Source organism: Dioscorea cayenensis, chromosome 17 (genome assembly GCF_009730915.1).
Source record: "Dioscorea cayenensis subsp. rotundata cultivar TDr96_F1 chromosome 17, TDr96_F1_v2_PseudoChromosome.rev07_lg8_w22 25.fasta, whole genome shotgun sequence".
NCBI classification, from domain to species: domain Eukaryota; kingdom Viridiplantae; phylum Streptophyta; class Magnoliopsida; order Dioscoreales; family Dioscoreaceae; genus Dioscorea; species Dioscorea cayenensis.
In genome coordinates this window covers 6,583,602-6,655,690 of record NC_052487.1, presented here as the reverse complement: position 1 = coordinate 6,655,690, position 72,089 = coordinate 6,583,602, and the positions used below count along the sequence as shown (strand labels likewise).

Below are 72,089 nucleotides of genomic sequence, written 5' to 3'. Positions count from 1 at the left end.
CATGGTATAAGGCATCACATTAATACTAGCACCTAGATTCGCTAAGGCTTTTTCATTAACCAATTCACCAATGTTACAAGGGAAAGTAAAACTCCCTTGATCTTTTTGTTTCTTTGGTAGTTGGTTCTGAGAAACTTTACCGGCATCACATTAATACTAGCACCTCTTCAAATTTCCACTTGTTTGTTAATATGTCCTTGAGAAACTTTGCGTACTTTGGCATTGGAGACAAGGTTTCAACAAATGGGACATTAATGTGAAATTGCTTCAACAAGTGCAGGAATCTCTTGAATTGTTTGTTTGTATGATCATTCTTCAATCTTAATGGGTAAGGGAAACGGTGAATGTACTCCTTCACCAGTGGTGTTCTCTTGGCGGACTCTCAATAAACTCAATTTCTAGATCCTTTTCCTTATCCATTAGCTTTTCATTGTTTCTCCCCACTTCTTTACCACTCTGAAGAGTAATTACCTTAAGATGCTCATGGGTATTTGCTTCAGAGTTACTCAGTAAGTTTCCTTGAGGCCATTCGGATAATATTTTGGCAATCTACCCCACCTGGATCTCCAAATATTGAAGAGAAGCATGCTGGTTTCTCATCGATGCTTCTATGCTTTGGAACCTATTGTCTTACTGCTGGAACTTAATGTTTGCACTCTAAATAAACCGAGTGAGAACTTACTCCAATGTATGTATCTTATCATTCTGTTGGTGGGGAGGGAATCCTGGAGGGGGTTTCTGTTACTGCCCTTGATTTCCCTAAGAGAAATTGGAGTGATTCTGCCATCCTTGTTTCCTTGTTGTCGGAAAGCACTGCCAACGAATTCTACCTGTTTAGTGGGTCCAATACCATTCTGACAATGGAATAATCTGTCGAGGCATGCCCTAGCCCACACATGTCACACCCCATTACTATAGCTGACTTTTGAGTAGACAAATTATCCATCTTTTGGCTTAAGGCTTCCTCTTGGGCTGCTAATGTTATGACTTCACTAACTTCAATCATCCTAACTGGCTTTATTACTGATTTCCCTCTCAAATTCCATTGATAATTAATCATGGCTATTTCCTCAATCAACTACTTGACAGCCTTTGGGGTCTTACTACTAAGGAATCATCCCGCCGTCGAATCAATAAGCTATTGGATATTGTAATTGAGGCCTTGATGGAAAATCAAAACTTCCAACCACTTAGGGAGGTTATGATGCAGACATTTTTTTAACAAGTCTTTAAATCTCTCCCACACCTCGAATAATGATTTAGTTTCCAACTGTGTATAAGCTATAATCTCTTAACGCAACTTAGTCATTCTTTCTGGAGGGAAATAACATGCCAAGAATGCGTCGACCAACTTTTCCCAGTCATGATAGATGCTCGAGGAAGAGCTTGAAGCCACTGTTTAGCTCTTCCTTTCAGTGAAAATGGTAATAAGCAAAGTCTGATGGTGTCATCAGAAATGTTGTTGAGCTTAAGCATGTCATATACTTTGAGGAATCCCCCAATATGACTATTAGGATCCTCATCTGGTAATCCATAGAATTAATTGAATTCTAAACCATTTGTACAAATGTAAGTTTAAGCTCAAAATTGTTTATTGTAACTAGTGGGTGATCTTTCTGGAGGATGCACGTGCTGTTAAGGCACAAGAGTCACCCAACTACTCGATTACAGATCTACATAGACACATTCATGCTTTACTAGCAGAGGAATACCGACATAGACTCTTTTTTTAATTTTTTTCCCTATAATCAGGATAATTGAGGGAGACGGAGTCCCCAAAGTACCCTATACCCAGGCTTACTCACAATTCCATCTAATCATGGCATGTCTATGCTAGGTGGGTATTTTTACTCATCACATAGCACATCAAACATGATAGCTAGGGCTTTCGCCTCGTTAGCAACCATGTATTCAAACAAGCTATTAGATTTAAATAGATATGATTATAAATAAAAAATCAATTAAAGCATCAAAGATTCAACAACCAAAGTCATAAAAATAAACCCTAGAGTTCAACTACACCCAAACATCTACAATTAGCCATCCATTAATAAAGGGCAAGTATTCAAGATGCAAAGAATAAGAGTAGACATAGGATCCACAAAAACCCCTTGTTAATCCCTAGGATGGAGAGTTGTCGAGGTAGCTTCCACGCACGCTGTTAAGATGAGCTTAACGGCTATGATATCCAATCCCTTTGAATGCAGGCCCAAATCCCTTTCCAAATCTTGTCTAAGGTGCTAGAGATTCGGCCTTTTTCTTCCTCAATCTTGCCTCCAAGAATCATCTCCAAAGAATAGAAAGATAGAATAAATGATGCCCTAGAATTCCTCTTAAGTTCTATTTATACCTGACTGCTTACAAGCTGCTTATGGGCGTTAGGGCTAGATCGTTAAGGAGCTGGGAAAAATAGTCGCAAGCCTTATGGGAACCCTTACAGCCGTAAGCCTCATCTATAAGGTCTTCTGAATATGTTACGGTCCATCTTAGTACCGTAAGTACTGGACCATAAGCTTCTCTATTTACTTCTTGCGACTACCTTTACGGGCATTGCACTATGGTCGTAAGCTCCTCTAGATGGTCATTACGGGCATAAGCCTTGCCCGTAAGGTCCCCTGCATTGACTCTGAACCTTTCTTACGAGCGTAAGAATGTCGGCAAGGACTTTTGGACTATACTTACGATCGTAAAGCGAACTGTAAATTGCTCGTAAGCCACCCAGTTTGCCTTGTCCTTGTTTTAATAATGCCGAAAGAGCTCCAACTTCATCTTTTTTAGTTTAAATTGCTTCTTTTGGATCCCCCTTACCTTTAAGCATTGCCCTAAGCCTGATAATGCAAAACACACAATATTTAGCATCGAATTCCACATTATGGTTTTAATGTATGCCAAATAAGTGTACAAATAGATATGAAATACATGAACAATGCACACTTGCCAATTTGAGTCACTATCCATAATGTGTTAATTTAAATTAAATATTAAATTGTTATGAAAAATAGATAGACTTTGATGGAGAGGAACATCCGTGAAATTTGCAAATTATTGAAAATATAATATAGGTTAATGTTAAAAGAGGGTGTGATATGGATATTCAAGAGGTTACAAGAAGATTTTCAGATTAATTAGCTTAATGTAATCAAATATATAAGATAGTATAACTCTCATCCAACTCAGTGGATTTGTATCTAAGATATTCGTTAGAAGCTAAGTGGTGATAGGTTTTAATCAATGACATATAAAATGACAACACAAAGAAGTGCTACATGTGAGTGTTGTGTAAACTCAATTTCATATAAGCAACATAAGGGAAGCAGAAGAAATGAGTGATATAAGCAGTATCAAAGTAGTAAACAGATTTATTACATATGAGAGGGGGAAAGGAAAATCATGATAATCGTCGTACCCTGAACCAGGCTCAATGGACCCGGGATGTCGACAAACGGGCGTACACCAACAAGGCCGAAGCCAAGTAGACATACAAGGCCTCAAAACCTGATCCAAAACAGAACTAACAATCTAATAGAACTGTAATTTCAAAAGTCAACATCAGAAATTTACAAAGTTCAAAATTTCAACTTCAAATACAAGCTGTTGTTCTATATATAAATCAAATGCTCACACAGATAGAAAGACAACTCAAATTTAGAAGTGATCAAGAACACAACCTTTCGCTAGCTTACTAAGATGACTGTTGTATTAATCACTTTGGATCTGAAAAAAATTCAACAACAAAATTATGAGCTTGACATCCAAGTAAGTAACCCACTAAAAATATAGTGATCATTTACAAAAATCATAATTTATCAAAATCAAAATCAGAAATCAAATTTATTTCAAATAACATAGATGTCAACAATTGAGCATATAGGTCCCCCAAACAACTATTGCCAAAACAAAATAACATAATTCATATATTTACCCTCGGTAACCCGAGCCAGAATATCAAAGCTCATTTGTATACCCTCAGTGACTCGAATCAGAATTATCTGAGGCCATTATTCTTCAGCGATAGAAAGCGGTGGGAAACTATAGTTTCTATATCAGAGTACATGCCAACATAGTCAGTGTTTAACCCCCAGTAACAAGATTAGTGTATAGTTAATTGGGGACTAGTTTCTATGTCAAAATATTTCATGTTCATAAAATAATAAGTATCAAAATTCAGATTAAGCAAAATACGAGTAATTTGCCAGGTAAAATTTTTAGCAGTCACGTGATCCCATTTTAACATATCAAAATAAACCAGTTATTTGAATCCAAACATGAACAGATAATTTAAAAAATAATAATAATAATTAATCAGAAATTAATAGAATTTCAATAATACATATTTAGATAAACTATCTAAAACTTTAGAAATTAAATAATCCGAATTTAAATAAATATTTAAAACTTTCAGATAATTCTAATCCAAAATAAAATATCATTAACTCAAAATTTAAAATAATTTAAAATAATTCTAAAAATAATAATAAATAAATAATTCAAAATATAAATCATAATAATCAGTATCTTTCTCAAAAATTCCAGAATTTCAAAAAAACTAGAATTTTCGAGTATATACATATAATAGTATTTATATGTGGGATACTTACCTGATTAATGCCCAAAACCTGAAATCCCAAATCAAACAAGTTTCCTCAAAAAACCCTATATAAGAGAATGATTTCCAAAGATATCAAAAGCCTATTTCACACAAGCAAGAAAATTGAAAGAAGTGCTAAGGTAACCTAACTTCTAAAGCTTTCAACAATATTAGATGAATGTGCATAACATTGGATTCTTATCCACCTAACTAGAATGATCAATTCTCTCTACTTGAACTATCAAACATTCTGAACATCAACAAAGGAACTCACTATTATAGAAATATTTATAAAATTATTAACAAAAACATGATTTAAGTAGGACTTGTACCACTGAGAAAAGTGAATCTAGCATAACTTTTTCTATATTTTTCTAAATAACAAAATTCAAGATACTGAAAAGATTAGGCACCTAAAACTATGACATATCCAAAATTTACATTGTTTAGGGAGCTACTCAATCTATACCATTTAATTGAATCTCCAACTATTTCTGCAGACGTGTAATTCATATGCATCCATTTCAAACATGCATATCTCTCAATATACAACTTCAAAACAGACAATCAGATAACTTAACAATAAACAACTTTTCTATTTTTTGCCTTACCCAATTCAAAATCCATGATCATAAAAAATGGTCATAAATCTTCAAGTTCTGAAGAGAAATATCATTAGAGACAATTATACTAATAGGGCTATATCTCACAAACTAAAGATATATAAAATCTTAAATTTTGCAGGTACTTAGGTAACATTGAAATCTACAACTTTCATAACTAAATCAACACCTAATTCAGCCTAAAAAATGATAAAAAAAAATAAATCTAAAACTCTTAAAGGCCTATACAGAAATCCTACCAAAGGCATCTACATTCAAAGCCTCTATCTTATAGGATACAACTGCAAAAATATATGAAATATGGCAGGTATTTAGCCAATATCAAACTCTACAAGTTTTATATTTTACTCTTCAAATTCTGCCTTTAAGACCCCTAAAATTGAAGAGGGGTTTCGACCATTATAAGAAACGAAATCTGAAGCCTATCAAATTAATCCCAAACTCCTCAAACAAGAAGCTAGCCTAGCCCATCCATCACTAACATCCATCCTTAACAGATCAAGATAAAAAAAACAACAATAACAATTCTACATTTTGGTCAAAGATCCAAGAAGAGGATGCTTACCTCAACAATAATATTGAATCAACTATGGATGACAAGACTAGGTCTTTCTCTTTCCCTAACGGCGATCTAAATCGGAAGGAGCCGAAGAGGTGTCTAGGGTTTTGAAACTGAAAACACAATCAATGCATGGCTAGGATTAAAAAAAATAATATCAATGGCTAGGATTTAATTTACGGGTGAGGTTCACAATAATATTTAACTTGACGTATTTGTCTCGTTGTTGAAAATTTTTATCTATACCAGCAAAATTGCTTCTCTAGCTTTGAAAAGAAAATAGGTGAAAGAATAGTAGGAAAATGAGAAATCATGACATAAAAGAAAGATTTCTTACAATGGAGATCAAGTAGTCATATATTTTGAATGAATATCAAGAGAATTGACTCTTCAATTATTGAGTTACATGGGATGGAATAGAGAAAATGAGTAGTGTTAAAATTGTTGACATTTAAAACATATATAATCAATAACGAAGAAAGAACTCCATGACATATATTTTCAAGTCAAACTCCAGAAGTTTTCAAATGAACTTAAATATACATTTGCACGCACATGATAAATACTTCAAGACATAAAATGCTAACTTAAATGTCAAATTTAAACATCCTATAGGAAATCTAAATATCGAGACTAATCATTCATATTATTATAATAAGAAAAATCAATTTGACAACCACATAAAGAATAATGGAATATGAGCAAACCTCTATCTTTTGTCACATTATTTTCCACAAACCAGATAAAGAATAATGGAATGTCAATGGGAAACCTACTTTATTCTATTTGCCAACCATATCAAACTTCTCTTTTAGAGTGATAAGGTAACCATAAACCCTTCACATAATGAAAGAGCTGCATGTCTTTTAACCTTAAAAAATATTCCACTTTTGCAAATTTTTGAATCAGAAGAGGCCTATAAGAAGAAGATCAAAGCTTCATAAAAAGCAGAGCCAGCATTAGATACTTTCAAGGTAATGGTTGTTCGTTCTCCCTCAAGGGCTTCCATCTCTTGTTTTTATGATCAGTGAGCACCATGACATCAAGTGAATCACTGGAAAAGAACTAGACTGATTGGGGGCTCTTGTTGGAGAGATTGAACAAGCGTTGTCTTGTTTGGTAAAAGGCAAAAGAATGAGTTCAACCTCACCATGTAAGTAAATGATTTGCCAAACTGCATGCATCGCTGGCTTATCACATTCAAGGATGAGTCAAGCATCCATCTTTTCACTACAACACAATCGTTGGGGATCAACATTTCTTTTTCTCTGTTAGACACTCCCTTGGATCTCCAGATCCTGGCTCATACTCCTCGTCTTTTCTCCAAATCTTCTCTCTATTGCCCTTTGCCTGCTTTCAATTAATGATAAGTACAAGTGGAGCGTTGACTTCCCTTGTGCATCTTATAGTTAAACTACATTTCGTTGCTCCTCAGTTGTCCTCCGACCCACCTAGGTGAGGGTTCCCATGAACAAATAGAGTTCAACTCATGCAGTGAAAACCAAGTTCAAGATTGGCCACTCTCTAAATAGTAGCAATCTAACGCTAACAACATAACCAAGATAAAAAACAAGCCAAGGATGAAAGACGGAAGAACACGTACTTACACAAGATGAGCAACCACTCCAAATCACATCCAAAATATGATAAGCATCCAAAGATCATATATTTTTGGAACATCAACCTCTTGAGGAAATAAGTTTCAAGAACTCATATGCCATCCTCCTTCTTGAGGGATAACACTATAACTTGAAAGAGAAAAGCTTTGCTTCATTTCAATTCACAATATAAACTACTAAATGTATAGTAAAACTACACTTACATAAAACATTAAACTACAATATAGTATGAGTGGTGATAACATATCTGGGATCATAGCAAGTAAAGTACTAGGGTTTAGCAACTCACTCACCACGTCAGACAAAGATAAAACCCTAAAACAGTTGCTTACCTCAATGATTGATTATTTTTAGCTTGACCTTAAGTTATGTGCTCAAGAGTAGGTGCAGATAGCTTGTACGCCAATTAAGTTCTTGATTAGGAGGCCTCATACTTTATAACTAGTCCTCCTACTTTAGAACCAGTGGTTCTTTTGGACCTAAGCAATGACTTTGGCCCCTCCTTGGTGTATAACTGTGGCTGGAGTTGGGGTCATGGCAAAAGGTCTAATGATTTTCCTAACAAGATGGTTATGGTAACAAATACTCCCAGTACGACATGTGTCCTTCACACTCTATGATGGACCTGAACTCATTACCTTCGCCTGGCGTACATACTCAGTATGGTGGAGCTTGAGGTGTTGGATGTGGGTCCTGTGGGTCCCACCTGGTCCCACATGTTTTACACTCAAACCAAATCCTCTCATTCCTTTAGTCCCACATTGCCTAGTGGAAAGAGCTGCTAATGAATTCCTTGCTATAAATACTTGCTTAAACCATGAACCCAAAACACACTTGCTTACTTACTTCTTCTCTCATATTCTCCTTCTCCCGGGTGTGCTGTTGGGTACCTGGAACTGGGTGTGCTTTTGCGTGCCTGGAAAACCTAAACATTTTGTTCTGTGGTTCTCTGCCTGAACCTTGAGGGTGCTCTTTGAATATCTCGACGCCAAACGTGCTAGGCTACGAGAGTTCTTCCTTCCCGGGTTAGAGTATCCTGCGCTTCGAGTGAGGCAGGAAAATCCTGCACGAGGGTGGCCAATTCAGCGTTAGGGCAGTGCTTACGCACGCCTACCCCAGGCTGGAAATTTCTAACTGTTATTTTTGAATTATTATTATAGTTTGTGCTTTGCATAATATAGTTTTACAGTTATTGTTTGTAGTATTTGCATGCTATTTAGTAGTATATTTCCTACATGAGGTGCTTAGTCCTTACCACTTTCACTATCTTCTCATGTATCATACTTTGGGAATTACTGCTTTTGAGTCATTTGCACATCTCTCTGATTTTCCGGATAATGCCTCAGGCCCCACAATGATAGATTTCCTCAAGATAATCCAACTGTCTTCTACGACATCTTATCTATGAGATCAAATCAACAGTTGAGAGAGTATGGGAAGAAGATGTTCATCTATATATATAAGTTCAAAAGACTTCTGGGAGGTTTTACATGGCATGACTAATCAATATCACTGGATGACTTCAAATTACTTCAAGGATGCCAAGCAGGAGATTGACTTACTTCACAACCCCAAAATTCATCTTATACAACAAGCATGGAATAGGGTTGCTACTTCTTTGGCAGGGAAAGGTCTTCATGCTACCAAATTATCTCTTTATCATCAAGGCATGGAGAGACCACACTGGCTTATGAAGAAGATTATTCAGGAGGGTTTATACCCCTTAGTAGCTTTCAGTGTTTACATTGTTTTGTTTTGCTTCTTGTTCCTTTACTGTTCCGTTTCTTGTATTTGGGTCTTAGCTTTAGCCTGTAAAATGCTTATTTTATTTAATAAATAGCTACGATGTAACTCTTTTCCCAAAAAAAAAAAAAAAATCAACAGTTGGCCTAGGGAGTCCTTTTCTTTGGTTCTCATCTTCTTTGTTTGGCTAAGGGGAAATCTATTACTTTGGAAGCTTTCTTCAATACAAGAAAACATGGGTATCAAAGATAGAAAATTCGATCACTAATAGGTAAAATTTCGTTGGTGATAATTTTTATTAATAGAATATTCCATTGGAAATTTCTGTTATTGAAAAACAAGTGGCTAATGTCCATTGGAAAAGACAATTCCGTTGGTGATTCTTTCATTGGTGATAATTTTTACTAATAGAATATTCCATTGAATTTACCAATTGAATTTTTCGTTACTGAAGATATTTATTTCCAACAGAATTCTTTCACTAAAGACATTTATCACCAACGTAATTCTATATTTGATAGTCTTTATCACCAACGGAATTCCGTCACTGAAGGTATTTATTACCAATGGAATCCCGTCTCTGATAATCTAAAAGTTTCATCACTAATGGAATTCCGTCACTGAAGATGTTTATCAGCAACAGAATTCCATACCTAAAGGCTTCATTACCAATGGAATTCTGTCACTGAAGATGTTTATTACCAACGGAATTTCATCACTAAAAGCGTTTATTACCAACGGAATTTTGTCACTAAAAGCGTTTATTACCATTCGTCTTTATCACACATGCATTTCCATCATTGAAGGTGTTTATTACCAAGGGAATTTCATGTGTGATCATCTTTATCACCCAAAGAATTCCGTCCCTGAAGATTCTTATTACCAATGAAATGCCGTCACTAAAAGTCTTTATTACCAACAAAATTCCGTCTCTAATAGTTTTTATCACCTACACAATTCACTCCTTGAAAGTTTTATTTCTAACGGAATTTCGTCTCTAATGGTGTTTCTCATTTTATTAGTATTTTTGTTTAATTTCCCTGTATTATATGTAATCAAAATCATTTCACAAACTCTATCTAATAAACAAAATCATTTATTCATAACCAAAAAAAAATTTAATAGTACTAAAATCAAGTAAAGTCAAACACACATCATATCAAAAACATGTTCATATATATCAAAACATGAATAAAAGAAGTCATATGTCAATTAAACTAGCCATGAAGCACCCAAGTTCTATGAATCACTCTCTCATCATTTAATCTTCATCATTAATGGTATCTTCTTTTTGCCCTCTTTCACTCATCCGAAGTTGAAAAAATCCAACATTCCGAGCAACTGTTGTCAAAAGTGGTCCCTTTATACATCTTTTATTCAAAAATTTTTTGCATAACATGCAATTAACTAGATACATCAAAGAAAAAACCCAACTAATCACTAATATTATTACCCATATGAATGCAAAAAGACATAACATGGAATGGCCACTACTGAAAAACAACCGTCAAAGCGTTTCACTCAGTCGAATAGAAATACATCAATCAAAGAGCTCGAGTAAATTTCCATATCGAGCATGCATGCTATTGCCTATTGAATTGAATGGCATTATTTGCCAAGTAATTAAATAATCAAAATCACAAAATAAAATGCAAAAAAATAATAATAACAATGAAAAATTAGCAAAAGACTCATCCGAAAACTTGAGACACTCAATGAAAATTAGATCCAAAATACACTCACTAAGTGATCAAATTAACACAATAAAATTAAAAAACATCATAATTTAAAAAAAAAAAGCAGGATAAACACAAATTAAATTTGATGATAATAATAATAATAATAATAATAATAATAATAATAATAATAATAATAATAATAATAATAATAATCTGAAAAAAAAACCAAAAACGATTAAAGAAATAATAAAAAGAAATAAAGATAACAACAACTATCGTAAATTCAAAAACTCAAAACTAATCAAATCTAAACAAATCCCTATTTCCAATAGTAATAATCCTCAATAAATCTACCATTAAATAATTTTTGTTCTCTTTGGTGTAATACATATATGTATATGTATTAACATAGGTTGGTAACGCACTCATGTCCCTAAAATATCGAAAAATTTTAACCACCTTGACTGCATGATACAGAATATTTGTTGCAAACAAAACCTACATTTTGTGTAGGAGAGTGACCACATTCCAAGTATGGCAATAATAAATACAACATAATTATGATGTTATTCACCAGACCACACAATAACCAATATTCTCGGCTTCATACACTAAACTCAAAACTCCTATTACTATAGTGGGGAAGGAATTCATAAACTTGATTATCATCATAGGCAAGTTAGCATTAACCTTTACCCAATCTACACTAAAAGCCACAACAACCTTAAGCCCTTTCCTTTTGGACTGTTACACTAATAAGAGCAGCATTCAACCCTAAACCTCATGATTCAAATAAAAATATCATCAATCATACCTTCATCACCAACTCTAAAGCTCTGGGAAATAAAATTTTAGAGTTAGACTTCACGTACTATAAATAAAATCAAGCAAACAAGAACAATAGATTTAAGGTAACTTTAAAACTGAAGACCTTGCCACCAATATCACATCAAGCTCCCTTAATAAGGGTAATATCAGCAATAGTTAGAAGAAATTCAAGATAATGTCCTAGAAATTTGGTTTCAAACTGGAGAATTGGCAATCACTATCAAATGAACCTCATCTAATAGTAGTGATTTTAGTAATAATATATAATAAATTCCTGATAATATACTAGTAACTTGGTTGCAAATAAAAAAATCCTCCATCACAGTCAAACTGAGCTCCATTAATGCCAATATTTCAGTAATAGCGAAGAATTATATAAACAAAAAAATTTTGAAAAACTGCAATAAGAGCAAACCTTATTGATGTAAATCATGTAGAACCATTTTTTCACCTATGTAGTATCAAATTCCTCAACTCCTTTAAGACAAACAATGCTTCCAAGAAAATTTGCATCTCCTAATCCATCCATCCATTAACACAAAACCAAGATTCAAAACCTATAAATCAAAGCAAGATGAAAAGAAGAAGAAGAAGAAGAAGAAGAAGAAGAAGAAGAAGAAGAAGAAGAGAGGATAAGATTCAACCAATGTTGATGAAAGGCATGAAATCCTCTGCTTTGACTTCGACGCCAAAGCTTAGGATAAGATTCAACTAGAGTCGGTTTACAACTGACTCTAAAGAGAAGTACTCAAGCTCTAAAGAGAAACTTACGATAAAATTTAGCCAGAGCCGGTTTCAAAGCTCTAAAGAAAAAAGGAAATCAAAGTCCAATGATGAGAGGTTGGGCGATGCCGGGTTCTCAAAGAAGTTCGGGAGAAGATGATGTAGGTGCCATCGGAGGATGTGGAGGTGGTTAGGGTTGGGGTTTAATGATGAGATCTTTGATGGAGGGTGAGGATGGAGGTGGGGCCTTTGAAGGTGTGCTGCGCTAAGACTACATTTTAACTAACAAAGTCCAGTGATAAAAGACAGCGTTGGTGCAATTTTAAGTTGGTCTAAGGAATAGGATAAAGAGAAGATGAAGGATTAGAAACTTAGGATTAGATCAAGAGGACTAATAAATATAATAATAATAAAATTATTAATTATTGAATAAATAATAATTTAGTAATAAGTTAATGGCATTTGGATTAGGCTCAATCGAACTGGAAAGGACCCACAAAGCAGCTAATTTATGGGGCTCATGATAATCCTTGGTGGACTCCAAATGGGACAATTAGGTTCACTAACCACACAAGATTAGGTATTAATTAATAATTATTTAAACAACATTAAGGGTTATATGAATATCCTTCACATATTATTTTGGTGATAATACAAAATTCTGTTGGTGATAGTATTGAATTCCTTTGGAAATAATACAAAATTTCATTAGTGATAGTATCGAATCCCATTGGTGATAATAAAAACTTTCATTGGTGATAATACAAAATTCCGTTAGTGATAGTAAAATTCCATTGGTGATAGTACAAAATTCCATTTGTGATATTACAAAAATCCGTTGATGATAGTATGAAATTCAGTTGGTGATACTACAAAATTCCGTTGGTGATAATAAAAGATTCTACTGGTGATAATAAAAATTTCATTGGTGATAGTATAGAATTCCGTTGGTGATAATACAAAATTCCATTGGAGATAAAAAAAATTCTGTTGGTAACAATACAAAATTTCGTTGTTGATAGTACAAAATTCCGTTGGTGATAAAAAAAATTTGTTGATAATAATATAGAATTCCATTGGTGATAATACAAAATTCCTTTGGTGGATAATAAAAATTTCGTTAGTGATAGTATAGAATTCTGTTGATAATAATACAAAATTCTATTGGTTATAGTACAAAATTCCATTGGTGGTAATATAAATTCCATTGGGGATAATCCAAAATTTTATTGGTGATAATAAAAAATTCCATTAGCGATAGTATAGAATCCCGTTGGTGATAATACAAAATTTAATTGGTGATAGTACAAAATTCCGTTGGTGAAAATACAAAATTCCGTTGGTGATAGTATAGAATTCTGTTGGTGATAAGAAATTTTCATTGGTGATAATATAGAATTCCGTTGGTGACTGTAAAAAATTCCGCTGGTGATACTCTAAAATTTTGTCTCTATGTTTTTTCCAACAAAATTTCTGATGGAAACTATCATCAATATAATATTCCATTGGTGATAATATGAATTTTTGTCACTAATATGTTCTAGGGTACAAAATCTTCTCCATTGGAATTCCATCACGAAATCCGTCCGTGATATTAACTTTCACCACTGGAAAAATTCCGTCTCTAATGCCCCTGTTTTCTTGTAGTGCTTGCATTGATATTTTGATCTCCCTATTCTTTTGTAATCTCTTTGTTTATTGCTTAGTTCTCCTAGTATTTCTATGACTATTGATTAGAATCATTCCTCCGATGACTTCACCTCCCATTGTCTCTTGTTGGAAAAGCTCCATGCCCTCCAAAAAATGCATGAGTCTTATAAAGATGGTTTTGATTTCAACATATTGAAAAAGTAAGCAAATGATCTAACTAGTGACCAAAAATCAAGTCCTCTTAACAATTAATATCATTTAAACATGGAAACTTTAATACTAGCTTTTTCCATTATAATTTGGTTAGAATTTGAAGCATAAAAGTAAAATCTACACTATCGTTAGCTCTTATGGTAAAGTTGTGTATGATTCTGGAGGTATAAAAATTGTTTTATATGCTATTATTCCAATTTATGGCTTTCTACCAATCCTCTTCTATCTCTAACACTATTCTCGCCCTTCCTCTGGATCCTCCCTATTCGCTTAGAGGAAAACTAGGCTTACTTAACTGCTTATTTTTCCAAATTATGGTTTATAGAATTGTTCTTTCTTTTGTTAGTGGAAAATCATTTGGTTGTAAAGGTAAATGTAGATTTTTATCATTTTTATTAGAAAATATTGATAATTACCTATTTTTGGTTATTAATAATTTTTTTTGTACAACACACTTTCTAAAATCCTAAGATTAGTCATTTATTTTGCTCATTTGTAAGCATGAGAATCCCACATGTGTTTCTAAGAATTGACCTAGTGGTAACACCCTAATTGTGCGTACAATGCCACAAGTATACGGGTGTTCAAGTAATAAAGTATGTCCTAAGGTAGGATAGTCAATTCGACGAGGACCAATTCTCCTAGTGCTAATCGCTCCTATATTATTTAGCTCACAAAATCGAGTGATGATTGCTAAAATCCTAAACCAAGAAAGTAATAAGTCAAATTGACTAAAATGGCGTATCATGGAAATTCCCTTGAGACTACCTTGAATTAATTCCCTACATTGGGTGAATATTAACTAATCTTGGACCGTGAATACTCCTAAATTAGTATGACCCCTTTCTCAAAGCGATCAAACCCTTATCTCATATGGCGGCACCAATCGGCCTATGATTGTATTAGAGCGCTCTATGAATCTCTCTATTAGGTTTAACCCTATTCCAGAGGGTTTGACACAAAATACCATATCTTCTATGTGTGATCTATACATGGTTGATTTCTCAATCCTAATCATACAAATCAAATATGTGTTTTGAACTTTCGCACTAGAAAATACAAACATGAAACAACATAGAAGATTAAAAAGTTGAATCAACTACCAATCATCTCAAGGTTCAATGGTCTAAGGAACCATCAACGGTTTAGCATCACATTATACAAGAATCCATGACAAAATCCAAACCTAGGGACAATAATGGAAACATATGAAGAACTTCCTTAATGCTTCTCTCTGGTAGATAATGGAATCTCCTAGATTTGAGTTGATATTGTCATCGAATTTAGTACTCAACGGGCAAAAGGAGTGGTGTCAAGTCGCTCTAACTCACTCTTGATTGACCCCCTTTGATCTCAACTCGAAACCATAGCCTTCAATGAAGCTTTTGCCAAAAGTCCCAAAATAAAACCTAGCTATCAGGCTTTATGCTGTAGGTAAAAAGATAGTGCATGATGTGTGTTTTCTGCAAGTGCATAGGTCATATTAAATAGTAATAGTGTGCAATAATATTGCAGGAATGTTAACCCACAAGGATAAATGACAAGGTCCCCTTGCGTATATCCCGCAAGTGCACGGGTTTGTCGAAGTAATAATCCCGGATGAGCGGGTATCGTATCCACAGGGAGTAGGGAATAAAAACACTTAACTCGCTTCTTAACTATGCGAAAAGTGAATAGTGATATATGTGACAATGATTCAATTCTCAAAAGTAAAAACAACAAGTAAGAGAGCACAAGTAAAGGAGAAGGTAAGGCAATCGATAAAGATGGGGTACTCGGATAATGCTCCGCCTAGGATAATAGTTTCAAGTGCAAGAACCCTCTATTATGCTTCCTAATCAATGCAATAGTGAGTCATGGAAATCCTTAATTACATAGTCCCAAATCTAAGGTCAACCATGCCTAACTGTATACATGTCCCGAGGAGAGATTAGATAACCTCTCAACCTCGCACTCGCATAGAGTTGCAATGAGCTCTAGGGATTCCAAGTGATAAATCTCTTCCTAATTATAGACCTAACCCTTTGGTCCAGGTGAAAGGTCCCTAACCACGATTAAGCCCTAGATACTAAGATCACCTTAGCGCCTCACTCCGTTGCACTCGCAACTAAGCCCCAGCGGAAGGTCATTCCTTAGACCATTCACTCTATTATGGCCGCAAAGAACTCGAGGAACGGAGGTAGAATCTATCACATCGGAGGGGAAAGGGGACGCTCCTGTACCTCTCGACTCGCCCTCTTAACCCTCTCCAACCTAGCTTTGTCTAGCACTTGTGGTGTGTCACTCACTCACAAGGTTGCCAACAAGAACTCTCAACCCTAGTGTCACTCTAAAGGAATATTCAAACAATCAAGCATTCAAGGTTGGAACTCACAATAAACATCAATTAATTGAAAGCATAATAAAGAGATTCAATAAAATGAATACATCCTAGGGTTCACAAATACCTAAGTACCCAGTAGGGGTTTAGCTCTCCATGGAGCTAATTACAATCAAAGGAATAGAATGTAAAACCAATGAATCCATAGAAAACCCCCTCGATGGTCGTGTCGATGGTCTTGTGGAGAGTCTTCTACTCGTCGCAAGGGATCCTTTGTCCGGCCTAGGATACACCTCGCCGGATCGGTGCCAACGAAAGCTCTCCCAATAACCTTCTTCCAAACGACGTGCGATGTCAGAGCGATAAGACCTCTCCAAAACCCTAGCCAATACCTCTCAAAACCCTAGCTGAAGCCCTCTCTCAAGTTGGGGAAAAGATGGAGAAAAGAATACTGAAATCGGGGCTGAAATTGGCTTTTAAAGGGCCAGAATCGGCAATCCACACGCCCCTGTGGATTTCTCACACGGGCGTGGGGAATTTCCACACGCCCGTGTGGATTCTCTGTTTTCCTGTTTTCTCGGCCGGCTGTGAACAGTGCTGCTACAGTACTTTTCAACATTGTTTTCTACATCGCCCTGCTAGAGTACCGGCCTGAAATACTCCCGAATCCATGCTTTCATCGAGGTAACGCAAGCGGGCACACGTTTACGTCGTGGATCACTTTGCTTCTTCAATAACAGACATGTTAATGGAGATCTTGTTCTAAATGCTTAAGTCGAAATACTTGAATGTGACTGCCCTTGTGCCCCTCCAAATAGTTATACTAACTCGAATACGAGGAGGTTGGCACACATTCCCGCATCTCAAACCCAACCTATGTCTTCGCATTTGAACCTTAGCAAAATTTCCTCCAAATTGATGCATTATGACCCACATTGGTTTCTTTCTCTCATAATCGGCCTCACAACCCTACCTGCATGAAAGTAACATAAATACACACATATTAGCGTTAAAATCTGAGAAAAGTAATGCTCAACGTAAGGAAAGAACGCTTCGCATTCCTATCACACAAGCACTTATCAATAGAGAAAGTACGTACTAGAACTAACTACTTATCTATTATCTAACTGAATGGAAACAAGGTTGATGAATAGATTAAAAATGAAATAAAGACAAAAATAAATATAGTAATTTGGCAAGACTCAATTAAGCTTGGAAATTAAGGTATTTGGACAAAGAATTCCCTTTAGGATGTTCAATAAAACTCTATACTAGGATATCGTTTGATTAGACTACAGGTATTTGATAGGGACACAAGTGTATGTGCTGATCGTGTAACAAAGTGTGCCTGAAAGCAAGATGTCAGTCTACAAGGAAGAGTGTGAACAAAAAAAAGTAAAAGCAAGAAGTACGAAATAAAACAAGAGGAAAATTAGGGGAGGAAAAGATGTCCGGGCATAGCATCCTTATAGTATTTGATAAAGTATAGGGCAAAGGTTATCTAAGTATGCAATCCTATTTGAACTGAGAAGTTTTCTAAATTATACTAAACCCCTCAATAGAGAGTGAAGAGTTGATACAGACATCCACACAATCGCATTAATACTCTATGAAACCTCAACTTAGACTAATGAGAATCTCTTAAGTAGGTAATATCTCTTATCAAGAGAGATTACTTCTAATTCAAATACAGAGTAGAGATATGATTTCTCCTAAAATCTACTCCACATGATTGCAAAGAGCACGAAGATACTCACTAACTCACTCAAGAGAATTGAGAGAGACGGGGCTTCCAAAATACCCTATGTCTAGAATTACACACAATTCCCTCTAATCATTGCATGTCTATGCTAGGTGAGAATTTCTTCTCATAACAAAGAACATCAAATATGATAACTAGGGCTTTCACCATAATAGAAATCAAGCATTTAAACACGCAATTAGATTCAAATTAAATGGATTGCAATAAAGAAAGCAAGTAAATCACATAAATCCAACAACCAATATCATAAGATAAACCCTAGAGTTCAAATATGCCCAAACACCATGAAAATTAGCTCTCCATCATTGGAGAACAACAATCCAATCCAAATAAAATAAAATACATAAAGAGAATAATAAAACTCCCTCAAAGCTCGGATGGAGAAAGTTCTTCGAAGATTCCACAAAATCACTGCCAAGATCTCTCCATAAATGACTCCTTTGAAGCTTTGAACCTTTGTCTAATCTCTCCCTCTTATTTTCTTTCCTCTTGGACAAGATATGCAATGAAAACCCCCTAAATTACCGCCTAAAGGGTGGCCAAAGAGTAGAGAAGAAGATCCCCAAAAGCCCTAATTTATGGTTTTTATAACTCAGAAATCGGGGGTTCTTACACCCATAACTGCCTTAGTAAGACTCTCGAGTTTAGGTTACACCAATAACAAGACCAAAACAGTGCTCATAAATAATGATTTGTTATAGTGCAATAAATAATTTATTGCTGTAGTAACCACCCGTAATAGCACCCATAAGCTTGCCCGTAAGTCACTCTAAAATCTCTATTTTTTTTTCCAAAATTAGCTCAAATCGCCTCAAACTTATTCCTCTCATATGTATGTTTTCATTCTAGCCTGAATACAAAATAGAATTGAATTAAGCACCAAATTCAATCATATATTCAACAATCACATGCAAATAAAAAATAATAATAATAAATAATAATAATAATAATAAATTACATTTATTTAAGCACTTATCACTATTCCTAACTCATGTTCACTCCTTTCTCAAGGTGATGGACAACTAACCCCCTGCCAAACTAAAAGTAGGAACCTATTCTCTACCTTGACAAAGTATATATGATTACATGAACACTTTGTGAACTCCGAATGGCAGGTTATGCGGATTTCTTGAATCACACTAATCCCTTTCTTAAGGCGATTATAGACTAATCTCTTACCACATCAATCTTAGGAATCTAATCTTTACTTTAACCCAGTATGAATGCATAACACTCGGTGAAATCTAGAGATAAGGTAACCTCAAATTGGAAGAATCGCGCACACAATCTACAACCCATGGGTCTATGCCTAATTCCCTTCAATTGTAGTGGATCTGTTCTTAATGATTTCTTAATCCCCCAAACATGTATTAATCATAAAACTGAGGATTGGCTATATAGAAATCATAACATTAAAACACACAATTGAATCATAATCAAAATAAAATCAATTATAAATGATATCTGATGTCCAATACAAAATTACATTATAGGTTTATTAATGTCTAAATTCCCTAAGAGGTTTAACTCCCCATATGATGAAGGAATTGGATACAATATTTGACATGGAATACAAATGGCATTTACAACATGATTAAAAAAGCCATCTTGTGCTACATACTCTTCTCTACGCTAGGTCACTGATATCTTCTCCAAAAAGCAACTAAGGATCTCTTTTGTAACAAGCACTGTCTTCAATATTGATGAGTATACAATTCTTCATTATTTTATATCATTTTGTACACTCATTAGGTATGTATTAGAGCGATATTGTGGTATTCGATGTTAAACATGGTGTGTTTTGCATTCTCAAGCTTCAGACAGCACTTAAAGATGAAAGAGAGACAAAAGGAGTGTTTTACACCTAAAACAAAGAAGAGTGAACTATCTCGGCATTAATCGAAAAAGGACAAGGCAAATTGGATTCCTCACAGGCACCTTATGGCCATAAGCCTCTTTTAGAGAATCTTGCGGGCATGCTTATTCTTGTAAGGAGAAGTATAAGACTACACATAAGGCCTTATGGGAATGACTTACGCCCATAAGCCTAACCATAAGGATCATCCAGAGGAGTTTATAAGCACAAGTTACACTCGTAAGGATGGTCGCAAGAACTATACAGAGAAACTTACGTTAAGCTAGATCGTAACACAAGACAAAAGACCTTACTGATGGCACTTACGACCGTAAGTGATCTCGTAAGGCTCGTAACGCATCGTCCCTAACTCCTTACATTATAAATAGATATGATGAGAATTTCTGGGGTAAATTTTGTTCCAATTTAGAGGTGAGGCTAAGGAAAGAAGAGGGGTGAATCTCCAAGGCTTTGGAGGCAATTTAAGGAGGAGATTCAAGGCCACCATCTTTGAGAAGGAGATAATAGCTGTCAAACCCATCTTAGTGACATTCATTGTAGGTCCTTGGGCATTCTCCGATGATCAGCTTCCGACACGATTGAGAAGGGGGTTTTTATATTTTGCTTATCTCTCTTCGTGTCTTATAATTTGAATGCTTGCCCTCCATTAATGGAGGGCTGATACGTGCTTTTGTAATAAGAATGCGAAGTGTTCTTTCCTTATGATGAGCATTACTTTTATGAGGTTTTAGCGCTAATATGTGTGCATTTATGTTACTTTTATGCATATAGGGTTGTGAAGCCGAATGTTAGAGAAAGAAGCCAATGTAAATCGTGATTGCACCATTTGGAGGAAATCTTGAGAAGAATCAAACGCGAAGACATAAGTCAGGTTCAAGATGAGAGAATGTGTGCCAACCTCCTTGTATTCAAGTTAGCACAATGATTTGGAGGGGCACAAAGGCAGTTGCATTCAAGTATTCCTGCTTGTGTATAGATAGCAAGATCTTCACCAATGTGGCCGTTTATTGAAGAAGCAAAAGCGATCTACGATGTAAACGTGTGCCCGTTTACGTTGCCTCGATGAAAACATGGATGTAGGAGTGTTTTGGGACTATAATGTAGCAGGTGCTGTAGCAAACACTGCAGCATTTCACTGTAGCAGGTATTGTTCACAGCCGGCTGAGAAAAGTGATTTCCATAGAAATCCACACGGGCGTGTGGAAATTGTCCACGCCCATGCTGAAATTCCACAGGCTCGTGTGGTGAATCCACAGGGGCGTGTGAATTCCCGATTTCAACCCTATTTAAGGCTGATTTCAACCACGATTTCAGCATTCTTTTCTCCATCTTTTCCCCAACTTGAGAGAGGACTGCAACTAGGGTTTTGAGATGTATTGGCAAGGGATTTGGAGAGGTTCTACGGCTTGGACATCGCTCTTCGTTTGGAAGAAGGTTAGTGGGAGAGCTTTCGTCGGTATCGATCCGGCGAGGTGTATCCTAGGCCGGACAAAAGAACTCTTGGAAGAGTCGAGGCTTCTCCACAAAGCCATCATCACGACTATTGAGGGGGTTTTCTATGGATTACTTGCTTTTACATTCGATTTCATTGTTGATAGTAAATAGCTCCATGGAGAGCTAAACCCCTAGTGGGTACTTGGATTTGTGAACCCTAGGATGTATTCGTTTCATTAAACCTTTTTATTATAATTTCATTAATTGATGTTTTAATTGAGTTCCAATCTTGAATACTTGATTGATTAAATACTCCCTTATAGTGACACTAGGGTTGAGAGTTCTTATTAGTAACCTTTGTGAGTGTGTGACACACCATTAGAGTTAGACAAAGCTAGATTGGAGAGGGTTGAGAGGGTGAGTCGAGAGGTAGCGGAGCATTCCCTTTCCCCTCTAGTGTGATTTATTCTACCTCCATTTTCTCGAGTTCTTTGCGGTCATGGTGGAGTGAATGGGCTAAGGGATGATCTTCCGCTGGGACTTAGTTGCAGAGGCAACGGAGTGAAGTGTTGAAGTGATTTTAGCACCTAGGGCTTAATTGTGGCTAGGGACCTCTCACCTGGACCAAAGGGTTAGGTCTATTTTTAGGAAGAGGGTTTATCACTTGGAATCCCTAGAACTCATTGTGATTCTATACGAGTGCGAGGTGTTGAGATTGTTCGATTTCTCCTCCGGGACATGTACAGAGTTAGGCATGGTTGACCATAGATTTGGGACCATGTATTGAAGGATCTCCACGACTCATTATTGCATTAGTTAGGAAGCAAAATAGAGGGTTTTGCACTTGAAATGATTGTCCTAGGTGGAACAATATCCGAGTACCCCATTTATATCAATTGCCTTACCTCCCTTTTACTTGTGTTTTTCTTTCTTGTCTCTTTTACTTTTGTTTGCATTACATCTTGTCAATCAAATCACTATTCATCTTCACTTAGTTAAGAAACAATTTAAGTATTTTTACTCCCTACTTCCTGTGGATATGATACCCACTCACTTGGGATTTTATTACTCGATAAACCCGCGCACTTGCGGGACATACGCAAGGGGCGTTGTCAAAGGCTGATTTTGTAGAAGTTTTGGCATAGTTGAACTCTAGTTTTTCTCTTTTGACATTGGTTGTAGATCTTCGGGATTTATTTTATTTTTAATTTCAATCTTTGTTATTTGAATCTAATTGTGTGTTTGTATTGCTTGATCGCTATCGTGGTGAAAGCCCTGGTTATCATATTCATTGTGCTTTATGATGAGTAGAAATACCCAACAAACATAGACATACTATGGTTAGAGGGAATTGTGAAAAAGTCTAGCAATTGATTACTTTGGAGAATTCTTCTCCCTCAATCCTCCCAAGTGGATTAACAAGCGATTTCCACAATATTTACAATCAAGTGGAATAGATTTTAGGAGAAATCACATTTCTATTATGTATGGGATTAGGGGTAACCTCTTCGTAACTATTATTATCTACTTTAGAAATTCTTGTTAATCCATATTAAGATTTTATAGAATGTAAATTGATTTGTGTGTTGACTGTATTAGCACTGTATTGAATTAGTTACTATTCACCCATGCTAGAGGGGTTTAGTATACTTTAGCAAATCTCTCAGTTCAAATAAGATTGTATGTTCAGACAACCCTTGTCTTGAACTTAACAAAACTCTAGAGGAATGTTATACCCAAACATCATTTTTTCTCCAGATTCCTCTACTTCTTTTATTTCTTTTTTCTTGCTTTTTAGTTTTTTCACACACACCACTATCTTCTTTTGGGCTAACTTTTAGGTTAGGATTAGTAGTAGCACTCTCGATCTTCCCTGTGAACGATACCATACTTTTAAGCACTTTATTACACGATCAACATTTACACTTGCATCCCTATCAAATTTCCAAGAAGGTTAGTTGTAATCTCTTTCCAAGAACCCTTGGAAATCCACTTGAAGAATTGATAAAACCTTACCAAAAGATTCCCTCAAAACCCATGTGTCAACCCTTTTATAGTCTCGGTACCGGGTGAGTATACAGGATCGGCATAGGGGTATGTGCCAACCTCGTGTAATCCTCTATAAATTCGCAACCCTCAAGAGCCCTAGGATTACACAGCCTTGAAACATGAATGCACAGAGCCACTTGGATTTCACATGAGGTCATGTAGAAAATACAAAAGGGGCACATGAGGCTATGTTGTCACTATGAAGCATAGTTTGAATTTTTTTGAGAATCACACAAGCCTCACATGAGGCCATATGACGCCTCGTACAACTCTCAAGTTTCTTTGAAATCAGGGGGATATGACACTTTTGAGCACCTGGATTACATTGGGCTGAGTAGCTCTCTGAAACTTGATATAATTTGTCATTGACATACATGATATATTGTACCAAAATATATACAATAAATCTACTACTAACTAGAGCAAGAAGAACCAAACATTTCCTTGATCTAAACTACGCACAACATAGATTTCTTGCTAAATATGTAATATATATAACCATGAATTAAATTCAAGTACGTCTGCTAACAGTGACAACAAAAACATCTATCCTTCTCCGCTCCTTGAGAAGAAGCAGGCCTAGTTTCATCTCTAGTGTTTCTTCACCTGTTTTCCTCTGATGAGATCAACGGAGCATGACCTTCTCTCCTTTGCCTCAACCTCAACCATTCTTGAGCTCCACCTCTCAAGTCTCATTCCATTAATTTGCTATGTTTTAAACACCTTAACTACATTCATGAGCCCTCCAATTAGAAACAGTAAACTTCCTAACATCCCCAACCATATCCACTTCCTCCCCTGAAAATGTCATGGCCAAAAGCACTCTATCAACCTTTCTGAATATCATCATAGTAATTAACAAGTTATTTATCATACTTTGATTCTGGACATCTATTATCCTAGGGCAATAGTTGAAAGGATATTGGGTATGATTAAATATTTGTAGAATTAATGATTGACCAAGATGGAATCTGTTGATTCTTGGTAATGAGCTTGAGCTTTATGTTGTCATTATTTATAACGACTAAGTTAAGTCCTTGGCCAAGGCAATTGAATGAAGAAGAAAAGAGTTTCTTAAGTCATTCATTGGTCGGTTATAATTGACATGAAACACAGTTGGTAACCTATTGGGATTTGACAGTCCAACCATATCCTAGGGTTGACCCGGGGCTTTATTAACAGAAGGAAAATATTACATTATTCTTCAACGGGTTCTTGAGAGTATTTATATATTTCATGCTATCCGGTCGTTAAGGAGTATTGCTAGACACCGTCCTTGATTAGTAAATTAGTAAGACTAATTTGCTACCAGCTTAGTATTGAACCTATGGGGTCACACACTAACGAGTGTTCTAATCTTTGCTAAAGGATTAATTATTTTATTATTTGATAATTAAATTATATTATTTGATTAATCAAATAAATAAACTAATTAGTCCAAATGGATTATTATTATGTTCTTTACTAGCATAGAGAATATAATTAATATTAAAGTACAAATTGAATGATGTTTGCATGTGATGGTTTTGAGAAAACTAAAAGCCACATGGATGCTTGACGGTTTGGGTTTTGGGAAAATTAAAAGGTTTTGAGAAACCGAAGAAGGTCTTGAAGGTTTTGAGAAATGGAAGAAAAACCAAAAGGTTTTGAGAAACCAAAGAAGGTCTTATATACATTAGATAAAAAAAAATAATGATAATAAATGAAGGACATTCCATCAAGTGAATTTTGAGAGTCAAAACCTATAGTTCAAGTCGTTCATTGATTCCATTTTGTCAAAGGGTTGATAGCAAAGGTTGGTCTCGATGTGGATACGCATAGAGTCTTCGCATTATCGAAGAGGTTGTGATAGGAAAAAGGAATACGCTTCAAAGGTATGTTTTAGATCCGATCTTTAACTAGTTAAATGAATTTAAATGCAAATAGATCCTCCATTGGATTATTTCGCATTCCGCTGCGTGTTTTGAACACCGAATAATCTTTCAGTGGTACCAAAGCTAGGTGTCTTTGTATTTAAAATTTATTTAAATTTTTTTTTTTTTTTTGCAAGAAGTTATTTTATATATGATATAATAATTTATTCTTGCTTCAAGTTATTTGCTACATGTTGTTAAAAGATTGTTTTAAGCATGTGAAATTTTGTTTATATTCTACATGGTTGTTCTTTATATAATTTTTGGATTATATGTTACATATAAATGTAAATGATTTAGAACAAGTATTGCATGGGTAATAAGATCACCATGTTATTAAAAGGTTATTTTAATAACATATTCCCTTCCACTAAAATTGAGTTCTTAAATAGTAAGATATAAGATATTCTATTATATAGCTTTCCATCAAATAAATATTTTTATTTTACTTGTTGTTTATAAGGAGTGGCCTGACAACCAGGAGACTTATAGTTCAAAAAAAATAAAAATAAAATTATTTATTGCATAAGATGTATGTAATGGAAAGAATTATTTACTTTTATACTATACACCTGGACAACTCGGGGGAGTATGAAACTCAATAAATTCTTTGTCATTATGATGGTTGAACTCAACTATGCCAATAGGATCGACCTGATAACCAGGGGACTATTGGGCATGGAGCTATTTGAGGAAGTTGTATATAGATACAATTGGTAAAAATACCTACCTTGAAAATATGTATGAGAAACAACTTGACAACCAAGGGGCTCATTCATATTGTTTGAGGATTCCTTTACTCTACTAAAAGGAATTAGAGATTTTTAAAACTATAATGAGGGTACATAGTTAATTAGTGGAAATATCATTTAGATAAAAGTCCATGTCTTTATGATACCTATAAATGTGTCTTATATTGTTGTATTTTATTTCTTAATTCAAAGATTTCTCAACATGTCTGCTATATCACTGCGCGGTATACTTGATGCCAACAAGTTGGTTGGACCTAATTTTGATGATTGGTACAGAAATTTGAGAATTGTTCTCATGCATGAAAAACTTATTGATGTGATCAATAAGAATAGTAAAGAAATCCCATCCAAGGATGATGCTGAAGCTACCAAGGATTATCAGAAATTCTTAGAGAATCGTCTTACTACCGAATGCATCATTCTTGCTTCTATGAGTTCTGAACTCTAGAGGAAACATCAGGGTATGGATCCATCTGCTATAATTGAACATCTTAAGAAGATGTTTTGTGCACAAAGCAGAACAGCTAGATACCAGCTATCTAAGGTTTTATTTGGATCCAAGTTGACTGTAAACTCTCCAATTGTGCCTCATGTACTCAAAATGATTGATCTCATTGAAGAACTTGAGAAGTCAGGCTACACACTTGGAAAGGAGCTTTCTCAAAATTTGATCTTGCAGTCACTACATGAGTCCTTTTCACAATTCATTATTAACTTCAATATGCATAAAATGGATTAATGTGATCTTTATGAGATGCTCAATATGTTGATTGATTATGAGAATCAAATAGCATTTGAGAAGAAGAAAGGAATTGTCATGTTGGTTGGCAACTCTTCTAATAAGAAAAATAAGGACAAGAGAAAACCCAAAAGGAAGCCCACTGCGACTAAGGGTGGTGTGACTAAACCTAAAGGTAAAGAGGGCAAAGCTGACCAATCTGATGCTGAATGTTTCTTCTGTAAGAAGAAAGGACATTGGAAGAGGAATTGCAAGGAGTATCTTGCATCTCTAAAGGACAAGAAACAAGGTGAGACATTGATGAAAAATGTTTTCATGATTTCTTTAACTACTACTGATTCTTCACTATGGGTATTCGATACTGGCAGTAGTTTTAACATTTGCAACATGTTGCAGGGACTACCAATAAGAAGGAAGTTAAAGAAAGGAGAAGTGAATCTCCAAGTTGGGAATGGTGCAAAAGTTACAGCCCTAGCTATGGGTTCAATTTCACTTATGTTGCCTACGGGCAAAATACTCATGTTGGATGATTGTTATTATGTACCTAAATTTGTTTCGAACATAATATCAATTTCTATGTTGAACAAGTACGGTTTTCGAATTGTCTTTTATGATAACATTTGCTCTATTTAACATGGTGATGATTTATATGTGCATGGTTATCTCCAACATGGTATTTATGTTCTACCTAATATGAATGGTAATTCAATTATGCATGTTTGTAGTCTTAAGAGGAAAAGAGATGATCAAGTAAATCGAACATATCTTTGGCATTGTAGGCTAGGTCATATCCAAGGAAAAAGAATTAACAAGTTGCACAAGGAAGGTTACCTTGACAAGTATGATTATGAATCATATTCAACTTGTGAATCTTGTCTCAAAGGAAAGATGACCAAATCTCCATTTACCGGAAGTGGAGAAAGAGCCTCTGAATTATTGGGACTAATTCGTACAGATGTTTGTGGGCCCATGAAAATTCAAGCCAGAGGAGGATATTCTTATTTTATCACCTTCACTGATGATATGTCTAGATATGGGTTTGTGTATCTTATGAAACACAAATCTGAGTCCTTTGAAATGTTCAAAAGATTTCGTAGTGAAGTTGAGAAACAGACTGGTAAAGGTATTAAAGTACTAAGGTCTGATAGAGGAGGAGAATATTTGAGTGATGACTTTACTAGCTGTCTCATTGAGAATGGGATTCTCTCACAATGGACACCTCCAGGAACACCACAACACAATGGTGTGTCTGAAAGAAGGAATCGAACCTTATTAGATATGGTGAGATCCATGATGGGGTTCACTGATCTTCCAATAAACTTGTGGGGATATGCTTTGGAAACTGCAGCATACTTACTAAACAAAGTACCCACTAAGTCAGTCTCTACAACACCATATGAGATATGGAAAGGACGCAAACCAAGCCTTAAGCATCTTAAAGTTTGGGGTTGTCCAGCTTATGTTAAGAGATTGCATTAAGACAAACTCGACTCAAGATCTAATAAGTGTAGATACATTGGATATCCGAAAGAAACAATGGGATATTATTTCTATCATCCTTCTGACCATAAAGTGTTTGTGGCTAGAGGTGCAACCTTTTTAGAAAGGGAATTCCTTTTAGAAGGGAATCATAGTGAAGAAATAAAATTTGATGAAGTTCAAGAAACCAATGAATCAAGTTAGGATCATGAGTTGAAAGTTAAGCAACCTTTATTAGATGTTTTGAAGATATCAAAGGTGTTGCCATCTTCAGTGGTTGAAGTTCAAGAAACAATTGTGGCTCATAAATAGGTTAATGAACCGCTTCAAGAACAGGCTGAACAACAACCAAATCTAGTACAAGGTGATCAAGTTGTACATGAACCTTTAAGAAGGTCTACTCGTCAACATCGTGTACCAAAAAGATTGAATCTTATGGTGCAAGATGATGAGGTTGTTCATTTTGATGATGACCCAAAGACCTATGAAGAGGCTTTACAAAGTTCGGACTATGAGAAATGGCAAATGGTCATGGAATCCGAAATTGAATCCATGAAGGTCAACAAAGTATGGACTTTGGTTGAAGCTTCACAGGATATAAAACCTATTGGTTGTAAATGGGTTTTCAATAAAAAGATTGGAGTAGACGGAAAGGTAGAGACCTATAAAGCCCGTCTTGTTGCTAAGGGATATCGTCAAAAATAAGGAATAGACTATAATGAAACTTTCTCTCATGCAGCAATGCTCAAATCAATTAGGATTCTGCTTGCTATAGTAGCATACTATGATTATGAAATATGGCAAATTGATGTTAAAACGACTTTCCTTAATGGTGAGTTGGAAGAGGATGTGTACATGACACAACTGGAAGGTTTCATATCACCGTCTAATCATAATAAAGTTTGCAAACTTCAAAGGTCAATTTATGGACTAAAGCAAGCTTCTCGGAGTTGGAACATTCGCTTCAACAAGACAATTGAAAAGTTCAATTTTGTTAGATGTGAGGAAGAACCTTGTGTGTACAAAAGGATTAGTGGGAACACAGTTATTTTCTTAGTGTTATATGTTGATGATATATTGCTCATTGGGAATGACATACCATCATTGCAAAATACAAAGATTTGGCTATTTGAACAGTTCTCCATGAAAGACTTGGGAGAAGCAACTTATATATTAGGAATAAAGATCTATAGAGATAGGTCTAAGAAGTTGCTTGGGCTTTCTCAATCTATGTACATTGATACCATCTTAAAAAGGTATAACATGGAAAATTCCAAAAGGGGCTATCTACCGATTGGCACTGGAATTACTCTCTGTAGGGAGGATTGTCCTCAAACTTCTAACGAGAGAGAACGCATGAGTAGAATCCCATATGCTAGTGCAGTGGGAGCTATCATGTATACCATGACATGTACACGTCCTGATGTGGCTTATGCACTTGGAGTGGTTAGTCGATATCAGACAAATCCTGGTGAAGAACATTGGAAAGTGGTTAAGACCATTCTTAAGTATTTAAGAAGAACTGAAGACCAATTCCTTATCTATGGAGAATCTGAGTTGAAACTAGAAGGTTACACTGATGCAAGTTTCGCTTCAGATAAAGATGATAGCAAATCTGTTTCTGGTTATGTTTTCACCTTAAATGGTGGTGCAATGAGTTGGAAGAGTTCCAAGCAAGCTACGGTAGTTGATTCAGTAACCAAAGTAGAATATATAGCAGCTAGTGAAGCTGCTCAGGAAGCTGTTTGGATAAAGAAGTTCTTAACTAAACTTGGTGTGGTTCCTTCAATAGAAGGTGTCGTTCCACTATCGTGTGACAATACTGGAGCCATCGCTCAAGCAAAAGAGCCGAGATCACATCAAAAATCCAAGAATATTCTGCGAAGGTATCACTTGATCAGAGAAATCATTGAGTGTGGAGATGTCAAAATTCAAAAGATTGATGGAAAGGAAAATGCAGAAGATCCATTCACCAATGCTCTTTGTGCAAAGGAATTTGACAAGCACAAGTGGAAATTGGGAATGAAGTATGTGACCGATTAGCTCTAGTGCAAGTGGGAGATTGTTAGGGATATAGTTGATATGCTCTAGATCCAATCTCTTATATAATAATTTGAATACATTTTAAATAATGCAGTTTGTTTAATATATGGCTTTCACTTTTTATCATGTTAAGTGGTTAATACGATAATGTCCTTGATTAAATTTTGAGGCTTTTCATTAAAATGGAGATTATAATAATGAGAGTCAAGTCTTAAACTATTTAATCTAAAAAAAGTTCTTGGTCACAGGATCATTAAGAATAGGACATTACTGATCCGATTTGATCAATATATGTGTGATAGTCTCTATAAGATGAAGATTAGTTGATCTCATTAACTAAATCACATATATAGATGATGCATATGAAGATATGATCATTGAACTGACTCAATTAAGGATTCCTAATTGTTAATGTTACCATAAACTGTCAATAGGATATTCTCTTGAAGAATGAGATATAATAGTTCCTTTGACCTGAGATCATCATAGTAATTAACAAGTTATTTATCATACTTTGATTCTGGACATCTATTGTCCTAGGGCAATAGTTGAAAGGATATTGGGTATGATTAAATATTTGTAGTATTAATGATTGACCAAGATGTAATCTGTTGACTCTTGGTAATGAGCTTGAGCTCTATGTTGTCATTATTTATAACGACTAAGTTAAGTCCTTGGCCAAGGCAATTGAATGAAGAAGAAAAGAGTTTCTTAAGTCATTCATTGGTCGGTTATAATTGATATGAAACATAGTTGGTAACCTATTGGGATTTGACAGTCCAACCATATCCTAGGGTTGACCCGGGGCTTTATTGACAGAAGGAAAATATTACATTATTCTTCAACGGGTTCTTGAGAGTATTTATATATTTCATGCTATCCGGTCGTTAAGGAGTGTTGCTAGACACCAACCTTGATTAGTAAATTAGTAAGATTAATTTGCTACCGGCTTTGTATTGAACCTATGGGGTCACACACTAACGAGTGTTCTAATCTTTGCTAAAGGATTAGTTATTTTATTATTTGATAATTAAATTAGATTATTTGATTAATCAAATAAATAAACTAATTAGTCCAAACAGAATATTATTATGTTCCTTACTAGCTTAGAGAATATAATTAATATTAAAGGATAAATTGAATGCAAACACAATGATGTTTGCATGTGATGGTTTTGAGAAAACTAAAAGCCACATGGATGCTTGACGGTTTTGGTTTTGCAAAAATCAAAAGGTTTTGAGAAACTGAAGAAGGTCTTGAAGGTTTTGAGAAACCGAAGAAAAACCAAAAGGTTTTGAGAAACCGAAGAATGTCTTATATACATTAGATAAAAAAAAATAATGATAATAAATGAAGGACAAGGAGTTTTGTCAAAGGGTTGATAGCGAAGGTTGGTCTCGGTGTGGATACGGATAGAGTCTTCGCATTATCGAAGAGGTTGTGACAGGAAAAAGGAATACGCTTCAAAGGTATGTTTTGGATCCGATCTTTAACTAGTTAAATGAATTTTAAATGCAAATAGATCCTCCATTGAATTATTTCGCCTTCCACTGTGTGTTTTGAACACCGAATAATCTTTCAGGTAGACCCAACCAAGTGCAGCACCGGTGTAGTGAACTCCACAAGCCCAAGCTGCAAATCCAAACCTAACAAAGCCAAGCAGTAATCAATACCAGCCAAATGAGCAAAGGGATTGTGAGCATTCACCATAGCGATGAATCCAATCCCTATCAACTGCAACACAAGGCCTGACTTATAAGCTTCATGTTGATAACAAAGAAGTACAAAGCCAAGGATGAGGACGAAGGTGGCAAAGAGGTAGAGGCCGGAGTTGATGTACACGCAGCGGTTGAATGAGCCACGGGTGCCGTGTGAGCGGAACTCCCGGGCAGTGGCTAGCTTGACCATGGTTGGATTGGTGGGGAGTTTGGTGATCTCTTGTTGAATATTACCGGAGGTTAGTTTATAGAAGCGGTGGAAGCGATGTGCTTGTCAGAATGATAGATACGTGGCTTCATGCATGGGGATCCATCCAGACTTATGAGGACGTGTAAGTTGTGACTGCTGACTTTTCTTAATTAGTTGAATATTGAGGGTTTTGTTAAAAACCCTACAGTATCTCTATATATATTTATTTTGGTTAAAGTTGTTATGGCTGTTTAATATATATACAATGATGTGATGAGAATTGGTGTTCTATAAATGTTTCTAATACTTCTTTGAAAACTTCAAATTAGAAGGTTGTTCTCAATCATAGCAGCCTATTTGTGAAGCTATTTATTGTTGCATTTCTATATTTTTTTTTATTTTACATCCTACTAAATAATAATAATAATAATAATAACTACTTATATGTTTTTATAAAAATAATATTATTTTACGTATATATATTATTTGTCTTTGTTTATATCCTTTTATAGTCAAAAGTTGATTAAAAATTTTATGAAAATTAAATTGTTTTTTATTTTTATATTTAAAAAATTAATAAATATAATTTTTATTAAAGAGTATTAATAATCATTGACTTTTTAAAGGGGTATGGAAAAAAAATAGCAATGCAGAAAGAGAATAAGAATAACAATAAAAAAAAAAATATCTCAAAGTGAAGCGTTTTTAACAAATAGTAGTTTGTTGGGTTAATTTTTTTGAATAGTCACTAAGCTTTGCCTTATTGTCACATCAATTATCTAACTCCAAAATGTATTAAAATGATTACTCAAGTTACAAAAACTTTCACCTGGTAGTCACCCGGAATTTTTCGACGCCCAATAGCCTACATGGGCGCCGAAAAGTCTAAATCAGCAACGAATATTCACATCATCAAGCTCACATGGCTCGTCCACGTCATATTAATTATCTGAGTCGGCAAAACAACCGATATCTCAGCCATCTTTCCATTTCTTCTTTTTCTTCGTCTCTACTCTCTTCTTCTTCTCGCCATTGTTTTGAAGACTTTTGAACTGGTGATCAAAGTTTCAGCTTTCACTCTCTGAATCGGTAATCTAGAGGAAAGAAACGTTGCTTTCATCTGTGAAAGGAAACAACAAACACTTAATCACACATGATGTCAATCAATCAATTAGGAGATCTTACAAGCAAGGGAGAAGCCACCAGAGTATTGTAAGGAAAACCCAGCTTTGCTTCTAGTTTCTTTCTTATTTGGTTTTGTAGCATTACATTCCACCATTGATTAGGAGTTAGGGTTCAAAGTTTGGTTTAGAGTTGTCACTTTCAATGTGGATACTGTAGCAATGTGGGTTTTTATAAATTGTTCAATGTTGTCCAAGTGTTAAATTAGCTAATAATTGTTGTCAAAGGGAACACCACTCAAATATAATATGTGGAATATGGGTCTCATATGTGAAATATAATGTCTTTCTTCTTATAGCCCCAGGTGGACCAAAACTTGAAAGAGCTGCAAAAAGTTTTGAATGTCTTGTATATTTTATGGTTTTTTGCCTTAATATATATATATAGTTATGCAATTATCTAACAAGTTTCCATTCACTACAAGAAAACAGTTGCATCACTGACGGAATTTTCCATCACTGAAAACTACAATTCCGTCACTGCTGATCTACAGCGACGGAACTGTCCGTTGGAAACGTTTGTTGGAAAATTTTGTGTCGCTGATGATATTCCGTAGGAAATATTTTTTTCCGTGGGTAATGCTAGAGCATCACCGACGTAATATTCTGTTAGTGAATCCAAAATAAAAACTGAAATTTGAAATAAGAAAATACATATCACCGACGGAATTCTGTCACGGATATACTCACTTCACCAACGGAATTCTGTTAGTAAATATCTTTAACACCAACGAAATTCCGTCGGTGATGTGGTGTATTACCCACGGAATTCCGTCATTAAAAAATTATCACCCACGGAAATCTATATTTGAGTCTCTTCACCACCAAATGAATTCCGTCACTGATATTGTATATCACCGACGGAATTCCGTCACTGATAGTGTATATCACCTATGGAATTCCACCGGTAATGATGGAATTCCGTCACTGATGTTGTGTATTACCGACGAAATTCCATCACTAAATAATTATCACCCACGGAATTAGGTATTTAGTCTCTATCACCGACGAAATTCCGTCACAGATACCCGATTCACCCACGGAATTTCGTCAGGAAAGTCTTTTTAACACCAACGGAATTTTGTCACTAATGTGGTGTATTACCCACGGATTGGCCACTAAAAGAATATCACCCACGGAATCAATCCATTTACATCCAAATGAATTCCGTCACTAAAACTCTTATATTATATTATTAATTATATTTATCCTGCTTGATTTCCTTGTACCAATACATATAAGAACAAAATGGTGGTCTACCACAATATTAAATACTGTCAAAGTGGTACATACATCACTGATAAATAACAAGTCTTAACCAGTACTAAACATAGCAGATACCATATGTATAGCATATATTAATCTTTTTAATATTCAAAGTGGTGGTCTCCCAGTGTCTTTATCCTGCGAGGTAGGCTGAGAAGGTCCTATTGAAGCATTTGTAAACATACGCGCAGGATTAAACATTTCCATCATTTGTTCAAGATACTTCTTGATATCCGCCGTATCGCTCGCTTGCTTCTCTACTTTATCCTCTAAGTTGATTATTCTGTCTTTCACTAGTGTCACTTCTTCACGTAAATTGTCAATTTCAACTGGAGTTTGTTCACGTTCATGATTCGGACGACTACAAGCCGAGTATGATGCATCTCCAGCATTGATGGAAGTAGATATGAAATTCTTACCACGTGGCGTGATTCCAAACCCATAGAAATGAGTGCGTGTAGTACCTTGCCCCCCAATTGCATCACACCAAACTTCTGGGTCAAACTCAGGATGATTGGCTTCATCAGGACCATACTTTTGACTCATTGAAGAAGTATAAGCTTCCTATAAAAAAATAACAAACCAATTAGATCAACATATACTTCAAAATTAATTTATAAACTAGCTAGTTGCAATTTCATTAATATACATATCAATGATCCTACATTTCTACATCACAATAAAAAGTTGACAATAAAAAAAAAATTGTGATGTAATAATCCCCATACAAGAAGCATATTCAGTTTTTGTCACAAGAAGCATGCACAAATAGAAATACATGCAATTGTAAGAAAACGTATGTAAATTCTCCTATATGGCCATGATGGAAAGCACACCATGATTAAATTCTATAAATACTATCTCTAAAAAAAAGTAGCACATTTATTCACCAATAAAGTGAAAAGAAATATTAAGAACATAGACAACCACATAAGAAAAGAAGTGCACATTATCAAAGGCATACACTTACACAGACATTCTTGGACTTATGATCAACAAAATCACCTTGACCTTTCTCACGTTTGTGGGTGCGGTTGAACAATTCTCCATAGGTTGGTTTTCGGTTTAGTTGTTTTTCCTACATGACAATATTAAATAAGAGATTATAAAGACACGTTCTAGTAAAATTTAAAATATGAATTGTGTACATACCATCCTCTCCGCATGAACCATAAAAGGGATCGATCCACCGGTATGCTTGGTGATGCTTCCATCCTTCTCAGTCATCCTATTTCGCTTGCCATTAATTGATCGATTTTTCCATGCATCCGTAGTCCACACATCACTAACCAATCGATCCCAAATGTCCAGTCGAATCCAACCTACATTGTAACCTTTGCACTTTGAAATTTCACTAACACCAAAATGTCTCATTGCCCGCTTCCTTTCTTCTTCCAACATACCACGCAACCGTTCCTTGCACGTAGTCTCCCAAATTGCTCTCACAACTTTTGCTTTCTCAATAGGCCACATAAATTTTCCCTACCAAATAAGACATGGGTAAAAATTTCACCATTAGATTATCTTGTTGCAGAAGTAGAACAAGACATTTAAGAATATCATAGAGTGTGTATTGGGCTATAAGATTAAAAAATAATATAATAATAATGTCAAAAGACCGTAATATTAAGAAATAGAACAAGGCATGATTCAAATACTCATCTGTGTTCCTGATTTAGAGCTATGAATTCCACCCCACTCTCATATAGTTAACTATAGTTTATTTTTAGAGTTATCTTAATGAATTTTTCATATCTATCCACATGACTTGGTAAGTATCTTCAAGTGATCATGTATATACAATTAGAAAAGAAAACTAAACAAGCTTGAAATTCATGCATGAGATCATCGTTTATTTGTCCACGTATCTTTTACATGCATGTTTGATAATTAAATCTTCAACTATAGAAATCAGTTTACCAAGTCATAATCTTTTTATGTTATGTGTACATTGTCAATGTAAGCGCATGTATTATGTTATGTGTATAGCTTAAATAAAATATGATTTACACCTTATTAAAATACCAAACAAGAGCATATTGGTAGCAAGAATCAAAGTTATGCAAAAAGAGAGAAATAAACACCTCAAATTTTGCCCACATCTCATCTTTGATAGCTTCGAGAACTTTCTTCCATGTTGGCCATGCATCGTTGAAGTATAATTGGATACACTTTGTAATTGTTCTAACAATTTTAGGGTCTACAAATTTCCTATCATCGTAAGAAAAAATATAAGGAGGAATTCGCCTATATTAGTCAAGTATGACTTTGGCACAAATAAATAAAATAACCATCAAAAACATGATTGTCCATACAATAAGGGCAAGATAATTTTCCATGATGATCGGAAAGGATGATCGGGAGGCAAGAACTGTCTTCGGAAAGGATGATCGGGAGGCAAGAACTGTCTGTGACAATCAAAAAAACATGATTTTCTGCCATGTTTTAGATTGAATGACTTCAAATTTGCCATACAATAAGGGCAAGATAATTTTCCATGAGTGCTCCATCCAGATAACATACCATACGCAGGAAAGTCACTAATTGTCCACATTAATGCTGCCCGAAGTAAAAAATGATCTTGCCTATAATTATCGAAGGTTCGAACACCAAACTGCCACAAAATTAGCAACTCATCTATTAAAGGTCTCAAGAAGATATCTATGTTCTGAGATGGACTATTTGGCCCAGGAATTATCATATTAAGGAATAAATATGGTTGCTTCATACATAGCCAAGGAGGTAAATTGTATATGACTAACATGACTGGCCAACAAGAGTATGGTCTCGCACCTTGCTTAAAAGGAGCAAACCCATCTGTGCATAATCCTAATCTGATATTCCTCGCTTCACTAGAAAAAGACTCATGTGTACGATTGAAGTGTTGCCACGCCTCTCCATCGGCAGGATGATGTAACTCTCTTGGAGAACTTTGATTATGTGCATGCCATGTCATATTCTTTGCAGTTTTCTTTAACATGAAAACCCTCTGAAGCCTAGGTATAAGTGGGAAGTATCGCAAAATCTTATAAGGAACGTTTGAGACCCTTCTTTCACTTGTATTACTTGATTTGTATCGAGGATGACCACATACGGAACAGTATTCCAACGCTTCAAATTGTCCATTAAACAACATGCAATTGTTGTCGCATACATCAATTTTGACATATCGAAGGCCAAATGCCGCCATCTTCTTCTTCATTTGGTAATAATTCTCTGGCAAGTTGTTATTCTCTGGTAGTATATCCTTTATGATGACCATTAGACGATTGAAACAGTTTTGGCTAATATTGAATTCAGATTTGCAATTTAACAGTTGTGACACTGCCGATAGTGTCGTGTGTTTTGTACAACCAGGCCACATCGGTTCGGCAAAGGCATCATTCGAAAGAAAGGAAAAAGATGATGGCCTTTAAACTAGGTTCATGATCCATAGACATTGAACCACCATCACAATTCCAGACTTTTGATCAACATTAGAGTAAAAAGCATCCACGACCATATTAGCATATGGATTTTTCAACTTCCATCTGTATAATTGTTCAACTTCCTCTCTTACTCTAGATGATTGCCCAACACCAGACAATGGATCATTACAAAAAACGTTATAGTATAAGTGTCGCCGCACATCATCGTGTTCAAGAAATGAATGCTTTTGACATTTCAAACATGGGCACCTAATTCTATCACCACTAGTAAACCATTGATCATTCATTGCAAAAGTTATGTACTCTTCTACTGCCCCCATATATTGGTCTGTGATATATCCATTTCTCGTCTAAACGAGCACATGCCCAATATCCATCTTTTAGCCATTGTACAAGCCTAAATGATTTAAAACACAATGAAGTAATGTTTAGGGCTAATAATATTTGATATTAATGTTTCTTGCTCTTTAAAAGTGATAGTGAGTTATTTTCATCTCTGATGAAATATCAATCATTTTATTAGATTTTATTAAACAAAATATGAAATACATGTTTTCGAAGGTACCCAACGGAATATTTAAAAATGCAAAATTTTGTTTTTTCAGTGAGACATGATTCGCATGGCTAATATTCCCATTAATGTATTGATCAAAATTACCATAGCATTAAAATCAATCAAAGAAGTCTCATATATGACAGAAAGTGCATATCTAAACGAGCATACACTTACACAGACATTCTTGGGCGTATGATCAACAAAATTACATTAGCATGAAACCATTATTTTTAGCATCAATATTTCTTTGAAAAGCCATTAAATTCATGAACCAAAATTTATACACAAGACAAAACACACTTTCCATGCATTGCATGCTAAATGAAAAATACCAAAAATAATAATAAAACAAATAGTTAAACATACCTTGAATCACGGATGGGTTCCTCTCAACAAAAATTTGAAACAATTACAAAAATAGTGTACAAACATGAGACCGAGGGACAAGAGAAAACCACACACTAGATCAAATAATGTAGATGGCCACTAAAAATAGAAATAAATGGGTGTTGTGGAAACACCCATACCTCATGCAGCTTCAAATTACAATCTAGTATTTGCGTAGATGACCTTTCTCAAGTTTTGAATATGCTTGATCAACCTCTGTGCTTGAAATGATAAATTAGGACCTGAAAAATTATATAATAGTATTCATTAACAACTGCATTTATAAAGTCATTTATTTATTTGATCTTATCTTTTTGAGTTCAAAGGTGCAATCATGTTGAGGATGACAGACAGATGAAATTCAAGTAGGTGAAAACTTCAAGTTTGTTGTAAACTTAGATACAACTCAAACCCTGACAAACGCTAAGTTTGATAAGGAAGTGGAGTCTGAATCAGAGTTATATTTATAAAACTAAATTAATTAATTTAATTGCAGAATCTGATCATTTTTTATTCTGCACATTGAAAATGACTTGGTACCATCCAGTCCCCACCAATGGCCGTCAAGAGTGATCACCAAAAATCATATTCCTTCAATTCGGCTCCTCACAAAGTATCATTTCAAAACTAGGAAAAATTCTTCTATATTCTCTGTTTCCTTCAAATTCATTACAAATTAGACAACAAAATCAAATTTTTAGAAAAACTTTGTTAAACATGGAACTATTACAACATACAAAAACTAAAAAACTCAAATTTCAAAACCAAAGCTTCATTCCCATGATAAACTCACCAAAATTTGAAGGCATTAGAGAAGGTGAAGGATAGCTCACCGCAAGTCCTATAGCTCCAAGGCCAAAAACAACAACCAATGATCCCTTTGCTGGTTTTGATACATTCAAAACACCACCAAGGCCTTCAAAGAAAACAAAGAACTTGAGCAACAATGACATACATCAGTTAATGAATGGAAACATGAACCAAGAGTTTTTCACCTGATGAAATGCTACAACCTGATGAGATCTGGCAGTGGCGCCATCGGCGGAGATGAGGGCCGGCGGTGGCAATGAGGCTATCTTGTGAGAAGGAAGAAGGGAAGAAGCCAAGATTTTTTTACAATGAGGGATAAGAAAGGAAGAAGGAAGGGCTAGGTTTTCTTACACAATCAACAATCTCCACCATTGATAATAATGATCAATGGTGGAGATTAATCCAAACTAATAATTTAATATAAAATATATATTTTAAATGTTCACTACTAATCACTATTTATACATATACAAATATTTTATAATTAATATTAATTTAACATTAATCATATAAATTAACTAGTATTCTTTATTTCATTATCACAAAATTATTTAAAAGTATTTTCTTGATAATAACTTACATAGATAATTATTTTTAACATAAATCAAAATTAAAATAAATAATTTTAGATGAGGGCCGGCGGCAGCCCTAGTCTTTTAATGAGATTAGGTTTATTTTAAAAAATATATATTATTTTTTAATATAATTTTATCATTTAATCTTTCATTAAAAATCTAATATAACAATAATAAATATAGGAGGTTTAAATCAACACTATATATTCATTCATATTACATTTTCTTATAATTATATAAAATAAATTAAATAAATATTTTATAGATGAACATTAAAATATTTTATAATTATCTTTTGATAAATTGATATATTATAAATCTATAGTAACAATAATTAAAAATAAATTAATATCTTAATAAATGTCATCATAAAATTATTTTCTAGATCAATATCTTATCTTTTTATTTTTTATATATAATATAGTTGTAATATTTTATTTTTTAAATATTTTGTTATAATCTAAATATAATCAAAAGTTAGTTTTTAGATATTTTTAAAAACTATTACTAATTATTATTATTATTATTATTATTATTATTATTATTATTATTATTATTATTATTATTGGTATTAGTATTATTAATAATAGTAAATAATAGTTTATATTTGAAAGTAAGTTAATAATATTTATTTTTATCAATGTTTACATTAATTTAATGGAGTGATGGATTCTCATGTGATTTGAAATTTTTGAACCAAGGGTAGAGATGATTTTTGGACAAGAATCAAATGGTTGAGAGTAAAGCCCACATATTTATTTAATTAGCAAATTATTAATAATTAAATGGACATTAGTATAAAAAAACAACTAAAAATTGTAAACTTATATTAATTATCTTGCATATTTTTTTAATATTTCTAAATTTTTGTAAATAATTTATTAACTAAATAAAAAAATTAGAGATTAAAAATTGAGACCATGATTTCATGAATTAAAAAAAGCCTTTTTTTATTATTTTTTTAGTTGAAAAACGTATTTATATTAAATATATATACAATTAATTCTAGCGTTACAATCTCCCATTATTATTTAATTATTTTTTTAATTTTAATATAATAATTTAAATTAGAAATAAAAAAAATATAGTGGGAGGGTTAATAACCCCGCATCGGGGTTAGCACTTAGTAACCCTCGCCAGGGGTTATATCTCCCATTTAAAAATAATTGATTATATTATTGTTTTTATTAATTTTAATATAATATTTAAATAATAAGAATAAAAAAATATAGTGGGATGGGAGGGGTTGATAACGCCGGCATCGAGGTTATTGTCAATCTTATAATAATAATTTTCAAAATATTAACAACTTATTTTAAATCATAGAAATAAAATTAATTCTTTTCACCAATGGAATTTCCAACGGAAATTATCACTGACGAAATTTTCCGTTGGTGATAAAATTATATTCCGTCACTAATATGTTCTGAGGTGTTAAAAATTGTTCGTTGGAATTCCGTCACAAATTCCGTCAGTGATATTGATATTACCAATGGAAAAAATTCCGTTGGAAAAATTCCGTCAGTGATGCGACTGGTTTCTTGTAGTGATTGTTGTAAAAATTTACACAGCAGATGTGAATGAAATTGCAGCTTTCAATAAATGAAAACCTTTTCCCACTTTTTACCATGATAACATCAATTGTTTACTACCATTAATCAGTAATGCTCACAATCCTGTATGCACAAATCAAAGCTCTCTGAGAATAGCCAAGCTGTGTTAAACAAATGCACTGATTTACCGTTAGTGGATTATTAACGCTAAAAGGTATATCACATGATAAATTAACTAATATGTGTAATGCATTTGCAAAAAAAAAAAAAAAAAAAAAAAAAAAAATTGGGTTCTTGTTCAACAAACTATGTTACACAAAAAATAAATATTACAATCACCTTAATATTAACAATCTAATTCTGAATAAATCAAGCACAAAAAAAGGAACAACATTTTCCACTGGGTTGTAGGGCATGTCTCTTGTGTGGAATCTTAAAAAGCTTCAACATGCGGTGAAATAGACCTCCCAATCACACAAAATTGTTGAATATATGCAACATTGTCAATGATATTACCCTATCTTCACAAGGCCTCGTCAACCAGTGCCTTGCGCTTGGGAAAGTTGAAACTCTCCAGAACAATGGTGATAAGAAGAAGAATAAGAAGTAGAAGAAAGGGACAAGTGCTGATTAATTTATTGGGTGAGGTGTCGGTTGTTTTGCCGATTCAGCTAATTAATATGACTTAGACAAGCCAAGTGAGCTTGATGAGGTGGATATCAGCTGCTGACTCAAATTTTCCCATGGCCACATGGGCTATTAAGCACTGAAAAGTCTCGGGTGATTGTCCGGTGAAAGTTTTTATAACTTGAGTGACTACTTTCATATATTTTGAATTTGGATGACTAAACTAAAAATAAGGCAAAATTGGGTAACTTCAAAAAATTAATTATAGCTTTTTTTAATAATTTTATATTTATTTTTTTAGTTTAAAATTGAAAACGAAATAATAAATTAATAATGTAATAACACAATCAAATATTTAATTAATAGCTCAGTTATTTTATTTTTAAAAACTATTATAAAAAAACGGACTTTAATTCTGTTGAGTAGAAATTAAAATGATTCTTTTGAACAAGTCTTACCTTGAGCAACTCCAATGTAGCTATGATTGATTTAATAAACATATATTATCTTAATTAAGAGATGAATGTTATAAAGATATATATGTGCATGAGGCTGGTTACAATAACTCAATTAATCTAAAACGTCCAATTTTATTTCTACTAGCACCCAGTTAATCTAAAATGTCCAATTTTATTTCTACAAGCACACATAGCTAAGTTAAAAACAGAATATAACAACTCAGTGGTTGCTGGCACAATGATTCAATAACTTGTAACTGTTCTATTTTCTCTCTTTAAACTTGTTTCTTTTCTATCTCCCTTTTTAAAATCTAGGACCTTCTAGTAACGTGATGACTCCTACTTATATATATATATATTACATTATATATGGTTCTTAATATCTAAAACAAGCGCAAAGATTAAGAAGTAGTAATGCAGTGAAAATATTATTAGCCATGGTTCATAATATAGACACCATTCCCATATATAGTGCACGCAGAACCTTTATTCTTCAAGTGCCATGAGATATATTATAAAATATCTGGTCATCAAGTCCTGATCACTTATGTTTCTTCTCTTTCCCACCCTTCTGCATTCCAATTCGGAAACATAAGAACCAACTAATCATTAGAATAACAGCGAAAACTGGTTCTAGATATGAAATGCATGCATCTATCTTATTTTGCTCATTCACTCTTGTAGAAGATGCCGACTTGAAATGAGAAAATAAGAAGAAGAAAAGAGAAGGACGGGAGAGATGCACAGCTTTAATCTCACAGGTTTTATTTCATCTTATCAAAAGCTAGATTACAAGCTGTATATATAGACTAACAAAACCATCTAGATAAGCTATGAGACGTTTATCTTATCAAGATAAATTCAAAAAATAAATACTCTTCTTATCTAATCAAATCAACATAATTAAATAATATTAATCTTATCCAAATAAATCTACAAGATAAACTAATACAAACTTCAAACATCTATGCGTTAGATCCAAACAACCCAAGTCTTGATTATTTCCAACAAACTCTCACCCTAATCTAGACTTGGTTGTGTTAAGTCCTTGACTCCAATTAACAGGCGCATCTCTGAGAACTTCACCTTTGTAAGTGACTTAGTGAGAATTTTTGCACGTTGTTCTTCTCCATTTACATGCTCAACAATAATCTCCCCTCTTTCAACACATTCACGAATAAATGGAACCGGGTATTGATGTGCTTACTTCTCCCATGGAACACTGGATTCTTCATCAGTGCTATCGCTGATTTGTTATCAACATATAGCTTGACTACTTATGGAGGACGCCTTCTCACTTCACTCATCAATCCCCTCAACCATATCACTTGACAAGAGGCTGCTGTTGCTGCCATGAATTCAGCTTCACATGACTACAATGCGACACTCTTTTGCTTCTGTGAACCCCATGAAATCACACTTTTATTGACATAAAACACCATCCCACTAGTGCTTCTTTCGTCATCAATATCGCTGGCCAAACTACTATCACAAAACCCAATAATTTTGCCATCACCTCTACTTGTGTATTCCAAACCAAATTCAATTGTACCTTTAATATACCTTAATATTTGCTTTACATCCTTTTGGTGTAGCATTGTAGGCTTCTCCATGCATCTACTAACCATCCCTACTGTATATGCAAGACCAGGTCCAGTGTGTAGCATGTATATTAGGTTTCCAATGGCACGCCGATATTCAGTTGGATCAACAAACTCTCCCTTGGGATATTTTCCAAGTTGTAGTTTTGGTTCCATGGGGCACTTACATGGGTTACAATCTTCCATGCCGAATTGTTGTAGGATCCTTCTAGCGTATCCCGATTGTTTGAGGGAAATTCTCTCTTCCTTTTGTTCCACTTCAATGCCCAGATAATAGGAAAGAAGTTCGAGATCAGACATCTCAAATTCATTCATCATCTGATGCTTGAATTCTTGGATGTCGATAGCTTCTGTTCCAGTTATAGTAAGATCATCAACATAAACTCCAATAATCAAAATATTAGACTATTTAGTTCTCACATAAACAGCATGCTCTTGGGGGCATTTAATAAAACCAAAGCTCTTCAATTTTCTATCCAACCGAAGATTCCAGGCTCGGGGTGCTTGGCGTAATCCGTACAGTGCCTTGAACAATCTGTACACCTTGTGCTCTTGTTGCTTCACTACATATCCTCTGGCTGAGTAACATAGACTTCTTCCAGTAGCTCTCCATTCAAGAATGCCGTTTTGACATCCATGTGATACACTTGCCACTTGCATTGAGCTACTAGTACAAGTAATAACCAGACTGTTTCGATTCTTGCCACTGGAGAGAAGACTTCCTCGTCGTCAATTCCTTGCCGCTGTACATATCCCTTTGCAACAAGTCTGGCTTTGTGTTTAACCACCTTCCCTTCTGAATCCTTTTTTAGTTTGTAAACCCATTTCAAACCAATAAGTTTATGTCCAGCTGGCAAGTCAGTTAGTGACTATGTCTTATTCTTTTCAATTGATGTAATCTCTTGGTCCATTACTTCAACCCATTGCTTCTCTTTGACTGCTTCAAAGGAGGTTACAGGTTCATGCATTTCAGCCTGTAATAGTTCCTCTGACAATGGATGTAATTTCTCTGTTTCTTCATAAATTTTTGCAAGAGATCAAAACTTACCTGGTTTATCATCATATGTGGATGATAAGTGCTTGTGCGATAAGAATGCGAAGCGTTCTTTCCTTATGTTGAGCATTACTTTTCTCAGGTTTTTACACTAATATATGTGTATTTATGTTACTTTCATACAGGTAGGGTTGTAATGTACTAATTTGGAGGAAATCTTGCAAAGGTTCAAACGTGGAGACATAGGTCGGGTTCGAGATGCGGGAATGTGTGCCAACCTCCTCGTATTCGAGTTAGTACAATCATATGGAGGGGCACAAAGGCAGTCACATTCAAGCATTCCGACTTATGCATATAGCATAAGATCTCCACCAACATGTCCGTTATTGAAGAAGCAAAGTGATCCATGACGTAAATGTGTGCCCGTTTGCGTTACCTCGATGAAAGCATGGATTCGGGAGTATTTCAGGCCGGTACAGTAGCAGGCAATGTAGCAAAAACAGTGTAGCACCACTGTTCACAGCCGGCCGAGAAAACTGGAAAACAGAGAATTCACACGGGCGTGTGGAAATTCCACACGCTCGTGCGAAAAATCCACAGGGGCGCTCACAGGGGTGTGTGGATTCCCGATTCTAGCCCTTTAAAAGCCGATTTCAGCCCCGATTTCAGCATTCGTTTCTTTATCGAGGAGGTTTTCTGTAGATTCATTGCTTTTACATTCGATTTCTTTGATTGTACTTAGCTCCATGGAGAGCTAAACCCCTAGTGGGTACTTGCACTTGAAACGATTATCCTAGGTGGAACAATATCCCGGTACCCCATCTTTATCGATTGCCTTACCTTCTCCTTTACTTGTGCTCTCTTTCTTATTGCTTTTACTTTTGTTAATTGATATCTTGTCACACATATCACTAATCATCTTTCACATAGTTAAGAAACAAATTAAGTGTTTTTATTCCCTACTCCCTATGGATACAATACCCACTCATCTGGGATTATTACTTCGAAGACCCCGTGCACTTGCGGGATTTACACAAGGGGCGTTCGTCAGTGGATGAATCTGGAGGACTCAAACTTCCCATAATGGCTAGCAATGTTGGTGCTACATCTATTGGTTTTGGCGTGGCCGAGGGTGAGCTTCTAGTGTCTGGAGCTACATCTGATGTCATAGTCACATCACTTGGCATCCCTGGTGAGTTCAATGTTCTTGCTTCCTTGTTTTCCTCAATGTCTGGTTCCTCAATGGAGAATGTGGCCCATATGTCTTGGTCATCTGTCACAGCCTCACTCCACATCCAACTTTTGCTCTGCTCAAAGATCACATCACGACTAATATGAACCTTGTTGTGATGTGGATCAAAAAGTCTATGCGCTTTACACCCAGCTTCGATGCCGAGATAGACCATAGGAATACTACGATCGTCAAGCTTCTTAAGGTGTGCAGCTGGTATCTTCATGTAAGCTATGCAACCAAACACCCTCAGGTGGTCCAAGCGCAGTTTTCTTCCAGTCCACGCTTCTTGAGGGGTTGAATCATGTAATGCTTTTGTAGTTGCACGATTTAAGATATAGACCGCATGCCGGACTGCTTCGCCCCAAAATCTTGAAGGCATCTGTGTGCTTTTCAGCAAACTTCTCGTCATGTCCACTACGGTTCTATTTCTCCGCTTTACAACACTATTTTGTTGTGGTGTATAAGGTGCGGTGAAATACCATTGAATGCCTTTGCTCTCACAAAATGTGTTGAATGTTTTGGATAAGAACTCACCCCTACGATCGGTTTTGAGTATCTTCATCTTATGACCAGACTCATTCTCCACAAGTACCTTGTACTTCTTGAATTACTCTAATGTATCACTCTTTGACTTGAGATATACACCCACATCATCCGACTGTAGTCATCGACAAAGAGTAAGAAGTATTTGTTCCCGGCTGCCGTTTGTGGAGTAATGGGACCACATAAGTCAGCATGTACTAGCTCGAGTCGCTCCTTAGCTTGGTATGTCGCCACAGTGGGGAATGGAAGACGTGGTTGTATAGCAATCGTGCAACCAGCACATACTTGCATCGGGTGACTAATCTTAGGCAACCCATATACCATTCCTCTGTTGACCATCATCTTGAGAGCTTGAAAATATACGTGTCCCAATCTTGCATGCCATAACCAAGCTGGGTCAGATATGTTTGCATACAAGCACACCGGCTCACACGTCTTCATCAACACTTTGTAAAGACGATTGGATGAACGTTTAACCTTTATGAGAAGTCTTCCTTGTGAATCATACAATCACAGGAAGGCACTAGCAATAACAACTTTGCTACCTCCCTCAGTGAGTTGGCCGATGCTTATGATGTTACTGGGCAGTGCGGGAATGTAATACACCTCTGTGAGAAGCCTTTGCTCTCCACCTTCAAACTGGAACAACTCTGTTCCTCTTCCTTTGATTTGCACAGTAGAGCCACCACCGAACCTCACATGACAATGGATAGAGTCATCCAGATCATGAAACTTGTTTCACTGGCCTGACATGTGATTGCCTGTACCATTGTTGAAATACCACATGTCAGAGCTTACATATGCCTCACCGTCGGCTCGTAGTTGCAGTTCCACCTTGTCTTCATTCAGTAACACCAATTTGCCTAACTCTGTGTTCATTGCTAACAATAGTGTTGGATCCTCTAACAATAGTGCTGGATCCTCCTCCTGTGTTTGTGCAAGGTGCGCCTCCTCCTCTTATTTCTTGTTCTTGCATTCCGAAGCAAAATGGCCATAAAGATCACAATTAAAACATTTTATGTGACTCTTATCACGACCCGTTCCAAAACCATGACCACGTCCACGGCCTCGTCCATGGCCGCGACCATCACTGCTGTTGGCATTTACTACTCGCCCCTTGGTAGCGGATGACACCTCTCCACCACTGTATTTTGCCGTGCCTGCCACTCAGCATGGGTTAACAAGAGCTGCCTGTTGTTTTTGCCGTGGCCACTGGGAAGACAAACACGTTCATCATATGCCTTCAAATGACAGATTGCCTCCTCAAAAGGTATAGTGTCAATGTCATAAAATTGCTCAATTCCAGCAATCACCAGGAAAAACTTGTTAGGGACAAAATCAAGCAACTTTTTAACGAGGGCAACATTCTCCAAGGTGGCGCCAAGGTTGCTATAGTTGGTCGCCATCCCGCTCAACTTACCAGTGAATTCATCAATCGATTCGTCTTCTTTCATGCGCAAGTTGTCAAACTCGCTCTTCAGAGTTTGCAAACGGGCCTTCTTCACTCTATCTGCTCCAAGGTACCTCGTCTTGAGGCTGTCCCAAACCTCCTTGGCTGTTTTCTTCATTGCGACCTGCAAAAGCACGTCCTCAAGAATGGACTAGAACAGGTATACCCACGCCATCTTATCCTTCTTTGGATCCACTGTCGTTCCGGTCACTAGTTCGATGGATTCCCAAACCCCTTGAGCATCCATTATCGCCTCCATCTTGATCGCCCATGTGTCATAGTTGGACGATGTCAACATTGGGTAATGAAACGACACACCGCCGCTTTCTTTCGCTGCCTGTTGGGTGGTGATCGCCATTGGTGCGAACCTCGGGTACTTGGGCATATACTAGCTCTGGTACCACGTGTAGAAGATGCCGACTTGAAATGAGAAAACAAGAAGAAGAAAATAGAAGGATGGGAGAGATGCACAGCTTTAATCTCACAGGTTTTATTTCATCTTATCAAAAACTAGTTTACAAGCTGTATATATATACTAACAAAACCATCTAGATAAGCTATGAGACGTTTATCTTATCAAGATAAATTCCAAAAATAAATACTCTTCTTATCTAATCAAATCAACATAATTAAATAATATTAATCTTATCCAAATAAATCTACAAGATAAACTAACACAAACTTCAAACATCTATGCGTTAGATCCAAACAACCCAAGTCTTAATTATTTCCAACAACTGTTACCTTCTCATCCTCACTCTCACTGCTGTTGCTGCTATCATCCTTGTTCTTGCTCTTACTCTTCTTTTCCTTCTTCTAATTCTTTTCTGACTTTTCTTTCTTTACTTTGTGTTCATCTTTAGGTGACTTACCTATGAATACAGTGTTATTATTTGCAGAAGCAGTGTTAATCTCCTTCTTTGTTCCCTTCTTCTTCTTCTCTTTGGTTTCGTTTGACTTGAGCTGGATTGCATCGTTCGCATGTACATCCTTGTGCTTTTGCTCTTCCTTTCGGTCACTAGGACCCTTCACCATTTTTTGGCTCATCATCTCTTTAACCTCATGAACAGCAGTATGCTCATGAGGGTGTTGAGTATTGGCTTCACGTATGGGATCATGTTGAGGCTTCTCTGCTTGAAGGGATGCCATGGCCTTGCGAGCTCCTTAATTTGGTTCCATGATCCCTAACCTTTGCTTATTTATAACAGTTAGTAAGTGTGGCATCTCATGAAAATTCCTTTGCTTCAATTATTTTTGCTTTCTTTTTGTGTATAAGAATAGCATCACTATGTTGTCATTATTCAAATACCCAGTTTCACTTATTTTTTGTCCCTTGTACTCCTCACCAAAAGTTATTATGTTCTTCAAATTTAAATTGAAGATAGAGATTTGAAAGTGATGGGCATTAGAGACAGAATTATGAAAGCAATTTGCCAAATGCCATTATTTCTTGAGCTTCCTTCATACTAGAGAATATGGGAGCAGAACATATAATAAACACTAGTGTAATTGGTGAGAAGTGGAAAACAATACTAGTTTCATGCATACCCCAAAGTATGGAAGTTTGATGACTGTACATTTATATGTTTTTAATATCACTTTATATAATCATTAAGCATGTATTAGAGTAGTTTTGTGTAACACGATACTAAATATGGTGTAAATAGTACTTTCAAGCATCGGGTAGTGAGAGAGCCAAAAGAAGCAATCAAGAACCAAAACAAGGAAGATGGAATTGTCTTGGTGATGAGTGTACAAAGTTCCATTATTTTATAGCATTTTGTATACTCATTGGGTATGTATATGTTAGAAATATATTGTGGAATTCGACGTTAAACATAGTGTGTTTTGTATTCTCAGGCCTCAGACAACACTTAAAGACGAAAGAGATAACCAAAAGAAGCATTCTAGACCCTAAACGAAGAAGATGGAACTCTCTCCACATCAATTGATTGAGGACAAGACAAACAGGATTGCTTACAGTCAGCTTACGGCCGAAAGTCTCTTCCAAAGAACCTTGCGGGTATACTTATGCCCATAAGGAGGAGTATAAAATCAAACCAGACGACCTTACATGTCACGCCCGGACCCGTGGGCCCACAGGAGGTGACAACCGCCGCAATGATCCCGAGGAGGGATACCCCGCTACTCAACCCTCAGGACGCCGCAAGACTGACTAATACACCTAGAATTCAACAATATATATCGTAGATATAGAATAGAGAGAAACAATGTTACACAACGATAGTAACAACAACAGCAACATCAGCAGTAGCAGCAACAATGACAGCAAGATACAGAAAATATAGAGGTTCACAAATACACAGGGAAATAACACTAATAACAATAGGAAATGCTAATACGCAAAAGTTTAAGAGTTATTTAGATACCAAACCATGCAACAAGGTTTTCTACACACTAATGGATCCATAGGACAATAGCATATTCCATGAAAAAAATAACATACATGAACTAAAAGAAGTACAGTAGAAGATAAAACAGTAGTAAATGCCCAGTACGTTGCCACACAGCCACACCTACTAGCTGCAACAGACTGGGAGGAAGAAAGAGGGATGAGTAACTAAAGTTACTCAATGAGGGGAGGTTAGCACAACTTTAGCAGAAATATACCAACAGCAATAATAATAATAAATCATCAAAATAAATACTTTACCAAAATAATACTAGTTTAGAAATATTATTATATATATTATAGATCTTATAAAAGAAGTAAAATAACATAATATGATACCAAGAAAACCGCTTTTTACCCCAACTATGGTTTACAACACCAAAACCACAAAACATAGTTTCAAATACAAGTAAAAACAACTAAATGTCATGGTTCTGAAATAAATAAGCACAATACCCAACACTCACCCAGCATAACATGGTCTAGAAAACTCTCTAAACCTTCGCTGTGGCCATGGCTAGGTTTAGAGCTGCAAAGGTACTCATGTCCTTGATGTTGACCCATCAGTTCACCGGTTGGTGACTCAGGCTACCCGATGAATATCCAGTCAAGGCTCTACACTCCCACCTGAACTGGACCTCGTAGTAATCAGTCGGTCAGCACACCACCTCAACAGACTGGCCGTAGAGACCGTCTACTGCAGTAGGATATCACCATACAATCACCACAATGAACACAACTCCACTTTGAGTATAATAGCCATCCATAATCATCAATCAACAATACCTTGACCATTTGCACGAGGAAATGATAAAAGCACAAGTAAAGCTCAAACTTTATAACACAAATCGATTTACAAATTCCAACACAAGAAACAACATGGAAATCTTTTCCTTTCAACAATTCAAAATGAGTTTCAAGCCTTAGATTTCACAAAATCCATGATTTTCACAACAAATTCCAAGTTTCACACAAAACAAGGATTTCACAACTCATTGATATATATATCAATCACATATCCAACGATAACAAATCAAATACCAAACGAGACATCCAAGATCTTTCTCAATAATAACTATCATTCACCAAAATGCTAAACAAGGATAAACCAATAAAACTCACTTAAAACATGATATATATATATCTAGCTATTGGTATTCTTCTAATAAAGCGATGCTCAACAATTCCACTCACCGAATTGGCGATTTGTCTTCCTCGCAAGCTAATCCTCGGCTAAATCTTTGCCTCGAGCCAAGACTTCTTCTCCTTGCCAAAGCATAACAAAGCACAATAATAATTAGCAAAAATTAAATCAAACAAGGAAACCCTAAGTTTTCTAACAAACAACCCTAAATTGATCCTAAGGTTGGCTCAAAGCTAGGTCTAAAGGTTACCAATGAATTCCTAGGGATTTTAGCTTCACTCTAGTGCAAAGAAATCAAAGAAACAACTAAAGATTGTCGGTGCTACAGTAAACTCGGAATTTCTACAGTAAACCAGCCCATAAACAAGGATTTTCTCCCAGTTTACAACACTAAAACAAGAAATTTCTTCACAAACATTCTTATACATGAATAACAAGTCATTGGCTTCAATTTGAGCCTATAAACAACAAAATCCATGAAGAAATCTAGGTTTTAAAAATCTTTAAAAACAAAGAAATACAAGGAAAATACGGGATAAACTTAGATCAAGGTTCATACCGTATTCAAGAGGATATGAGAAGGAGAATGGAGACTTTGGTTAGTCTGAAAACCTCGCCAGAAAATTTTTAAGAAAAGAGTAAGGTTCGGCCAGAAACAAGGAAAGAAGAAAAAGAAAAAAGGAAGAAAGGTTTTAATGAGTAAATATCGTGATGGTACAGTGACTAGAATGCTACAGTGCTGGACTAGAAAATCTACAGCAAAAACTGGTTATAACATTATAGGTAGGACTTAAGCCTGTAAAGAGGCCCGTAAGGACTATTTTGAGGAGCTTACGAGTAGAGCTTACGCTTGTAAGTACGCTGCAAGAGCAACATAGAGAAGCTTATAGTCTAATGTTTATGGCCGTAAACTGGACCGTAACACAAAATAGAAGACTTTACGGATGGGACTTAAGGTCATAAGTATTCCTATAAGGCTTATAGCCGATCATCTCCAGCTTCTTACGGCCATGTCCTTACGCCCGTAAGCAGCCCATAAGCGGTATAGTATAAATTGATATAATGAGAACTTTTAGGGTATCTATTGTTCTATTTTTAGAGGCGAGGTTAGGGAAGAAAGGAGGTGAATCTCTAGAGTTTTAGAGGCGACTTTTGAAGGAGATTTTATTCCATCATCAAGGAGAGAAAGATTGTAGCCGTCAAGATTATCTTGGCGGTGTTCGCAAAATGTCCTTTGGAGTTTTCCGGCTATCAACCTTTGACGCGATTGAGAAGGGGTTTTAATGCTTATGTTTATTCTCTTTGTGTCTTGTAATTTGAATGCTTACCCTCCATTAATGGAGGGCTAATTTTGTAGATATTTGAGCATAGCTAAACTCTAGGGTTTTATCTTTTGGTATTGGTTGTGGATTCTTATAATTTAGTTGTTTCCTAGTTGCAATTCATGATATTTGTATCTAATTGCTTGTTTGTATTACTTGATTGCTATAATGGTGAAAATCCTAGTTATTATATTTGATGTTCTTTGTGATGAGTAAAACTACCCATCTAGCATAGATGAACTCTAGGACTTATTCTATTTTGGGTGTTCTATGGCAATCATCACAAGGCAAGATTGAGAAGGGTGCTTTGATGTCTTCTTCAATTCTTGTTACATCTTATTGTTTCAATGCTTGCTCTCCTCTAATAGAGAGAAAATTTGGTAAATGTTTAGGTATAGACTGTTCACAGCCGGCCGAAGAAACAGGAAAATAGAGAATCCACACGGGCGTGTGGAAATTCCACACGCCCGTATGAAAAATCCACAGGGGCGTGTGGATGTCCGATTCCAGCCCTCTAAAAGCCGATTTCAGCCCGATTTCAGCATTTTTTTCTCCATCTTTTCCCCAACTTGAGAGAGGGCTTCGGCTAGGGTTTTGAGAGGTATTGGCTAGGGATTTAGGGAGGTTCTACGGCTCCGACATCGCGCTCCATTTGGAAGAAGGTTAGTGAGAGAGTTTTCGTCGACACCGATCTGGCGAGGTGTATCCTGGGCCGAACAAAGAGACCCTTGTGACGAGTAGAGGACTCTCCACAAGACCATCGCCATAACTATCGAGGGGGTTTTCTATGGATTCTATGCCTTTATATTCGATTTCATTGATTGTATCTAGCTCCTTGGAGAGCTAAACCCACTAGTGGGTACTTGGGTATTTGTGAACCCTAGGATGTACTCGTTTTATTGAATCTCTTTATTATGCTTTCAATTAATTGATGTTTATTGTGAGTTCCAATCTTAAATGCTTGATTGTTTGAATACTCCCCTAGAGTGACACTAGGGTTGAGAGTTCTTATTGGAAACCTTGTGAGTAAGTGACACACCACGAGTGTTAGACAAAGCTAGGTTGGAGAGGGTTGAGAGGGTGAGTTGAGAGGTACAGGAGCGTTCCCTTTCACCTCTGATGTGATAGATTCTACCTCTGTTCCTCGAGTTCTTTGCGGCCATAATAGAGTGAATGGTCTAAGGGATGACCCTCCGCTGGGGCTTAGTTGCGAGTGCAACAGAGTGAAGCGCTGAGGTGATAGCTCATTGCAACTCTATGCGAGTGCGAGGTTGAGAGGTTATCTAATCTCTCCTCCGGGACATGTATAAAGTTAGGCATGGTTGACCTTAGATTTAGGACTATGTAATTAAGGATTTCCACGACTCACTATTGCATTGATTAGGAAGCATAATAGAGGGTTCTTGCACTTGAAACGATTGTCCTAGGCGGATCATTATCCGGTTACCCCATCTTTATCGATTGCCTTACCTTCTCCTTTACTTGTGCTCTCTTACTTGTTGTTTTTACTTTTGAGAATTGAATCATTGTCACAAATATCACTATTCATCTTTCACATAGTTAAGAAGCAAATTGAGTGTTTTTATTCCCTACTCAATGTGGATTCGATACCCACTCATCCGGAATTATTACTTCGACAAACCCGTGCACTTGTGGGATATACGCAAGGGGACCTTGTCAGAGTTCTTTGCGGTCATAGTAGAGTGAATGGGCTAAGGGATGACCTTCTGCTGGGGCTTAGTTGCGGGTGCAACAGAGTGATGCGTAGAAGTGATCTTAGCATCTAAGGCTTAATTGTGGCTAGGGACCTTCCACCTGGACCAAAGTGTTAGGTCTACGTCTAGGAAGAGGATTTATCACTTGGAATCCCTATAACTCATTGCAATTCTATACAAGTGCGAGGTTGAGAGGTTATTCAATTTCTCCTCCGGGACATGTATAGAGTTAGGCATGGTTGACCTTAGATTTGTGACCATGTATTTAAAGATCTCCACGACTCACTATTGCATTAATTAGGAAGCATAATAGAGTGTTCTTGCACTTGAAACGATTGTCCTAGGCCGAACAATATCTGGGTACCCCATTTATATCGATTGTCTTACCTTCATCTGTACTTGTGCTCTCTTTCTTGTTGCTTTTACTTTTGTTATTTGATATCTTGTCACACATATCACTATTCATCTTTCACATAGTTAAGAAGCAATTTAAGTGTCTTTATTCTCTACTCTCTGTGGATACGATACCCACTCATCTGGGATTACTACTTCGACGACCCCGTGCACTTGCGAGACTTACGCAAGGGGCTTTCGTCAAGTTTTTGGGCCGTTGCCGGGGAGTAGGTGTTTAGAGATACTTTGCACTTTGTTTTCTTAGCTATTCATTCATTTATTCTATTTTATATCTTCTTATTCTATCATTGTTCTGTTTTCTTTTTCTTTCTTTTTGGGTGTAGCTCTAGGTTATGACCCGAGGGAATCCCTCGATATTGATTGAAGGAGATCCCAAGCTCGAAAGTACACTTAGAAGAAAAAAGAAAGAACCTGTGCAAGAACAGTCTAATCTAGCTGATTTGGAAGTAGAAGTGTCTGAAAACATGCCAAAACAGAATGAGCAACAGCGGATATTATCCGATTATGCCAGACCTTCAGTATTGGGGACACAATCGAGTATTGTGCGTCCCCCGATTACAGCTCAAAACATCGAGCTGAAGCCGTTATTCATCCACATGTTGCAGCAATACGCACAGTTCAATGGTTTGGCCGATGAGGATCCAAACAGTCATATAGAGAACTTTCTCGAGGTGTGTGATATGTTGAAGATAAACGGGGTGACGAATGATGCCATCAAGTTGAGAGCCTTCCCATTTTCCTTGAAGGGGAGAGCGAAGCAGTGGCTACACTCATTACCTAGAGCCTCGATTACAACATGGGAGGAGATGGTAGAAGCTTTTCTTGCCCGTTATTTCCCTCCCAGAAAATCTGCAAAGCTTAGGAATGAGATCTCGTCCTTTGTTCAGGTGGAATTGAAGTCTCTATTTGAGACGTGGGAAAGGTTCAAGGAGCTCTTGAGAAAGTTCTCACAACACGGATTCCCGGAGTTGATGATTGTTCAGAATTTTTACAATAGTTTGAATCCGAGCACAAGGCAACTCTTGGATGCTACAACAGGAGATACTTAGGTAGCAAGACCCCCGGTGAGGCCCATCAATTAATTGTAGAAATGGGGTTAAACAGCTACCAATGGAATGCTAGGGAGAAGAAAAAGGTGGCCTGTCTCCATGAGATAGATGCAGTAACTTTGTTGGCGGCTCAAGTGGAATCATTTAGTAAGAAGTTAGATCTTCTAACTTCAAATAGAGTGGCGGCCATGGCTACTTGCACCGGGTGTAGTGGAGGACATGCTCCCTTCGATTGCCCGATCTCTATTGGTGATGCATCTTCGGTTAAGAATGTCGATTTTGTGGGTAATGCAATGAGGAATCAAGGAAACCCATACAGTAAGACCTACAATCCAGGTTGGAAAAATCATTACAATTTCTTATGGTGTAACCAAGGTCCACAAAAGGCCATGGGGCCATCGGGTTTCCAACAACAACAAGCCCCAAACATGGAAAACAGAGTTTCAAGTTTGGAGACCTGAATGACCGATTTAGAGAAGGCCTTGACTAGGTTTGTGCAATCGTTAGATACAAGGTTTCAATCAGTTGAGGCTACACTTCGCAACCATACCGGCTCTTTGCACAATCTTGAAAATCAAGTGGGGCAGATTGCGAAGTCTCTATCTGAAAGGCCATAAGGAAGCTTGCCGAGTAATACCGAGACTAATCCTAGAGAGCATGTAAAGGCAATCACTTTGAGAAGTGGTCGTGAGGTTGAAGGTAGGCTTCCGAGTGAGAAACCAAATAAACACGCACCCGAGGTTATAGAGGTTGAGGAGGGAGCAAGCAAAGAGAAGGAGGTGGCACCCCCAACTTTCAAAGCAAGAATCCCTTATCCCTCTAGATTGAAGAATGACTAAGGGGATGAACAGTACAAGAAGTTCTTGAGTTTGTTCAAGCAACTCCACATTAATATTCCTTTTATTGAGGCATTGGCCCAAATGTCAAGGTATGCAAAATTCTTGAAGGACTTGTTGACCAAAATTCTAGATGCATCTTGCTCGGCGGTATTGCAAAAGAGCATGCCGAATAAGAAGAAAGACCCGGGAAACTTCATCACTCCTTGTAATATTGGCAATATGGGTGAAGAAATGGCATTGGCGGACTCAGGGGCCAGCATCAACGTCATGCCATACACCTTTTTTCAAAAGCTAGGCTTGGGCGAGCCTAGGCCTACTCGGATGACTTTGCAATTGGCGGACCGAATGGTGTGATATCCGAGGGGTATCATCGAAGATGTACTTGTCAAAGTGGACAAGTACATTTTTCTGGTTGACTTTGTAGTGCTAGACGTCGATGAGGATGCAGATGTACCGTTAATACTTTGGAGGCCGTTTTGGGACTTCCAAAGCATTGACTGGCATGGACGGCAGAGAGCTAACATTGAGAGTTGGAGATGACAAGCTCACCTACCGCCTTGCTGAAGCCATGCGGCATTCTCTTGATTTCGATGAGACTTTGTATTTTCTAGACACTACTGATGAGATTGTTGATGAATACATGCAGGAAATGTTCAACCCAGACCCATACGAAGGTTTGTTTGACCAAGAAGAGGACAATGAAGAAGTTATGTTGCTTGGTTCGACGGAAGATGTACCATCTACTCCGTGGATCCTGAAGAAAGTGCTCCGGAAGATGAAGAGGGCTAGGAGATGCTATCGGAAATGCTGCAAGGTTATTGGAGACGTGCGTGAACCAAACAAATTGGTTGAACCATTGCTAGGTGGTCCCAAGCCCGGTAATTCATCCTCTACCTTCAAGAGACTTTGCTCATCATGCTTTCAAGCCATGGGTAAGAGGGCAACCTTCATCTATGACCCCCCATGAGGTAAGACAAGGTACATCAAGCTAGGTGACGTTAAACAATCACTTCTTAGGAGGCAACCCAAGTGTTTACGGTTTTCATAGTTTTTAGTTTAGTTTGCTTACATGAATAAACGGTTGCGTGATCTTTGAAAAGTCCTTGATGATCCTTCTATAAAAACCTGCATGCCCCAAGAAACTACGAACCCCTTTCACGTTTGTAGGTGGTGGAAGCTTTTTGATGACTTCAATCTTTGCCTTATCCACCTCCATACCCACTTGGGAAATTTTATATCCGAGAACAATGCCTTATTGGACCATAAAGTGACATTTCTCCCAATTAAGAACGAGATTCGTCTATTCACACTTCACTAGCACTCTTTCCAAAATTTTTAGACAGATATCGAAGGAATCTCCAAATACCAAAAAATCATCCATAAACACCTCCATAATGTCCTCTAGAAGATCATCAAAAATGGTAGTCATACAGCTCTGGAATGTCATGGGTGCATTACTAATAAGTGTCTTAATGTAGGTGTTTTCATATATATATCGTATTCACTTTGCATGTATTTTGTGAGGTTTGATGTCTGTTTGCGCTTAATCATCTACTATTTGCTTTGTAGGGCATAAGAAAGCCATGGAGAACAAGTAGATATCATTTAGACGAAAAGAGAAGAAAACAACAATTTCATACCATGCCCACACTACCCAGTATGGGGGCCGTATGCACTGTAGCAGAGGAATGATTTGAAGTTGTCTGCCAAGATTTCCATACCACCCCCATACTACCCAGTATGAGGAGCCGTATGGGGGTTGTATGGACCCCCGTATGTACCTCGTATGAAGCGCGAATCTAGTGTTTTTGAGTGCTATACGACCCCCATATGACCCCTATACAGCCCGTATGTCGTGGGGGGTATAAAAGCTGATTTTTAGGGCAGAACAAGGGACTTTTTCTGGACATATTTTGAGACACCACTTGAGAGGCTTTTGGGCAACCTTGGGAAGGATAAGAAGGGCAAGGAAGCTAGGAGATCATTCAAGGCCAAGGTCCAAGACTCTCAAGGCAAGAAGGCAACATCATTCAAGGGGAGATCTACCACGATTTGAAGGAAGGAGACCCACGGGTAAAGGAAGCATCATTCGGCATTCTTTTAGCGGGGGAAGTGTCATTCGGCACATTTTCTACCTCCTCCTCCACCATTTCATCTAGGGAGTGTCATTTATGCTTTTCTTTTGTGTTTCACTTGATTGTATTGCTTGTTGTGGAATGATGACACACTAGACCCCCAAGGCCACCGGGTGTTGGTGAACCTTGGGGGGGTTTATCATGTATTTTGGATGATTACTTGTTAATTCCATGCTTGGGTAATTTTGAGATTTAATCCATTGTTTTCATGCTAAGTGCTACACTAAGGAGAAATCCGTAGCTCTTTTATGAGTGATGCATGTAGATGTAACTTGCTCACATGTATTAGATCATGAATGGATTAGAAAGGGATACTTGTATCATCACGCCGAGAAATTGGGTGTTGGTAGCCCTCCATGTTAGGTTTAAGCCGAAGAAGAGTAGGTTTACTCCTATTTGAGATTTCCTTGTACTTAATGCAATCCTAGGAATGTGGATTTGGAAGAAATTCCTATCTATGTCCGTATGGGATTAGGGTTCAATCGCCGAGAAATTGGGGTTGTTCTAATCTAGAAATCTCTTGGCCCAAATTACCCTTGCATCTTTTGATCATCATCCATGTTTCATGATAACCCCTCAAGGGGATCCACATCCATAGGCCTTTGCATTACATTGATTCTTTTGCTTGCTCATTGCTTGTTCTCTCTAATTTGTGATAATCTTGTTTTAGTGTTAATTGCTTCTAGTAGAGTAAATTCCATCACTTGAGATCTTAGGTTAGATAATAGTTCGAGAAGGAGTAATAGGAGATCCTTAGCCCCGTGGAATACGATCCTCGTGTCTTTACACGAGGTATTACTTGGCGATCCCATACAGTTGCGGGGAAGCAATCAATTACACAACCCGAAAGATATTCTTCTGTAAGCAAAGGTACCGTAGGGGAAAGTAAATGTGATATTCTCTTGATATTTTGTGTCTGTGGGGATTTGAAAGTATCCTGACATACCTTCAAGAAAGCAATAAAACTGATGCCCTGCCAATCGTTCCAACATCTGATCAATAAACGGCAATGGAAAATGGTCTTTTCGAGTGGTGTTATTCAATCTTCTATAGTCAATGCAAACATGCCACAATGTAACTATCCTGGTCGGAATCAATTCATTCTTTTCATTTCTCACAACTGTCATCCCCCCTTTTTTGGGAACTACTTGAGTTGGGCTCACCTATGCACTGTTAGATATGGGGTAAATAATCCCTGCATCTAAAAGTTTTACCACCTCTGCCTTGATGACTTCCTTCATGTTTGGCTTTAAACTCATTGGGGTTGGATCACAGATTTGTAGTTCTCCTCCATTAAGATTTTATGAGTGCAAAACCATGGATTTATGCCCTTAATGTCTGAAATTTTCCATGCAATAGTTGACTTATGTCTTTTCAACATGCTAACAAGCTTATCCTTCTAATCTGTAGACAAATTTGAAGCCACAATCGCTAGGAGCTTTGATTCTTCCATTAAAAAGGCATACTCCAAATGTGCCCGCAAGGTTTTAAGCTCTAGATCGAGTGGTTCCTCAATTAATGGCCGCAATATGCTTTCCTTCAATCCGTCAATTTCCTCAAAATTGTTCGCCTCTTGTATAACATCATTCTCCCCCTCTTCCACTTGTGCATGTGTTTCTGAATGGTCTTCAACGACTATCAACTCCTCCATCTCACTAATTTGCTTCCCTGACATTGATACACCCAAAGAGAAAAGTTCTTATCTTTGTACATGGTAAGAAGAGTTAAACTGAGCAAGTACAATCTCTAAACTTTCTTCTAAGTGATTACTCATAGATGCCAATGCATAATTTTCAAACTGATCCAGCACACTATCTAATTCGAAATTCTGATCCTGAATTCTAGCAATGTAATCAACAACTGATTCTTCCATGGGATGATGAATAGTATATTGCTCTTGCAGGGGATAACACGATGTGGCTTGTAGTGCAAACAATTGAACCTTCTGTTCTATATTTTCAACCATTCCCGTGATTATGTTGAATAATTCGGGTATGTTAATCATTTTTCAATAATAAAAGAAAAAGAACAAATTAGAATGGTGAAAGAATAAGATGATGTGAAATAGAATGAATGAATGAATAGCTAAGATAGCAAAGTGCAAAGTATCACTAAATGCCTATTCCCCGGCAACGACGGTAAAAACTTGACAATGCTCCTTGCGTGTGACCCGTAAATGCACAGGTTTGTCATAGTAATAAATACCAGGTGAGTGGGTATCGTATCCACAGGGAGTAGGGAATAAAAACACTCAAGTTGCTACTTAACTGACAACGCCCCTTGCATGTGACCAGCAACTGCACGTGTTTGTCGAGTAATAAATTCCCAAGTGAGTGGGGTATCATATCAATAAGGAGTAGGGAATAAAAATAGTTAAATTGCTACTTAACCAAGCAAAGATGAGGCAATGATTGTGCTAATAAGATGTAATGTAAACAAGAATAAAAGAAACAACAAAGAGGAGTACAAATAAGTAAGAGGAAAGGCAATCGATAAAAGTGGGGTACTCGGATATTATTCCGCCTAGGATTATTGCTTCAAGTGCAAAACCAACTATTATACTTCCTAGCTAATGCATTAATGAGTCATGGAAATCCTAAGATACACGGTCCCAAACCTAAGGTCAACCGTGACTAACTCTACACTATGCCCCAGTGGAGAAATCAATTAGTCTCAACACCTCACACATTGTAAAGTTGCAAGAAGCTCTATGGATCCCAAGTGATAAACCCTCTTCCTATCTGTAGACCTAACCCTTTGGTCCAAATGAAAGGCCCCTAGTCACAATTAAGCCTCAGACACTAACACTCACTTCAACGCTTTACTCTGTCGCTCACGCAACTAAGCCACAGTGGAGTTCATCCGCTAGTACTTCACTCTATTGTGACCACAAAGAACTCGAGGAAATGGAGGTAGGATAAATCACGTTGGAGGGGAAAGGGGTCCCTCCGCTACCTCTTGACTCACCCTCTAGACCCTCTCCAATCTAGCTTTGTTTAACCTTCATGGTATGTTAGTCACTCACAAGGGTTACCAATGTGAACTCTCAACCCTATTGTCACTCTAAGGGAGTATTCAATCAATCAATCATTCAAGATTGGAACTCAATTAAAACATCAATTAAGGAAAGCATAATAAAAGGTTTAATAAACAAATACATCCTAGGATTCACAAATCCAAGTACCCACTAGGGGATTTAGCTCTCCATGGAGCAAGATACAATCAATCGTAAAATCAAAAGTGAAAACCAATAGTCTATACGAAAACCCCCTTGGTAGTCATGTCGATGGTCTTGTGGAGTAGCCTTGTCTCATCCAAAGGTCTCCTTATCCGGCCTAGGGCACACCTCGCTAGATCGATGCCGATGAAAGCTCCCCTCCAACTCATTGTAATTGCTTGAATACATGGAGGCTGGCACACAATCACGTATCCTTGAGCCCAACTTGTGTCTTCACGTTTGTTCCTTCCAAGATTCCAGCAAATAATGCATTCATGATCTACTTTTGGCTTCTTTTCTTAATATTTAGCTTCGCAACCCTACATTCGTAAAAGAACACAATAGACATGAATTAGTGCTTAAACCTGATAAAAGTAATCCTCATCATAAGGAAAGAATACTTCACATTCTCAACGCACAAGCACTTATCATTAACCAAGCGAAGATGAGGCAATGATTGTGCTGATAAGATGTAATGTAAATAAGAATAAAAGAAACAACAAAGAGAAGCACAAATAAGTGAGAGGAAAGACAATCGATATTAAGTTGGATACTCAGACATTGCTTCGCCGAGGATTATCGCTTCAAGTGCAAAACCAACTATTGTGCTTCCTAACTAATGCTCAATGAGTCATGGACATCCTAAGATACACGGTCCCAAACCTAAGGTCAACCGTGACTAACTCTACACTATGTCTCAGTAGAGAAATCAGACAATCTCAACACCTCATACTGTGTAAAGTTGCAAGATGCTCTAGGAACTCCAAGTGATAAACCCTATTCCTATATATAGACCTAACCCTTTGGTCCATACGAAAGGCCCCTAGTCACAATAAAGCACCAGATACTAAGGATTACTTCAACACTTCACTCTATTGTGACCATAAAGAACTCTAGAAAATAGAGGTAGGATAAATCATACCGGAGGAGAAAGGGGATGCTCTGCTACCTCTCGACTCACACTCTCGACCCTCTCCAATCTAGCTTTGTCTAATCCTCATGGTGTGTCACTCACTCACAAGGATTACCAGAAGAAATCATTCAACAAGCATTCAAGATTGGAACTCTATTAAAACATCAATTAAGGAAAGTATAATAAAAGGTTAATGAAACAAATACATCTTAGGGTTCACAAATCCAAGTAACCACTAGGGGGTTTAGCCCTCAATGGAGAAAGATACAATCAATAGTGCAATTGAAAGTAAAAACATGAAATCTATAGAAAAACCCCTTCGGTATTCGTGTCGATGGTCTTGTGGAGTAGCCTCATCCTATCCAAAGGTGCCTTTGTCAAGCCTAGGGCACATCTTGCCGGATCGGTGCCGAAGAAAGCTCCCCCAATAACTATCTTCCAATAGAAATGCCGTGTCAAAACCGTAGAACCACTCCAAAAGCTTTGCCAATATCACTCCAAACCCTAGCCGCAGGCCTCTCAAAACATGGAGTGACAACGCCCTTACGTATGTCCCGCAAGTGCACGGGTTTATCGAGTAAGAAAATCACAAGTGAGTGGGTATCGTATCCACTGGGAGTAGGGAATAAAAATACTTAAATTGTTTCTTAACTAAGTGAAGATGAATAGTGATTTGGTTGACAAGATGTAATGTAAACAAAAGTAAAAGAGACAAGAAAGAGAAAAACAAGTAAAGGGGAGGTAAGGCAATCGATATGAATGGGGTACTCAGATATTGTTCCACCTATGACAATTGTTTCAAGTGCAAAACCCTCTATTATGCTTCCTAACTAATGCATTAATGAGTCGTGGAGATCCTTCAATGCATGGTCCCAAATCTAAGGTCAACCATGCCTAACTCTATACAATGTCCGAGAGGAGAAATCGAACAATCTCGACACCTCACACTTGTATAAAATTGCAATGAGTTCTAGGGATTCCAAGTGATAAATCCTCTTCCTAGAAGTACACCTAACCCTTTGGTCCAGGTGGAAGGTCCCTAGTTACAATTAAGCCCTAGGTGCTAAAATCACTTCAACGCTTCACTCCATTGCCTCTGCAACTAAGCCCCAGCGGAAGGTCATCCTTTAGCCCGTTCACTCTACTATGACCATAAAGAACTCGAGAAAATGGAGGTAGGATAAATCACACCAGAGGGGAAAGGGGACACTCCGCTACCTCTCGACTCACCCTCTCGACCATCTCCAATCTAGCTTTGTCTAACTCTCGTGGTGTGTCACTCACTCACAAGGGTTACCAATAAGAACTCTCAACCCTACTGTCACTCTAAGGGAGTATTCATTCAATCAAGCATTCAAGATTGGAACTCAATTAAAACATCAATTAATGAAAGCATAATAAAGGTTTAATAAAGCAAATGCATCCTAGGATTCACAAATCCAAGTACCCACTAGGGGGTTTAGCTCTCCATGGAGCTAGTTACAATCAACAATGAAATTGAATGTAAAAACAAGTAATCCATATAAAACCTCCTTGATAGTTATGACGACGGTCTTGTGGAGAAGCCTTGACTCTTCAAAGGGTCCCTTTGTCCGGCCTAGGATACAACTCCCCGGATTGGTGCCGACGAAAGTTCTCCCACTAACCTTCATCCAAATGGAGCGTGATGTCGAAGCTGTAGAACCTCTCCAAATCCTTTGCTAATACCTCTCAAAACAGTAGCCGCAGCCCTCTCATTGGGAAAAAGATGGATAAAAGAATGCTGAAATCGGGTGCTGAAATCGGCCTTAAATAGGGCTAGAATCGGGCATCCACACTCTATTGTGGATTTTACACACGGGCCTGTGGAAATTCCGCACGGGCGTGGATAATTTCCACACGCCCGTGTGGATTCTATGGAATTCACTTTTCTCGGCCGGTTGTGAACAGTACCTGCTACAATAAATTGCTACAGTGCCCTACTACAGTACGGTCCCGAAACACTCCCGAATCCATGTTTTCATTGAGGTAACGTAAACGGGAACACGTTTATGTCGTAGATCGCTTTGCTTCTTCAATAAACGGCAACATTGGTGAAGATCTTGCTATCAATGCACATGCCGGAATACTTGAATGTGACTGCCTTTATGCCCCTCCAAACCATTGTGCTAGCTTGAATACACTGAGGTTGGCACACATTCTCGCATCTTGAACCCTACTTATGTCTTCGCGTTTGATCCTTCTTAAGATTTCCTCCAAATAGTGTATTCACGATCTACTTTGGCTTCTTTCTCTAACATTCGGCTTCATAACCCTATATGTGTGGAAGTAACACAAATGCACACATACTAGCACTAAAACCTGATAAAAGTAATGCTCATCATAGGAAAAGAACACTTCCCATTCTTATCACACAAGCACTTATCATTGAGAAAAGATAGAAAGAAGGGTGCTGAAGTCGGGCTGAATCGTGGCTTTAAATAGGCTGGAATCGGGAATCCACACGACCCTATGGATTTTCCACACTCCCCTATGGAATTTCCACATGCCCCTGTGGAATTTCCACGTGGGCGTGTGGATTCTCTGGAATTATGATTTTCAGCGGCTGTGAACAGTAGCTGCTACAATAATTGGTACAGTATTTGTTGCAATACCCTCCTACAGTACTTCACCAAAATACTCCTTATTCCATGTTTTTCATCAAGGAAACATAAAAGGGCACACGTCTATGCCGTAGATTGCTTCGCTTCTTCAATAAAAGGCCTCACTGGTGAAGATCTTGCTATCATTGCACAAGTCGAGGTACGCAAATGTGACTGCCTTCATGCCCGTCCAACTCATTGTAATTGCTAGAATTCATGGAGGTTGGCACAAATTCACGTATCTTTGAGCCCAACTTGTGTCTTCGCGTTTGTTCCTTCCAAGATTCATCAAATAGTGCATTCACGATCTGCATTGGCTTCTTTCTTTTATATTTGGCTTCACAACCCTACATGCACAAAAGAGCACAAATGCACATGTATTAGTGCTAAAATATGATAAAAGTAATGCTCATCGTAAGGAAAGAATACTTCACATTCCTAACACATAAGCATTTATCACAGCTCCAGGTTATGACCAGAGGGAACCCTTCGATATTAATTGTAGGTGATCCTGAACTTGAATGTACACTCAGAAGAAGGAATAAACAACCTGTGCAAGAACTATCCAATCAAGCTGAAATAGAAGTTGAAGGGTCAGACAATATAGCAGAGCATAATAAACAACAGAGAACACTTTCTGACTATGCCAGACCCATAGTTTTGGGCACACAATCGGGTATTGTGCGACCCCTGATTAAAGCTCCAAATTTTAAGCTGAAGCCAGCATTCATCTAGATGATTGAGCAGTCAGCGCAGTTCAATGGTTTAGCCGACGAGGATCCAAACAATCACATCTAGAACTTCTTAGAAGTTTGTGACATGCTAAAGATCAATGGAGTTTCGGATAATGCTATCAGATTGAGGGCTTTCCCATTCTCTCTCAAAAGAAGAGCCAAGTAGTGGCTTCATTCCTTTCCAAATGCATCCATCACGACTTGAAATGAGATGGTCGAAGATTTCCTTGCAAGATACTTTCCTCCGGGAAAGTCAACAAAGTTTCATAATGAGATATTGTCATTTGTTTAGATGGAGCTTGAATCATTGTTTGAGACATGGGAGCGATTCAAGGACCTCTTACAGAAGTGTCCACAACATGAGTTCCTGGAATAGATAATCATTCAGACTTTTTACAAAGGGTTGAATCCAAGTACAAAACAACTTCTAGATGCCGCGGCAGGAGGTACAATGGGGAGCAAGACCCCTGATAAATCCTAACAGTTAGTAGAAGAAATGGCCATGAATAGCTACCAATGGAATGCAAGGGAAAAAAGAAAGTGTCCGGACTCTATGAGATTGATGCGGTTACATCGTTGGCAGGCCAAGTAGAGGCTTTGAGCAAGGGTAGCCGCTATCAAGAGTTGGGATGGTTGTGGGGCTTCACATATGTCGTCTGATTGTCCTATTTCCATTGCTACTTCAGCCTCGATTGAACAAGTAGATTTTGTGGGCAATTCGGGAAGAGTACAAGGCAAGCCTTATAGCAACACCTATAACCAAGGGTGGAGAAACCAGCCCAATTTCTCATGGAGTAACCAAGGGCAGCAAAAGGCCATTGCACCACCGGGTTTTCAACAACAAGAAGCCCGAATATGGAGAATAAATTTTCAGGCTTGGAGACCCAGATGACTAACTTAGAGAAAGCCTTGACAAGATTTGTGCAATCATCGGATACACGGTTTCAATCGGTCAAGGCTACACTTCGCAACCACACCGCTTCCTTGCACAATCTAGAGAATTAAGTGGGGCAAATTACGAAGTCTCTATCGAAGAGACCACAAGGAAGCTTGCCAAGTATCACCAAGACCAATCCAAGAGAACATGTGAAGGCGATCACTTTGAGAAGTGGTCGTGAGGTCGAGGGTAGGCTTCCAAGTGAGAAGACCAATATTAAAGCACCTGAGGTCATGGAGGTTGAGGAAAGAGGAAACAAGGAGAAGGAGGTGGCACCACTACTTTACAAGCCAAGAATCCCTTATCCTTTGAGATTTAAGAATGACCAAAATGATGAGCAATACAATAAGTTCTTTGGTCTATTCAAATAATTGCAAATCAACAATCCTTTTGTGGAGGCATTGTCTCAAATGCCTCACTTTGCTAAGTTCTTGAAAGATCTTTTGACCAACAAGAGGAAGTTGGAAGAGAGTGCATTGGTGATCCTAGATGCCTCTTGTTCGGCGGTGCTGCAAAAAAATATGCCGAACAAGAAGAAGGACCGCAGAAGCTTCATCATCCCTTGCAACATTGGCAATTTTGGTGAAGTGATGGCATTGGCGGATTCAGGGGCCAGTATCAACGTCATGCCATACTCTTTCTTTCAAAAGCTAGGCTTGGGAGAGCCTAGGCCCACTCGGATGACATTATAATTGTGGACTGAACGGTGAGACATCTGAGGGGCATCATTGAAGATGTGCTTGTCAAGGTTGACAAGTATATATTTCCTGTAGACTTCGTAGTGTTTGACGTTGATGAGGATGCAGATGTTCCTTTGATACTTGGGAGGCCATTCTTGCACACATCCAAGGCACTTATCGACATGGATGGTGGGGAGTTGACACTGAGGGTGGGCGATGACAAGTTGACCTACAGCCTAGCCAAGCCATGAGACATTCTCTTGACTTTGATGATAATCTTTACTTTCTTAACACTACCGATGAGCTAATAGATGAATATGTGTAGGAAATGTTCAATCCGGACCCATACGAGGGGTTGCTAAACCAAGAAGTGGAGGAGAAAGAGGTATTAATGCTTGGTCTAGAGGAGAAAGTACCATCTACCACGGGGATTGTGAAGAAGGTGCTCTGGAAGATGAAGCGTTCAAGGTGACACCACAAGAAACGCCCCAAGGCTGTTGGGGATGTGCTAGAATGGAACAAGGGTAACGAACCCTCATGTGGTAACAAGCTCGATAACTTCCACTGTACTTTTAAAAGGCTTTGCACATCATGCTTCCAAGTCATGAGTAAGAGGAAAACCTTCATCTGTGAGCACCCCTGAGGTAAGACAAGGTACGTCAAGCTAAGTGACATTAAACAATCTTTTGTTGGGAGGCAACCCAAGTCTTTACTGTTTACATGAATAAGGCTTTAAGTGTTGGTGTCTTGATTTGTAGATGCTTTTGTTGTGATTTTCTTGTAGATTATTTGGTGTTATCATGTGCTTAAATATGTATGGCGAAGTTGTTCGTTGTTTGAGCGAGTTTTTCATGTTTTCTTTGTTATATGTTGCATGATAGGATAGGCTCTAAGTGTATTTATATGTTCAGGAATTTTCTGCAGAGGCTACGAATTTTTCTAAGTCATCCAGAGAAAACACACGATTGTGTTTAATTTCCACACAGCCGTTGGTTTCTACTATGAGCTCTTCCTGAGAGGACATACAGGCATGGACTCACCCCTGTGAATGACCTTGTAACGGTCACACGCCAGTGGGTAATTTCCACACGGGTGTGTGTCTTCCTGTAGAGACTTAGAGATTTTTCCAAAGAAGACAGAGGTGCGTGGACTCGCCCCTGTGGATGATCCTATGACAAACACACGGGCGTGGGTAATTTCCACATCCCCGTATAGATTTTTGCAGAAGAGCTCTCCTCCATCCCGAGAATACACAGGGGTGTCTGAGTGCACCTGTGAGCTGGTCTTATGAAGGTCCACGCCCGTGTGGAATACTTAGAGAGTTTTCTTGGGTTGGACAAAGAAACCATAGGGGCATTCGTCTGCCCTGTGGGTCAGGCACACGGACATGGGGAATTTCCACACGCTCGTGTGGATGTGCAGAGTTTCAAGAGACACGGGTTTTCCTTAAAATCTCTTCGCATTTCTTCATTGTTACACTCTCAATCTCTCAGAGAACACTCTTAATCACTCTCCCGACCTCGCACCGCTGATTTAGAGAAGTTTCACTCGATTTTCTGACCAATTTTTAAGTTTTCATCTTCATTTTGTTGGTAAACTTTAATCCCTCTTTTCCTCGCCATTACTTGTTTTTATTGGATTAAAGCTGATGAATATGCTTCAATTTTACTTTAGAAGGGTACTTGCATGTTTAGAAGTAGTTTATTAACATCTTTGGGATGTATTTTTGAATTTTTTGCACACAGCCGTGCGGTTTTCACGCTCTGCGGATCCACACGGTAGTGGGGAATTTCCACACGACCTTGTGGATTTCTGCAGTATTACTTTGTAAGTTTCTTTGATCGTTTCTTCTTCAATTCTTGTAGATATGGCACCTCGATCGAAGAACCAAGAGGGTAAGTGACAACGTTGCTTGCGTGTAACCCGCAAGTACAAGGGCTTATCGAGTAATAAATTCACAGGTGAATGGGGTATCGTATCCATAGGGAGTAGGGAATAAAAATACTAGTGTTGCTACTTAACCAAACGAAGATGGAATAACGATTGTGTTGATAAAGTGTGATGTAAACAAGAATAAAAGAAACAAGAAAGAGAAGAATAGATAAGTGAGAGGAAAGATAAAAGAAGTAAAGTGGAGTACTCAGATATTGTTCCGCCTAGGATAATCGTTTCAAGTGCAAAACCAACTATTATGCTTCCTAACTAATGCATTAATGAGTCGTGGAGATCCTATAATACACGGTCCCGAATCTAAGTTCAACCGTGACTAACTCTATACTATACCCCATCGAAGAAATCGAACAGTCTGAACACCTTATACTGTATAAAGTTGCAATGAGTTCTAGGGATTCCAAGTGATAAACCCTATTCCTATGTGTAGACCTAACCCTTTGGTCTAGGTGAAAGATCCCTACTCACAATTAATCCCTAGATACTAGAGTTCACTTCAATGCTTCACTCTGTCCCTCACGCAACTAAGCCCCAGCGGAGTTCATCCTCTAGCACTTCACTCTATTGTGACTCGAGGAAATGGAGGTAGGATAAATAACACAAGAGGGGAAAGGGGACGCTCCGCTACCTCTCCACTCACCCTCTCAACCCTCTCCAATCTAGTTTTGTCTAACCTTCATGTTGTGTCACTCACTCACAAGGGTTACCAAGGTGAACTCTCAACCCTAGTGTCACTCTAAGGGAGTTTTTAATCAATCAAGCATTCAAGATTGGAACTCAATTAAAACATCAATTAAGGAAAACATAAAAGAGAGTTAATGAAACAAATACATTCTAGGGTTC

The 72,089-nt window shown here is 37.0% G+C and overlaps 1 protein-coding gene and 2 non-coding genes across 6 annotated transcripts; all 3 read right to left on the bottom strand.

Moving 5' to 3' along the window:
* Positions 1 to 35,028: 35,028 nt before the first annotated feature.
* LOC120281410 lies at positions 35,029 to 40,446 on the bottom strand. 4 transcript variants are annotated; one of them, XM_039288252.1, is made up of 7 exons: positions 40,314 to 40,446; positions 40,112 to 40,234; positions 39,459 to 39,560; positions 37,032 to 37,158; positions 36,100 to 36,429; positions 35,918 to 36,025; positions 35,029 to 35,511 (listed from the first exon to the last, which is right to left on the bottom strand). In XM_039288252.1, the coding sequence occupies exons 3-7, from the start codon at positions 39,461 to 39,463 to the stop codon at positions 35,056 to 35,058; spliced, it is 1,026 nt and encodes a 341-aa protein (XP_039144186.1). In that variant the 5' UTR covers positions 39,464 to 39,560; positions 40,112 to 40,234; positions 40,314 to 40,446; the 3' UTR covers positions 35,029 to 35,055. The 4 variants fall into 4 exon arrangements, with proteins under 4 accessions (XP_039144186.1, XP_039144187.1, XP_039144188.1 ...); XM_039288253.1 differs by having other exon boundaries at positions 40,152 to 40,234; XM_039288254.1 differs by having other exon boundaries at positions 40,332 to 40,446.
* Positions 40,447 to 57,025: 16,579 nt separating this feature from the next.
* On the bottom strand, positions 57,026 to 57,132 carry LOC120281512. The gene has a single exon (XR_005542652.1). It is a non-coding gene; the product is annotated as a small nucleolar RNA R71 (small nucleolar RNA).
* A 10,807-nt stretch (positions 57,133 to 67,939) lies between these two features.
* LOC120281501 lies at positions 67,940 to 68,045 on the bottom strand. Its single transcript, XR_005542641.1, has one exon. It is a non-coding gene; the product is annotated as a small nucleolar RNA R71 (small nucleolar RNA).
* Positions 68,046 to 72,089: the final 4,044 nt, after the last annotated feature.

Bases quoted from the DNA above. Each gene is read 5' to 3' on its own strand.
- LOC120281410 (XM_039288251.1), bottom strand. From the start codon at position 38,209: ATGGTCATCATAAAGGATATACTACCAGAGAATAACAACTTGCCAGAG. The intron at 36,026-36,099 runs GTATGTACACAA...ATTGTCATGTAG, and splicing joins TGGTTCATGCGGAGAGGATG to GAAAAACAACTAAACCGAAA. The intron at 35,512-35,917 runs GTAAGTGTATGC...ATTTTTTTATAG, and splicing joins ATAAGTCCAAGAATGTCTGT to GAAGCTTATACTTCTTCAAT.